This window comes from Coffea arabica, chromosome 3c (assembly GCF_036785885.1).
Source record: "Coffea arabica cultivar ET-39 chromosome 3c, Coffea Arabica ET-39 HiFi, whole genome shotgun sequence".
In the NCBI taxonomy this organism is placed as follows: domain Eukaryota; kingdom Viridiplantae; phylum Streptophyta; class Magnoliopsida; order Gentianales; family Rubiaceae; genus Coffea; species Coffea arabica.
In genome coordinates, this window is record NC_092314.1 from 43,238,156 (window position 1) to 43,310,244 (window position 72,089).

Below are 72,089 nucleotides of genomic sequence, written 5' to 3' on the forward strand. Positions count from 1 at the left end.
CAAGAAAATGGATTCGCTAAATGAAGTCAACTACAATAAATAAGATAATGCAGAAGTACGAAATATTTTTTAAAAAATTTAAGAAGTGGACTTTGTTTAGTTTCAATAAGAATTAAGATAAATAAATTACAGAAGTTGTTGCGTGTAGATTTGGTTAGGTAGACGAGATGCAATAATGGAATACAAAAACAGATGTTGTTAGCATCAAAGTTTACTTTGTGCATTTTTTTTATTTTTATATGAGGATAGGGCACACATTAAAATAAAAAATTTCAAGTTTATAGCATCGAAGTTTTACTTTGGTTTACCAAAAGGGTTATTATCACTTTATCCCCTTAAACTATATCATTACTATCAGTTTACCCTTTAACATATTGTTTAGTCACTTCACTTCCATAGTTAATTCAACTCAGCATATTAACAAATTTTGAACAAAAATAGCCTTTTATTGTATAATATTACTACATTGTTATTATCACTTTGTCCCTTTAAATTATAGTGATACAATTGCTTTACTCTCCAACATTATTTTCTAGGTGTTTTATCCCATTGTTAACCTAAACAATACGTTCAAAATTTTTTAATGTATTTACCCTTTTTATGTATAATTACAAATAAAAAATTTGGAATAGTTATTCTTCCTTTTTCACTCTAGAGTTCCAAAACATAAAAAAATAAAAGGGGTTTTTCAAATTTCTTTTTTTTACGTTTATTAATACTAGGAAAAGAAAAGGAGATAGAAAATTAAATTTTATAAAGAAAGAAAATAAGGAACAATCTAATATTATCGTATTACTTTAACATCGTCAGGATTATGACTGGAATTGGGTGATAAATAAAAAAATAAAGTATACCTAACTTTTTCTTATTTGTATTTTTTTAAAAAAAAAAAGAATAGAGCTCTCTCTCTCTCTCTCTCCCCCTTCCTACCTTTCTATTTTTTTAATATTAATAAGATGCCAAAAAGAAAGAGATTAATGCTTTAATTTTTTTCTTGATACAAAAAAAGGAGAAGAGTAACTCCAAATTTTTTATTATTTTTATTCTACAAAGAGGTGGGTACTTCTTCTAAAATTTTTTAATTTGTTAAGCTACTTTAATGGTGGAATAAATTGCCTAAAAAATAACTTTATGGGTAAATTAATAATAAGGTTATAGTTTATGGAGGTAAAGTAATAATAATTTTGACCATTAATCTTAGGGATAAGGTGACTAAAAAGTAACATTAATTGTTTTACTCCATATATATATATATATATATATATATATAAACACACACACATATGTATGAACGGATTAACTCTGCAGCATAATATTCCATTGAGTACACAGATAGTAGCTAAAGAATAGGTAACATGAGAACAATTGATATTTCCCCTAGCAAAATTCATATTCTTGCTTTCCCTTTTCCTGCAAAAGGTCATATAAATCCTATGTTACACCTCTGCAACCGCCTGGCTGCGAAACATTTCATGGTTACACTGATTACCACAGCTTCTACATTCAAGTCTGCTAAAACCAAAGCCATCAGCTCCATCAAGATCGAGTGTATTCCGGATGACTCCGATGAACTCGTTGAAGAAGATGCCAAAGGCTATTTCACAAGGTTCAGAGCTGCTGCTTCCAAAGGCTTGGTGGAACTGGTTGATAAATATAGAAAGACAGATCCGTTTCCTCCCAGATTGGTGATTTATGACTCAACTATGCCTTGGGCTCTGAACTTAGCTCATCAGATGGGACTTCGCGGAGCTTCTTTCTTTACTCAATCTTGTGCTGTTTGCGCTCTTTTCTACCATATGGACCAAGGAACAATACAGCTTCCTCTTGATGAGTCTGTTACTGTAAAATTGCCTTCAATGCCAGCACTTGAAAGCACTGATCTTCCTGATCTCCAGTACTTCCCTGATCCAGATAGTGTTGTCACGAGGCATCTTCTTGATCAGTTCTCGAACATTGACAAAGTTGATTTCATTCTGTTCAACACTTTCGAAGAATTGGAGGAGGTAAGTTGGAAATGCTAATTATAATCCAGTGAATACATCATTGATGGATTTTTTTAGCTGATAATTCATGTAACTTTGTCAAACTATATGATATTCCTGGACGGCCATAAGCAAAATTTAATCATGTGGAAAATTTTCTTTTTTGTTTTAAAGAAAAAATTGATTTCGGATGACTAGTTTGTGCTAGCTTTGTCAAATAGGATATTATAATCAGCAATTAATTAACGTTGTACAAAAGCTGGATTGAGGGATTTTTTTATAGTTTTTTGGTTAGGCATGTCAATTAAATCATCTGAGTCGGGTTTCAACAAACCCAAACTTGGTTTATATAGTTAGTACCACTTTCAAATTTCAAGGTAAGAGTTTCGGGTTGATAAATGTGAATCTCATATTTGATTCATAAAATATTCGGATTGTAAGTCTAATTCGAGTTTAAGCCAAACTCACTTATTACTCTTTAATTTCTTTAATATAATTACTATGACTATTAAGTTCTAAAGTTAATTTAACATCCACTGGACCATAATATTAAAACTATACAAGAAACAGTAACAGTTCATTAGAAAGTGTATAAAGCAAGAAATTTCCAATAACAATAAATTGAGTTAGTTCAAAGTACGTGAAAAATAGTAACTAAATATGATCAATAACCAATACATTTTCAAAGACCCCAATTTGCTTGTACTAAGATTTGCCCTTTTGAATCTTTTGACATAATTTTGTATATTTAATATTTCTTATATATATTAAGATATTTTGACACACCGCTCAGATGTATTAGTGACATATATATATATCAAAATATGAATATATTATATATAATTATATATATATATGTGTGTGTGTGTGTGTGTGTAGATTAAAGAGTCGGGCTGATATAATTCGGGTCCAATAGTTAGGACCAAACTCAATCTAGTTCAATGAAGCTCGTCAAATTTTGTCTCGGGTCGAGTTCAAACTAGCCTGACCCGTTGGTAGTTCTAGATTTGGTACCCTAAATTCTCTGATAGGCTGCCAAATGTACCAAAAGTGAAATTTTGGCTAGTCTCCAAATATTGTGCCAATTGGGGATCCTTTAATTATTTATTTGCTTTTCTTTTTCCAAAGAAATGATATTGCTGGTTTTTTTATCAATCGTCACCATCTACTCTATTTTTACTTCTACTCCTATTCTAATCTATTCTGGGGGTGACCCAATTGATTCAAGGGAAACTGGTAGGAATTGAACCACCATTGAACTATACAGGTCTACTATGCACCCATATATGGCTTTGAAGAAACCACATTAGTGGTAAAGTAATAGGAGACAAGATTTTAACTCTTAACCTCTCATCTCCACAAAGATTTAAGTCTTTTGTGATGGCCAACTACTGTAATGACGGTTAAAGAGGAGGGGTGCAACACAAGTACATTGTAGAGGGTCACCTATCTTAGTATTATTCTCACCCAATCATGCTTAACTTCAGAGTTCTAATGAGATCCGGTACAAAAGCTGGATTCAGAGATTCTTGATTTGTATTCTTAAAGCTAGATTCAGAGATTCTTGATGTAAGGTTCGTACTTGACTCAAAAAATATTCGGGCTGTGAGGCTAATTCAGATTTAGTCCAAACTCCTTATTACTCATTAATTTTCTTAATATAATTACTACACTATTAAGTTCTAAAACTAATTTAACATCTATAGGACCACAACAAACTATGCATGAATTAGTAATAGCTCATTAAAATGTATATAAACCAATAATTTTCCAGCAATAATATAACCAATTAGTTCAAAGTATATACAAAAATAGTAATAAAACATTATCAGCAATTAATACATCTTCAAAAGTTCTCAATTTGTTTGTACTAAGATTTGTTCTTCTGAATCTTTTAACATAATTTTGCGTATTTAATATTTCTTATATGTATTAATATATTTTGATAAATAACTCATAAATATAAAGTATTAGTTTTATATATTTAGATATACATACACCAAAATATGAATATATATACCAAATTATATATTCCTTATATATACCAAAATAATTATACATGTGTATGTATATGTGTATATATACATAGATGTAGATTAAAAGGTCGAGCCTATATCAAGTTTAAGCCTAATAAGGACCAAACTCACCTCACATTTAATTTGGATATAAAATTTAGGTCCAAACTCAACCCAACTCGATGAAAAATTAGGCTTATCAGGTTTTTTCTTGAGCTAGGGTCAGATTAGGCTAACCCTATTGACAGTCCTAGTTTTGGTAACCCCAAAGACTATTATCTAATAGGCTACCAAATATATCAAAAGTGAAATTTTGGCTAGTCTCCAAATGCTGTGCCAATCTATGATTTTAAACTAGGACCGCACTAATTGGTCCAACTGATTGAATCGAAAACCGACCAGTTATTCAATCTGAGCTTCTTTAAAAAACCGCCAGTCAAAGATTTGGTCAAACTTAGTCAAAGACTGGGTTTTGATTGAGTTTGACAGAGAAGCGGTAAAAACGGTTAGAATTAGTTTTTTTTTTCCAATTTTTTCATTCTGATGGTTTTTTTATTGTGAAAAACAAGCACCACGAAATAGATTAATCAAACGCAAAGTAGAATTAAGTCACTGAGAGAGCATTGTGTTTCGTCAGAATCTCATGCGACATCCTCTTTACTATATTGAGGGAGTTTAAAAAAGAGTCCTAAGAAAGTGTAAAACTTCAAAATACCCAAATTTAAAAAAAAAAAAAAAAAAAAAAAAAAGAAACCGGGCTCATTGCCATTTTGATGGCTTCTTTTCCTTCCTCCCTTTTTTTTCCATTCTTTTGATCTTTGAATAGCGTAAAGAATTAGTGTCAAACGAAGTTAGATACCCAGATTAAGAGAAAATTTTCATTCTCTAAATTCACTAAGCTCGATTTCATGCAACTAAGTTTTGAAAGATTTGAAATCAAATAGGAGGAGAAAAGGAAAAGAGCAAAGAAGGGAAGAAAACAGAGAGGAGGGAAAAAGGAAAATAATGAAAAAAAAAAGAGAGTTTTTGTATGCGTTTGATTTGTGTGGGATAAAAGAAAAGAATAGATTTGTGGACCTTATGATGCAGAGAAAGAGGAAGGAACAAAGAAGAAGAAGCAATGACAAGATGAAAAGGAAACGAAGAGGCGGCCAACAGAAAGGATGCATTCGGTTTAGCATTTATTAGCTTTAGATGCCCCAAAAAATTTTTTATAAGTTCATTTTGACCCCACATTGTTTTAATAAATTATAAAATTAACCTATTTCATTTTCTAAATTACATTTTTTACCTATAACTTTTAAATTTTTTAAGTGGAACCCTTTTATTTAGGCTAAATCTAAACTCATCAATTTCAAAGGAATTTTTATATATTATATTGATTATATATTATTTGTAGATATTTATGACGCATTCATGATATCATTTAATTTGACTCTCGTACTAATCAATCGAATCCATCGACCCCTAAACTCTACCGAATCACTATCTAGTTCAAGTTTCAAAACATAGGTGCCAATAGGGACCGTTTAATTCTTTATTTACTTCTCTTTATCCAAAGAAATTACATTGCTGATTGATTGACCAAATGTTGAGTCAAACCGTTCACCACTTTTCTGATTTTCAGCACTTGTTAGTCATGTTACTGTTACTTTATTTATCAGGTAGCAAAATGGATGGCAGAAAGGTGGACAATTAAGACAGTTGGACCAACAGCTCCACTACTTTTTGTAGACAAGAGACTGCAGAATGGAAATGATCAACAAGGGAACTATCTGTTTGAGACAAACGCTGAAGCTTGCTTAAAATGGTTGGACGAAAGAGAAACATGTTCTGTAGTTTATGTATCGTTTGGGAGCATAGCAGCGCCCGATAAATATCAGATCGAGGAAGTGGCAGAGGCCCTCCTGAGGAGCAACTGCAAATTCCTTTGGGTATTCAGAGAAGAAGAAGAGAGTAAGCTGCCAAAGAATTTCAAGTCTGAGTCTTCAGAGCAAGGCCTAATCATAAACTGGTGTCCACAACTTGAGGTTCTAGCCCACCGGGCGATCGTGTGCTTCATGACTCATTGTGGATGGAATTCAACCATTGAAGCTCTGAGTGCAGGCGTGCCAATGATAGCAGTGCCACAATGGATTGATCAAACTACAAATGCTAAGTTTATTGCTGATGTATGGCAAACGGGGCTGAGAGTGAAGCTAAATGACAAAGGATTTGTCGGAAGAGAAGAGTTTGAGTATTGTATCAGAGAAATTACTGAGGGTGAAAGGGGGACGGAGATCAGAAGAAATGCTAAGAAATGGAAGGAATTGGCCATACAGGCAGTAGGAGAAGGTGGAAGTTCTGATAGGAACCTTGAAGATTTTGCGACCTCACTTTTGTGCCTACCATAATGCGTTCCTGCTCTCTTGGGAGTTTATGGATGGAAACTATCTGAACTAAGAATTCTGTATAAGTATTTTAATAATAAAACGAGGACAAGATTTGAGCAAAGTAAGATATTGGGAAGCTTCTACTTCTCAATAAAAGATCATTCTAAATACTATTTTCCTCGCATTCATTTCTTTCTCCTATATTTTGTTTTCTTTGAGTAAGGTAAGATATTGGGAAGTTTCTGCTTCTCTTGGTTGTGCAGATCAAAGGGAAGCAACAAGTCAACAACTATAGAGTTTGGCCTGTTGTATCCTGGAGGCGGCGCGCTAAACCTTTTGCATCGGTTAAAAAAATACCGTACGGATGCGTATCATCTTAAAGAGAGCATTCTATACGCCTCAATCCTACCAAACTTTTTAGTAGCTGTCAAATTCAAGGTGGTTGGATTAAAGATCAGAAGTTGTTCGTGTACTCTCTTCCAATAATTTTAAGATCTAGTCTGCACATCAACCCATGTCAAATTAACTTTTGATGGTACAAATTATTTGCATTTATTAATGCAATATTGAGGTATGAGATTTTTGTTTATTTCTTTGTTAAATTTTATCAGAGAAATTACTCTTACTTATATGATTAGTTTGGTCTAGAACCAACAGAATCTATAATTGTTTAGAAGGATTTAGAGTATGCTTCTTTTGTAGGAGAAATTTTATGTTCGCCACTTGTTAGTTTGTTTGGATAGTAGATTATTTGGAATAATTTTTAAAAATATATATGTCATAATACTTTTTTTGATATGATGTACGTGAAATAAAAGAGCCATCTTACCAAACTCATGTTAAGAACAGATTCTGGGGAGTTAAATTATTTATATTTTTTGGTAAAAATACCTCCACAATGAAATATTTGTGACAGGTGCAAATGGTACGTCCAATAACAAATGGTCATTGATAAAATACAATAACGAATGAACCAAAACACGTGCATGAGATATCAGTTTAGAAGGTAGTGATGCTAAATTCAGCGACAACTATGAAAATTGAGTTTCTTTTCTCGCTATTGTGCAAACACTAACGAGTTTTTTTCTCTTTGTTTCATTCGATTGGATAAAAAAAAAAAAAGTTTAGGAGGAGAACAAAGGTTAATTTACCATAAGGTTAGGGCCGATGACAATCCCTTAAGCTTAGTTATAATTATTTCTTTACAGATCGTCTATCAGTTTAAAAAAAAAAAAAAAAAAAACACAGACAAAGATTAATTAATGCACTGCTCATACATCTCACGATAATATGAAGACGACAGCAGAAAATTTAATGCAGAAATGTTTCACATCCTTTAGATCGATCTTGGGATCCCAAATAGTCTTTTAATATTGTTAATTAGTTGATGCAATTAACTGCTAATATTTGAGGCTCAATGATATTCTAGAACCACATCCATGAGTAGATATCTTGGCGACAATATTTGTAGACAACCAGAACAAATAGCAAAAGTATTCTACAAAAACAACTACTATAAGCTGGATGAAGGAGAAAACGCCGCACAAGGCCGGCGTCCCAATCAAAAGGAGTATGAACATAAAATACTGGGCGTGGGAAGGACGGCGTAATGGAGAAATAAAATAATCAAGTGGTTCGACCGATCTCACTTATTAACCCGAGATTGATTGGGTCTTTTTTTTTTTTTGGCCCACTTTTGGTCCGATTATTAATTTTGTTGGTATTACATTTTCATTACATGCAGATTTATTTCATATGATTATGATTCCCCTTACGTTCCATTAACTACTAACATTGTAAGATAAATATTGATACCTACCAAACTAACAATATGCTAAAATTTGATCACTGAAGTTATTTCTAATGATGGAATTTAGGTCTAAAAATGGATCTCCTCGTGATAGCCTTTCTTCGAGCACAAATTTCTACTAGACCAGCATGGCTGTTTCAGTAGGTGGTGGACTACAGTGATGGAAGCTAGCACTAGAAGCGAGGGTAGCAAACATATCTCCCTAACAGCTAACATCCTTTGGCAAATTTGGAAAAGCAGAAATGCGAAGGAATTCAATGCCAAGCAGCCACCCCCCCCCCCCCCCCCCCCTATGAGAACAATGCAGACAGCTCAGGAGGAATGGTTGGAATATGAAGAAGTATTTGACAGAAACCTCAAGAACGAGCACAAAAGAAACAAGAGATCAGGAGGAATCCCCTCAGCAACAGGAAGATATCGAACGCATCCTGAGACTAAGGTTCGCAATAGAAAAGAGTAAAGACACTTCTCAATTTGGGATAGGCGTCACTGTCTCAATGGGCAATTAAAACATGACACGAGGATGGACTTTGCAGGAAAGAAGTTCTGGTCACCAAGTCATGGATGAGCTAACAGCAATCAAACTACTGATGTGTAAAGCTGCTGTCCAGAAGTTAGAGAAGATTGAAGTGCAAATTCAGAACAAGCTAACGTACAATCTCCTCCAGCAAAGGAAATCTCAGGAAATGCGAATGGCCACACCGATGGAGGATATATATAGCCTTAAGTCTTTGCTTCGCATGTGCTCCTTTTGCTTAGTAAATAGGAATCTTAACCATATTAGTCACAGGATTAGCGTGCAAGTGCTAGACTTCATCGAAGATCAGGAATTTTGGATTCTTCAGTGTTAGTTTGCACTGATTGTATAGTTCCCTCAAGTCTTTATTTGAAACTGTAACGGTTTATTATCTATAAAATCACATATCGTTTCAGAAAAAAAAAAAAAAAAAAAGTAGTTTGAGAAATTGGCCTTGTATGGGTTTCTGGTTGTGGCCTTAATTAGTGCATGTTCCTTTTCATTTGTGCTAATCTTTTTTTTTTTATATATATCTATGTTCTCCTGAATCCTGATTATGAGGACCATTTCAATTTAAATTTAATGATATTCGCTTGCTTTTTGAGTGAGATGAGAAGAGGATCAGCCATAATTTTTACTCCAGTGGCTGCTTCCAGATTGCTTTTGGCCAATTCAAAGGCTAGAATTGCATCGTAGCAAAGAAAACGAATTTAGAGCAGTACTATCGTTGATTTCAGTCACTAGCAATGGCGGTGGATGACGATCGCTGCCTAACCTACCGCTAGGGGTGGCAATTTTCGACACGACCTGAAAACACGACACGAACCTAACACGAAATTAATGGGTTTGGGTTGAGGTTTTGGGAATTCGGGTCAGAATCGGGTTGGACCCGATGAACCCGAAAAGAAAACATGTCGATTTCGGGTCAACCCGTGGTGACCTGATATGACCCGATATGACCCGTTTACGAATTAAAAATAATTTAATAAATATAAAAATAATTTTATCTAACTAACCTAAGTTATTCTTTTTTTCAAAGGCATTAATTACTTAATCATAAATGAATTTATTTAATTTGTGTGAAGTTGAAATTATTATATTTGGACAAATAATATATTATATTATTTTTTACTTTTATACTGTTTTAATTTATTTTATATTTTGTTTGGGATAAAACACTTTTACGGTGTTTAATTTATTTTAGATTTGGTTTGGAATTACTTATTTAAATTTTTATTACTTGATTATGTAATTAGTTTTGTGAGAAATTGATTTTATTAGAAATTACAGTGATAAATTAATAAATTAAAATTAAGTTTCGGGTCATTTCGGGTCGACCCCGCCAACCCGTCAACCTGAAATTTTCGGGTTCGGGTCAGCATACCTGACCCGTCACGGGTTGGCGGGTCGGGTTCGGATCAACAGATTTTCTGGCGGGTTGACCCGAACCCGACCCGCCAACCTGATTTGGACCCGAATTGCCACCCCTACCTACCGCCCGGATTCTATCATGGGCGCCGCCCTTTTTTCTTAGATAATAAGAGGAAGGAGAAGACAAAAATAAAACAAGAAAAGAAAAGAAGATGGCTTTTGAGGATATATTGGAATTAGAGTTGTCAATCGGGGCCATTTGAACCGAACTTTTTCAAATTTAGACTCAATTTATATAGTTAGTTTCACTTTTGGATTTCAAGTTATGAGTTTTGAATTGATAAATGTGAAACTCATACTTAGTTCACAAAATATTTGGACTGTGAGTCTAATTCGGATTTAGTCTAAATTCACTTATTGCTCTTTAAGTTCCTTAATATAATTACTATGACTATTAAGTTCTAAAACTAATTTAACATCCATAAGATCACAACATTAAAACTATATACGAACCAGTAATAGTTCAATAAAAATTATATAGACCAAGAATTGTTCAACAATAATATATCCAAATTAGTTCAAAGTACGTGAAAAATAGTAATCAAGTATGATCAACAATCAATACATCTTCTAAGGTTGTCAATTTGCTGGTACTAAGATTTGTCCTTCTGAATCTTTTTGACATAATTTTGTATATTGAATATTTGTTATATATATTAATATATTTTGATACATAACTCATGAGTATAAAGCATTAATATTTTATATATATATATGTGTGCAAATTAAAGAGTCGGGCCTATATCTGTTTTGAGTCTAATAAGATCCAATCTCAATCTCAATCTCAATTCACATTTAATTCGGATCTAATATTTAGAACCAAATTTAATCCAAATCAATGAAAGATTATGTTCATCCGACTCAATCTCATTGACAGTCCTCCTAGCAAAAGTTTCCCGTCATCGGCTTTCTACTAAAGAAATGGTTAGGAGATTTTCTTCTATTCTCTCATGGAAATTTGGAAAATTATTCCGGTTCTTATATTAGCCCTAACAAAATAATTGTAAGGATGGCTTTTGCTTTCAGAAGTTAGATTTGCGCTTACTTGCATCATTGTATTTGTATATGAATAAAATTCATGCGTACAATAAAGTAATATTATTGTACAATAGACTACGTAAAATATGTCACACAACTGCATTGAAAAACTCCAATTTGATGAAAGTACACAACAGCAGAAGCATAACGTATTGAATGTGACATCAACCTCACTCGCATAGGAGAAATAAGCTCCAAATTTCTATTTCCATAACCAGACAGCAAGATTTATTTTACTTCATTATGATCCCTTGAGCAATCTGAAAAGTGAGGACAACTAGTTGCTAGAGAGCTAAAACTACGAGACTCCAAATTAGGAGTAGATTGGCTGTCACCCAAATGTTGAAAACTTAGGATAGATCGAGCCGAAACATTCAAATAGTGAAGAGAAAATCTTCTGCCGCCTCAGTATTGCTCTGGAAGCCATTTTCAAGTCTCTGACTCCACAAAACGATTAATTGGATCACATCTCCCAGAAGCACCTGATCAAACCAATGATAATCAGTATCAGTACCATTCATATTCATGGCATAATCACTAATGGAAATGAATGCATTTCCTTCTTGATTGTACTTACATTGTTCATCAAAATCAAATATGACTTGCATATCATGCAGACAAACAGATGCATGCAATGTATACACTCCCTGTGATGGCTTTTTTTTTTTCAATTGAGTTTTTTGATGCAGTTGTATGACTGGAAACAAGCATCATGAAAGTACCGAGTACTAAGTCATTATAACATGTCTAACTTAGTATATTTCTTGCTATAATCAGTCAGTACTAGCTTATGAGGCTAGCATGAAGCGTACATCAGTTAGGTTAGTGCTTGGGAAGTGTTCTCGACTGTGGCTTGGGAAGTATTAACTCCCATGTAGAGTACGAGTAACCAGCGGACGATAGTCATTGCAAAAGATTCAAGAAGAGAGGCTCAGCAGCAGAAGTTAAGCTTTCCATTACTGTGTTAACAAGGATACAAAACCTGAAGTATTAGCATCACATTAGAAACTGGCGGAGTTATCCCCTACAGTCCTTCAGATTCAGCTGTATTATCCTCCTCAGCTCGACCGCCCAACTTCACTATATCTTCGACAAGAATCTTTCCATCTGTTATCCACAAAAATCAAGAAAACCACATATCAAAAAGGACCAAGCAGAATTAGTTTGGTAAGAACTGAGAAAGCTGAGTCTGAAAGCACATAGAATCTACCGAATTTGAAGATCCAAAAACTACCAAATTGAAATCAGTAAAGGTCACTTGTTCAACAATCTGTCTTGGCATAAAAAGATTCCAGTTTTGCATCACAAAGATTGTTCACAGGACAATAGCAGGAACCTAACAAGATATATTTTGTCTAAAGGGAAATGGTGTTCAAAACAGAAAGACCTACTTTATGATAAGCCGTTTCGATAATATACATTCGAATGTTCAGCAGGGACCTTCAGCACATTACCCACTTCATTTTAACTAGCATAAACACTGCACTATAGAAGTTGTACTAGCTAAAGCCGCATAAACGTCTAGAAGTTGTACTAGCTAGGCACAATTTGTTTGACCCTGCCCCTTGCTGTGGAAGCCGTTTTTTTTTTTTTTTGGAGGCGGGGTGGGGGAGGGAGGGAGGAGGAAGAGGGGGGGAAGGTCCAGTATAGAAGGAATGATCTCTGAGCTCATGAGCTTCTCTAGCACTCAAATCTATCCACAAAAGCCTTGGTTGGTTAATTGGGTTCACAAGCTCTCTCAACATACAACCCAAAACATAAACCAACAAAGCAAACTCATAATATGGACACAGGCGAGTGGGAGATATCTGCACTTACCTCTATCTTTTGAAAGGTTGCTAATGAGTTCTTGAACCCCTTCTTTGCCTAAAGTATCTTTCAAGTACATCGCTGCAGCTGCCACCTCCTCCGGAGTAACTTTCCCATCATGATCTCTACAAAAGTGCAGCAGTAATCATAGACTTGTATAAATGGAGTATTGTTAATTAAACCAGAGCCCCAATTGTATTGAGTAGATGTCGCTCATTGTAGTTAAATGGCTAAGTTTATCTTATAAACAACTAAAACAACCTCAAGTTACATGCTTGTTACTCAATAGGTGCCTAGTCTCTCTAAAAGAATCTTCGATGAGAGAAGACGAGAATACACAAGGAAAGACCAAAAATCCAGAGAAAAAACAAAGGACACATCCAACAACGGATCAAAAATATTTGAAAAAAACTACCTCACTATCTCCACATCTTTAATTGATTTACAAATTTTATTCATACCAGTTTTCTTAAAGCTCAACTTTTAACAATATAAATGTTTGCCAAAGGCATTATGTTCCTAATATTTGTCAAAGTATTGATCTTGTGAGTAAGCAAATTGAATCACCATTATTAAGTTTTCTAATGAAGTCAGAAAACATAACCACCAGCCAGTTAACTGCATCTTTATATTAGTCTGTATGTAAGAATGGGAATTTTGAAACAAGGCACAACCAGCTACACAATAAGCAAAGTAAGTATAATCCACAAGGGACTTTAGTCACCTGTCAAGCACTCGCCAATGATCACCAATCTGTGCATCCACATCATCAATTTCTTTCTCAAGGTTCTGTAGCATGGCATCAACCTGTTTGTTGCAACAAAGTACATTTTCAGATGATTATAGATGGTAAGTTTCTATATGCTCTTGTTCTTGTTTTCTAACATTTTTTCTCTTTTCTGTTTTTCCTTTTCTTTCTTTTGACTTCTATTTTCGTTTTGCTTTTCTACTCCCCTCAGGGGAGGCCTGGTTTAGTTGTTTCAAGGAACATAAAAGTTTTACCCTGTCAATTAGTGCAGATGAAACCTCGTCTGTATCAGCTTCATTAGCATCTTCAGTTTCAACACGAGCAGCTCTATATGCCTTCATTGCCTCTACTTCAGCCTCTGTGCCTTCTTTATCTACCATGCTGTTGTAAAGTTCGATCTGGCAAGATGAAGAAACTCTACTCTGAGAAAGTTAAATCTTTTTTTATGCTTTATGAGATCAGTTTATATTCTTGTCACCAGAAACTCAGGCCAGAATATTTCCCCAAACAAGCATTCAATTAACTACAGTAGTATCATGCCAACAAGTCTAAGACAACCTAGAACCATAACAAGATATAAAATTGTAACAACAAAACGTACCTATCTTCTAAGCTCTTATCCATTATGTAAAGGTTAAACAAAATATACAAAACACTTCAACAGCAATGAACATAGCATGTTCAAAATTCAGGCAGTAAGGCTCAGTTATCCAAATACAGAGTCCAACAAAGGCTAGAACTATTGACTAATAAGGATTTCGATACGACACAAATAAAAGAACAAACACAAAAGACCCAAAACAAGATACAGAATTTACAAGTTCATTTGCTTTAATGAGCTAAACCTATTCACTTTTTCATTGCTATCTTAGCAAATTTAACATCCATAGAATCCATGGCACAAGCAGCAACTGTAACAGAGTAACAATCAGCAAAAGCATAAAAGCTAGTTTCCCACTGAGATATTTGAAGGTCAAAGAATCAGACTGTCCCAAAAGCATGAACAAAAATGTCAACTTTTCAGAAACCCGTGTCTCCATAGGAAGTCATCAACAAAGCAGTTAAAGGAATGGTAAAGAAATTGATTGCTCATTCAGAAAACAAAAATTCTCTCTCTGTTTTTTTTTCCCTTTACCAAAATTTAGGAGGTAAACTGCTTTAACCATACCTCTTTATTGACAAGCCTCAGAAATGCTTCACGCTCTCTGCTCACAGACTGAAGAATACAACACAAAGGAATTAACTAGAACCAATTTTTCATGAAAATATCGGATGTCAAACAGAACAAATTTATGAGCCATTCTTACAGAAGCAGAAGCCAAAACAGCCAATGCACGACTAATTTCGCAAAGCTGGTCTCGCTTGTCTAATGCTCTTGCTCTAGCTCGTTCTTGTGCTTCCCTAGCTGTTGGAATAGTCATCTCTTTCAAAGCCACATCCTCTCGACTACCAACACTTTCCTTCTTTCTGGCTAGCTCTTCTTCCTCTTTTTCTTCCTCCTCCTGCAGTTAATTGCAATACAGCCATCAAATCAAAGCTGAATTTATGAGGCTAAAAAGCTTTCCAGCCGATTTCAAGAAACATAGGACTGAGAAAAAGAAATAAGATTTAGAAAATTTACCTTGATGAGCTCCTCTTCCATCTCCAGGAACTCTAGTTTTCTTCTCCTCTCAGAAACGGAGTCTTCTGTGCCCACAGTATCCACAACTTCATCAGGGAGTGAAGACAATGTAGCCCGTACTGCTTCCTCAGGCTTCACCTTCCCAGAAACAGTAAAAGCTCTATTTACAACATATAAACAATTAGATCAGCAATAGCCAATACAGGAGTTGAAACTGAACAACAATGTTGTTTGTGTACCTTGAAAGGATCATAAGTGAAGATGGCACAGAGTGATTGAGTGACAAATCTAACCAGTCACGAAGCTGCAAGGATATGCCAAAGTAATTTTTTTTAATTCCCAGTATGACAATTCAGTAGAAAATCTAGAACAAAGAAGTGACAAAAACTAGCCTCAATCAAGGCGTCCTCTTCTGAAAGTCAAACGTTTTTGTGCATATAAGAAGATATGGTGAATGCATGCTTGCATGTATGCATGTGTAAAGTTTGAGTTTTTCCCATTCTCTTTTCAATCCACTAGTGGGGAAAGGAAAAGGATGGGGGCACTTTCCGCTTTATATGACAAGTTAGAGCCACATGAATGCGAAGAAAGTTAAAACAACAAAATTTTGCAATTGTAAAATTTTCAGGATGCAGTCTGATATTTAAAGGGCTTATGCTGAACAACCTTGGAAAAAAATAAGGACCGACTTCATTTGGTGGAATTCAACAAGAAGTGCCAGATTAAGAAGACTCATTATACAGAAATGACTTGTGCTTTAAAGTAAGAGTGCAGACCCCTCCTGTATGACTTTTCCATTTACATACAAGAACAATGTGTTGTATGTTTCTTGGGTTAGGATAAAATTTATACTTTCGTGAACTCCACCATGAACTCCATCATGCACAACATTCATGTAAATTCTGTACCATGAAAGATTACCAAAGCTACTCATCTCCTTGGGCATTAAAATTAGTACATAACTCCTATGTGAATCACCAGTTTAAATAACCCACGAATCAAATACTGGGAGATCTACATCCAAATATGGTGCCGAAAGAATGTGGTCTAAATGATCAAAATCCAAATATGAAGTACTAACTTTGTTGACCTCATGAAAGGTCAATCCACCAATGTTGATTGAGATCAATTTTCAGAGGGAGGGAAAAAAAAGAAGTGGAAACAGCCTCAGACAGGTTAAAGTAGAGAATACCTGTTGGCGCATTTCCTCCACTGAAAGCAGTCCTAGCATGCCACGCTCTCTACAGTCTTCACGGAGTTCAGCCTCTGATAGAGACTCCACACCTTCCGCTTGAATCAATTTATCATCATTCTTTATGCTATTAATAATATGTATTAAATCTTCAGAAATGATAATACTGTGAACTCAATTAATCATACAGAGGAAAGTAAATTAACAGTTTCATGTGGATAAAGGTATGAAATTATGCAGAGGATTTGTGTGGACAACAAAACTTTTATCAGGAAATATTTAAGATCAAAGCAGCAACAAAATCTGAACAGTTCAACAAATTAAAAAGTCAACATAAGAAAACCAATTTTCCCAATTCAAACACCTAACAAAAAAAAGCAACTCCCCCACATCATTCCAAAGCCATTCTCTTACTAAATTTCTAAAGATATGTAGAAACATTTGATAAGATAGAATAGTAAACAGAGTTAGATCATCCACTTCACCTTTTCAGTCTCTTCCGAAGCATAAAACGCAGATAAGCATCTGTCCCAAAAGGACTGATTCCCATATACTTGCACATATTCACTAGCCGAGGTCTGATGCAGCAAAAAGTTAGAAGATTTAGGCATACAAATCAATCTCATTCACTTAACAAAATAAACATGACAAAGATGGTAAAGAAAACCAAAAAGCAACCAAAGCCACTTCAACCTGCTTATATTGTCTAACGTGAGTTCATCATTGAACAACTTCGCAAAACCCAAGATTTCCTCATTAGAGACACCAGCTCCTGTTCTGACCTGCATTTTCATTTCATGTGGATATAAAACAAAGCAGTCTTGAGGAATTATGTAACTATACAAACAGCATTAATTGTTTCTGACCCTGTTTAGAAATTCATCAAGATCTACTGCTGTCTTTCTTGTTTCTCCACTACGTGAGTTCTGAACTTCCTTCGCCATTTCTTTGGCAGTATCCTGAAGAAATTTTGCATATTCTATTCTCGCATTGAGCCTTCTTACCAATTTTTCCTACAAAACAACGTGTAATTAACACAGTAACAATGTTAACCTCATACAATTCTTTTAACCACATACATATGTTCTTCTAGAAAGAGCAAAATGCATGGATATCAGGAAAATAAGTGCGCTTGCACTTGTAGTTCAAACAAAAACAGAGGCCAGAGTGTACATGCCTATCCTAATTCTACAGACACTTTTGGAAATTAATTTATGAAGTGGTATCTATCAGGAATGATTTTTATCCACCCCAGAAGGCTTCTTACACTTTCTTAGAATGTCTTTTTAGGCCAGAAAGCTTCTTACAAGTGGCTAATTCCAATGAAAATAATACAAGCAAATTTTCTAAAACAGATATTCACCAGCAAGGGGTGATTTTACCAAGAAAACATGTCAAGAATTATCATCAGTTCTGAAGCTTATATTGAATTCGCTAGACTCCTGTTTGGTGGAGTATCTTCAACATCTCCCCAAGATCATGACCATCATGGAACTTTCATGAGGAGAAGGAAATAGGGAAAAGGAAAAAGGGCCTCCTACAGGTAAAGGACATTAAACTTTTAGCATTCACCAGAAAAAACTCTTACCTCTTCTTTCATCTTGTCTTGAAATGTTGATGGTAACATATTTGGGAATAGCTTCAGGAATACAGGTAGCAAGAATTCCATGAATGGCACAATAATAAAAACAGCAAAAGGAACAAGTCTAAAAATATCAGCAGTGGTCCGTGTAAGTTGCTGCCTCTCCCTCCTAGAGAGATTCTTCCCACCTGCAAGTTTCAACAACAATCTTGAACTGATCCTCACATCAGCCCAAAGGAGCTTAGTGCCCAACCAGTAATGCTGCAGTGTTGATTTGAACTCATTTTTCCAGTGAACAAGTTTCTGAGCCCAGTCCTCCCTGAAGAAAAGATAAATCGGGGAATAAGATAAACATACAAATGAAAAGAGAAACATTGTTTGATCAGTATTATTTTCATCCAAATAAACAGACAAGCAGATAGGTAACTCCTCAACCTGCTCATTGAAGCCACAGCTCTCAAAGCCGGGCCAATTCCCAAAAGTGTGGCCCAAACTCTTTGTAGAACAGACTTAGCAACTTTCTGAGATTCATGCAACCGCTTTGATTTCGCTTTAGCCTTTGCCGTACTCAAACCAACTACAGCTTCATCGCATTCCTCTGGTGAAGCTTCTTTTCTCTTTTTTGAAACCCTTTCCTCATCCTCTTCATCATCACTACCCAAATTAGGTTGCTTTGCAGTAGCTGTAGAAGCATAACGTATTGAATGTGACATCAACCTCACTCCCGTAGGAGAAATAAGCTCCAAATTTCTATTTCCATAACCAGACAGCAAGATTCCATTACTTCTATGCCAAAGCTTCCCTGATGCTGTGAATTTTAATAATTCCTCATTACTGACTTTAACTTCATTATGATCCCTTGAACAATCTGAAAACTGAGAACAACTACTTGCTAGAGAGCTAAAACCACAAGACTCCAAAGTAGGAGTAGATTGGCTGTGACCCAAGTGTTGAAAACTTAGAATAGATCGAGCCGAAACATTCAAATAGTCAGAGAAAATCTTCTGCCGCCTCAATATTGCTCTAGAAGCCATTTTCAAGTCTCTGACTCTACAAAACGATCAATTTGGATCACATCTCCCAGAAGCACCTGATCAAACCAATGAAAATCAGTATCAGTACCATTCATATTCATGGCATAAGCAAGAAAATCAGCACAAAAGAGTAACTAATAAGCACACACAAATGAAAATGAATGCATTTCCTTCTTGATTGTACTTACATTGTTCATCAAAATCAAATATGACTTATATATCATGCAGACAAACAGATACATGCAATGTATACACTCCCTGTGATGGGCCTTACCAAAAAAAAAAAACGAAATATAGCATATACAGTGCATTTGTATGTTCAACAAAAACTAGCATTAGATTCCATATCTAAAATTCGAGCTTCATTCCAGACAGGATAAATAGATAGAAATATAGAATGGGACCTGTTCTTACCCAAAATTGACAAATTTTCCAAAACTTTATTCACCTAACATAAACAACAAAATTAAGCAAAAGATCATTTTAAAATTCATAAAATTACATGGCCGTGCACACAAACAACAAATAAATCACACAGTAATTCTCAAAAATCATACACGCCTTGAGCATTTTGAGAAACAAAACTCGTGAAATTTTTCCTCAAAATCAAACCTACTAGTAAAACTTAACTAATTCACCGCAGCATAACAGCACCAAATTAGAAACTACAAATAATCACATATTTGTACCAAAACTTTTCACATATCAAACATGCTTCATTTTCCCCACAGAATTTAAAAAAAAAAAAAAAAAAACTTTTATCAAGTAACCAAAAAAAAAAAAGGAAAAACATATGAAGAGAGAGACAAAAAGTCACAGAGGAAAAGCGAAATTTCTGACAAATAAAACGAAATTGTCGCCCAAGAAATGCGAAATAATTATCGCAACTGAACCAAAATCACTCCGAACAACAAAATTTTACCTTCAAAAAACAATCAATCAAAATTTAAGAAAAAAACACTAAAATATCGACGTAATACGAAAAGACATTTTCTTCACTTACAGTACCTTGCGCTTCCCAAATAGAACCAGCTGAAAGAAAACGCGAAATAATCACAAAAAAAAAATCCAAAAACTACAACAAAAAAAAGGTCCGCAAAAATGTAAAGCAATTCTGGAAATTAAACAAAATCAGAAAACAACAAAATTCAGAAAAACAAAAAAAAAAACCGCAAATACTACAGAAACAACTCCGATCGTGATATAATTTTTCACATAACAAACATTAATCGGATAAAACAAAAAAAAAGGGAAAGTTGACTCCAATACTGAAGAAAATGTCAACCACAGGGAGGAATTCAACCTACAGTACCTTGCGCTTAAGGAATTGTACCGAGCTTTCAGCAGAAATTTTTCTCGTTAGAATGCGAAGAATTTTTGGTAGAAATGCAGGTTTTGTTCTGGTATTTATTTGGTGCCTGTGTGTGGAAGTGTGTAAAACTTGGAGAAGGGGTTTGAGGTTTTTGGGAGCTGTTTGAGGTTTTTGAGTACCGGTTATTAGTATTAATAACTAGTACGAGGACGAAAAGGAAGAATAAAAAAAAGAAAGCTGAGTTTTTTGGAAAAAAGTGACCGAGTGGGGTCCGCAGATGGGAAATTATTAGGTGTGGTAATTGTATTGGTGTTTCGGTACACAGCTGTACTATTGACAGTTTGACACCGTTCGATTTAATCTAAATATTTGTCTGCTTTTTTTCTTTTTTATTGATAATGAAACTGAAATATTTGTCTCCTTTAAGATTGGAGACATTTTGCTTTCTCTTGGATTTGGGCCTTTAAGGGCGAGTGGACTATTGAGCCCAATTACCAATGAAATTTCAGTTTGGACTACACAAATTGGAATCTTCTTCCCCTTTTTTTTCTATTATTTGGCAGGAATATATAGACGAAAAAAGAACAAATTTAATAGAAAGTTCGGAAGTTTACTAATCAAATGTTGCATACATGCAAGGAGATTTTTTTTTTTTACTTCCTAATTCTTTGAGTTCTTGATATCTAGCTATGAAGGTTAAAAAAGAGAAGGTTTTAGTTTTTCTCATGCGTAATTTTTTTTTTTTGCTAAATCAAAAGAAATAAAATAGGTAATTTCTCGAAAAATATTGAGCAGTCAAACGTGTAAAATACAGTTGAAATTTTTCTCAAAAAAAAAAAAAAAGAAATTTCAAGTGTTTTACTCGCGAAAATTTTGTCTAGTCAATTCATTTTTCTCCATTTTTGTCAACTGTTTCTTGAAAATTCTTGTACATAGAAAGGGAAGTAAATCACAAGTTTATTTGACAGCAAACGACAAATGGGATTTTTGAGAAACAATTTCCTTTTATTAAACTCAAAATCTCTACTAATTCCAAGACTTATTTGACACAAATGGCACCATCATTTTGCAATTTAACATTTTGGCAGTGCAGAAAATGTTCCACTCAGCACATTTCAACCTGCTCAGAACATCTTCCAATTGCATACAAAATTTTACCATTGTCAATTTACCACGTTAGCTGCTCACTGATTGAAGATAAAACAAGAAAAGAATAATACATGAGAGTTAACAGAGTTCAACTCGTTAAACATTACATGATTTTACAGCTCCTCCTTCAGTTTGAAGATACAAAAAAGCAATTTAGTGGTTACCAGAAAGAACTACTGAACAATAGTAGACTCGGATGTTGTTCTAGTTTCTTGTTAAATGAAGAAAGAAGAAGAAGAAAAAGAAACCTTATTACATTTTCTTCTCTTCTTCTTTATTAGGTACAAACTTATTACATTTTCATTCACTACAACCGTTTCTACAACTCACTTCTCTGTATTTCATCTCTTGAGATGTAGCAGTATGTTATCACCTTATTTAACCCAACTGTTGCTGCCAAATTTTACCATCATTTACGGCCGAGCGCCAGCCAAGTTATGCTCTGAAGATACTTGGATTTGCAGGCAATAAAGCTGCTGCTTTCCTCAGGTTTGCTTAAATCCTGCAAGCAGAACGTCGAAAAACAAAAGAGGTAAAAACTAAAAATAAAAAGCATGCATTCATTATAGTCAAATATCTGGAATCTCCACACATGTTCTAAGCAAGCACTTGATTTAATATGCTTGACACCAAGAAATCTCCAGTTTAATGCACATGCAACTCTTTTGACCTCTTCACTCTTCAACTCTTTTGCTTATCAGTGCTATTCAGCAAAGCATGAATAGGGGCAAGTAGACTAGTACATGTTTCTTACAGCTTTGAAGGCCCAAAACCATAAAAGGGGAAGGTAACGACAAGGCGGATGAAATGTCCTCAAAATTCATTTTACGAATTCAACATAATTACACAATACATGCTGTGTTACTAATTACGGTAAATTTCCAGAAGCAGATATATAAAGCTAAGAGCAGCCCACAATTTCTCCTTTCATTTTTTCATTTTTTGAGCAGGGCTGTTTGGGATGGAAAAAACAATTAGCAGTAAAACCATACCAAGGAAGCTTAAACGTGTCCTTCCACCATCCATTTTTTGAGCAGTTGGCAACAATTCTATCCATGCACGCAATGACCTCTGAGAAAGTTGGTCTCATCACAGATTCTGGACTCCAACATTTTTCAATCAACCTTAAAAAAAAAAAAAGAATATGTGGATCTTCGTAAGCAGTTTAACAGATTCCCTACATCCACTCCTCAACCATAAGTGATAATGCAATTCAGGTTGCAAAAAGATATACAAGAATATCAAAGTTGTAGCTAACACCTCATTCTTCTATTATAGCACAAAGGCACAGACTGCTAAACTTTTTTTTTTTAATCATCTTATTGATCATGAAAAGATCATTACAGCGGTAAACAGTACCTATAATACCAGCTTATTGACAATTACCACATATTCTATAATGCCAATTCAAGATGTTCATTATACAAATACATAATTAAGACTCACTCTCTTAGCTCTGAAGGATAATTTCTTTTTGTCTTGAAAGTTGGTCTCTTTCCTTCTAAACACATCATTTTAGCCACCTCTTCAGCAGGCTTAGGATGAAAAGGTGGCACTCCCTCCAACATCTGTCATGAATTCAGAAACAGAAACAAACCAATTACAAATTATTAATCATTTCTAAAGGAAATGTCAATCTAAAAGCCAGACTTTCAATAAATGTCAAAGTTAAATGGCAGAAACTTATAGGAGGAAGAGAAGGGATGAAACAGAACGCAATGAAGACTTGACGCTCCAAAATCATATTTGCACTTGGGACAATCCATCAAAAGATGCACAGAATCAGAGCACACATGAAAAATATCTATAACACTGTAAACTTTTCAGGTGTCAGAATTTTTTTTTTTTAAAAAAAACTCTTCTTATGTCAAGATCTGTTATGTAATAGTATCTGCAATATTGTGAAAATGGTTGCTGCAGATGTGAGATAAGCAATGGAGGTCAGTGCTAGCATGTAGTTAAATACCATATAATCTCAAATGGGTAAAGTGTGAAGGAATCTTTAAGGCACAGCACCCCCCCCCCCCCGGGCCAAAAAAAAAAGAAAGAAAAAAACTTTTTAAGAATAAAAGAAGGAATCAGAACTTGAGATAGAAGAGGTCATTCATGAAGACATGAAAAGCTCATGCACCATAACAATGAAGTAAAAAGGTTCTTGAGTGACTTCGGAGTGCATATGACTCAGGGGCAAATACATGGTACCAACACCAAGCCTGCCATCCCATGAAGAGTCATTTGGGGGAAGATGCTTCCAAAGAACCAACTGTTTCGTGTGACAAGTGGTTCACAGAATGCTATCAGATATTATGTTTCAGTGAAGCAGAAATAGTGGTTGATGTGGGATGGTAAATGTGGTGAAGACGTCCATCTTTTAGCCTGTGGATCGTTGTCCCTACTTTCCACAAGGAGAGACCATTAAAAAACATACTTAGAAGCTAATCATTTGGCAACGTCACTGTAACACATGGAACCTATTTGAAACTGCAAGTATAATTAGTAATTTAAGGACTATTTCTCAAATTAATTGTTCATCTCCCTGAAATAGTTTTGACTTTCTACGTTTAAAGATGTAGACTTACTCACAGACTATAAGGTCAGAGCAAGTTTCTAAATTGTGTGCCAATGGTGTCTCATCAATTGTATTTATGTTAATCTTCATCGAAAAGGAAAAGGAAGCATGGAAAGCTGTATTTAAGGTTCACAAAGCAAGGCCAAAACTGTCCAATTTTCAAATTAAAGCTTTAATGGAGTATGGGAATTTTAACAAGAAACAAGTAAACACCAAGTGAACGCATAAAGCAAAACAATAAATTTCAACAAGATATCTTACAAAGTTAAGAAGCATTCAGACCTCAAACTTTTAGATGAAGATTTTTTTAAAAAAATTAAATAAACAAAAAAGAAGAGAGAGAGAGAGAGAGAGAGAGAGAGAGTATACCTCATAAAGCATCACACCATAGGAGTAAACATCCACTGTTCTATCAAATATTTCATCCTTGTAAATCTCTGGCGCAGTATACAAACCTGCAATTAGAAAGGATAATTGTGATACTTAATTGAGAAAAAGGGCCTTTTTCCTCTAAGGCACATTTGGATATTAATTTCTCTCCGTGCAATCATGTTCCAGACGAAACAACTTCCCTATATAGTATGCTTATCTTGAAATAAATTTCCATTTGGACTCGTGCTTTACAGAGGGCATTGATATAACTAGTAGACTTTCTGAGAATTTACTTGCACGGTCAATGATCTCAGGATGCAGCAATTTTGCTCTGTCAGGTGAAATATTTGACAATCTGATCAAACCAAAACCTGCAACCTTCAACAGACCTCCACAATCCAGCAAAATATTTCTGGCACCTTACCAAAAGTTTCAAATATTAATACCAGTGTGCTTCTCAAAGAATTCAATCAGATAATAGGATCACACCCTAAAATTAACTAAAGCATTTAGTTGCCTTACTTTGGCTTTAAATCGCAATGAATTATCGGGTCTGGTTTACATTCATGAAGATAATTCATGCCCCTGCTAAGAAAACCAGAGCAAGATGTTACAGTACAAACTGGATATGGATCCAAATGTAAAGGCAACTATAACAGGACAGTAAATGAAATGCGAGGGAACTATTTTTCCTTTAAAGTTCAAAAGCAATTGTACATGATGCAAAGTTGCACTTGCCTGGCAATATCGAGAGCAAGTCTCAAAGCTTTGGATGGACTTAATCGCCCTTTTTTTTGAAGATAGCAACCTAAATCACCCTGTCAAAAGAATGGCTTATGATCAATGTCAATCTCATATCCATAGAAAGGAAATGTAACTGGCAACACAATTCACTCTAGTTTATAATTGTAATTTGGGAATGACAGCGTTGACATTTCAAATCTACTCCATATTCCAGCGCAGAGGAAAACAATTTTGTACACTGGTACAACCAAAATAAGTTGATGGAGATATGGTCTAATGGCTCAACCAAATTTCTGAAAAGAAAAATGCATGAGCCCCAACAACCGAATTTCTGAAAAGAAAATGCATGGCTCAACCAAATTTCTGAAAAGAAAAATGCATTAGACACATGTACTTACTTTGTGATACTCTAGAAGTATCATCATGGGTATTTCTTGTGTGACAGCCCCAACAAACTGAACAACATTGGGATGCCGAACCTTTTCTAACAACGTCAACTCATGTCTGAAAGCATTTCTGCAACATGAACATTTAAAGTTCAAAACTAGACCCATAGCCTCCAAGCAACTTAGAACATAAGCAAACAATTACAAACTGCAACTCCGAAATGGACTGAATAACCAAACAGCAGCACAGTAATATATCATGTCCAAGAGCAAAGGTGAAAAATACTAATAATCAAATAAAATTTGGAAAGGATAGATTAGTTCTTAGAACAGGAGCTGACTTCAAGGGAAAAAACACGTAAAGAAAAGTGAATACTTAGCAACACTTCCAACCAAAGCCAAGGAAGACTATGAACTCGCCAGTTATACAGAACTTGCCAAAGACTGAATTTCTAGCTCTTGAAAGAGCCAGTAATTAGCAAAGACCAACAACCAAAGATTTTTCCAATGGCATGTATAGGTTTGGGAAGAGTGATTGTATAGTTGGGATAGGTACATTAACAATTATAATTATGATGCAATTAGAGAGGCAAAGAATTTAGCCTAGCAGGTTATTTGCCATTATAAGTAGTGCAAGCACAACAAATCACGTCTTCTACGTCCAAAATAGGATAGGATATTAATTTGAAATACAACAATATCGGCTTAGGAGCAGAGAGGGCCAACAAAGAACTACAATGGGATCTGATACCATCATCAAGGGAAAAACAGGTTGCACCTGACCTGATAACTCAGACCTAACAGTTTTATCATCTCTAAAAGAGAATGAGTACCATGTTTATTTATTAAAGTCAACTGCTATCAAAAAAATACATTCCTACCAATTGTTTTGTCAGGCATTGAACAGAAAAAACTAAAATTTGAAAGATGGGTAGAATTTGAGGACATACATTATTTCAGGGTCTGAATGGCTATCCTTGTCAAGTATCTTAACTGAAACTTTTGTGCCATTCCATTTTGCTACTTGATATGATCCCTGTCCAAAGTTGTGAGTCACAATCAATTCACTGCAGCAAAAAGGGGCCAAAAAATTGTTTTGGCAACAAACTATAACGTGACCTAGTTTCTAACACAAGCAAAATTTTGAAAAGAATAGCTTGCAAGTAGAATAATCCAACAACATCTGTTAAACAAAAAATTAACACCAAAACTACCCTACACAGAATGGAAGTACATGCAAGTATGGATATTGCTACGCCATACCAATCTATAGATGAGAATTTGAAGTTTAACTTTTCCAAAAGGAGGTTTTAGCATATGAGGGGGAAAAATTACCTTGACACATACATAGCTGAAATAAGGATTAAGAAATCAAGAATCAGATTAAGAAAGAAATTGCAGAAGGCACTGACGAACTCAGTAACATGTGTGTTTGGATAGTAAATTATTTGAGATAATTTTGTGAAAAAATACTGTAGCACTTTTTTGATGCGATGTATGTGAGATAAAAAAGTGATTGAAAAATGTGTTGATGATGCAAGCAAGTCAGTTTGTGTAAATAAGGTGAAAATAATGTGTAATCCAAACAATTGTTTTTCTTTAAGCTTTGGAGAGAAGTTTGTTTTACAACCAAAGAAACTGGAATTTTGTCTTCTCTAAAACATCAAAAGTAATCCAGGCTAGATTTAATTGATAATAGCTGCCCTTTGACTGAAGAACTAGAGTATTGAGATCCTTCATTAGTTCAATAAACCAGATTAAGTAAATGTTTTAGCCAAGACTTTTAAGTAATTTGTCTTATTTGTTCTGTCAAGTTCATACATCTCACTTCCAGGCTTCCCAAAAATAAATCAAATTCCAAAATAGCTTTTAGAAATCATCTTGTTCTGGAACAATGGTTGTAAAAGGTAGCCTCTGTAGCATATTAGTGCGGTACAGTCATCACCAAAAAAAAAAAAAAAAAGGAGTTGATGCGAATGGGGACATTCGTATCAGGAGTGCAATACAGTGCTTACTCTCAAGAAAGCTTGAAAATATGGAGTTCTCACTCCTGAGCGATCCAAAACAATTCATACAGGATTACACTATCGTTCAGAGAATTATCAGCAAAGCCTATTCTACACCTAAGCACTTTGGTAATAAGATTCATCAAAACCATGACGACCATTTGAATTTCAACTAGTTACATTCAAGCTTCATAGCTTCAATTACCTCTTTCTGCAGATTCAACACTCACAGAACACTAAGAGATACTACGTAACTAGTGACCAACTCTTTTCCTTAAAGCTTTCACGAATGCATGCCTAATCCTCTCATTTGATTTTTCAACATATTTCTTAAAACCTCCATTAGTCATAAATTCAGAATTTTGAACCCAAAGAACCGTAAGAAACTGACTTTCTTTTGCTATCTCATATCAATTTTCAAGAACTTATGCAAGATGATATCAACCTCACCTACTTGAATAGCAAAAGCACTTCCAATAACCTTCTCCGAAGCTAATTCACTATGAGATTTAGTTTTTCTCCATGAAAGCCTCAGATAGATGCAGACACGACAGTGAGCATTTCTGGCTGTCTGACAGACCTCGTGATGCAAAACAAAGTAGTTGCTAAAAACCCACTACAAGGTAAAACAATTAATGCATACTTGAAATTTCTCACATTGAGCATTATGCCTCACAGGCAAAGAATGATTAGCAAATAGAAAAATGAAATGAAACTTGCCTTAGAGATACCATCACTTCTCCGGATTTGAATATCCATGGGATTGAGCTCATACTCTGGAACTTCCCGAGGATTAGAAACAGTCATTGGTGTCTTTCTGGTTTTCTAGGAATATGGTTCACTTATATCAGTAATCAATCAGAAAGGAAATTCTACGGAAAGAGATCTAATTTGCACTTACCGGAGCTTTGGCTCCACGGGCCTTCAAAACATTGTAAACTTCATTGTTCCCATAGTATTTGGCATCTGCTGCGGCCTGTCACCATGCAGAACTCTTACAAAATGACAAGCTGAATAATAGCAACAAAATAATTATTCATTCATCCATTCATTTGCTCCACAGAAAGGCCACTGCTTTTGCTTGTTATGCATCATATGCTTCTTCCTACCAACATTCAATTTCCTGTTTTACCAAGTTAACTGCATCAACTAGGACAATCTTAGCAGGGAAAATGTTTGCACAATCTGCACGTGTTGAACAAGCACAACATGCACCATTTACTTTTAAAAGTTACACTCTCAACCATTTATTCAACATGCCAACTCAAACCAACGACAAAATAGCCTCCATTTCTCAAATATTAGAAAAATCTTGGAATTCTTTGCCTAATTCACACAAACACTCACATTTGCTTGTACCAAAATCGTCACTTTACATTATTAACAACAACAATCAGGAAAATCAACAAATCAAAACATCAAGATTTATTCAAGAACAAAAATTCCCGCACAATAAAAAAAAAAAGAAAACAATGCACCATCCTAAAACAAAACAAAAGGAAGCATAGCACCAAACTATGGTAAATTATCTACCGTGCTGCCCCATCGATCACGGGCATCAATATTAGCCTTTCGACTCAACAAAAGCTTGACAACATCCGCATGTCCTTCGCAAGCAGCAATATGCAGAGCAGTCCTGCCATCCAAATCAATACTGTTAACATCAACCCCTTGATCCAACAAATCCTGCAGGCCCTCGACATCTCCTTTACAAGCCAAGAACAAAAGCTGCATTGTGGAGTCCAAATTCTCCGGCACAGACAAGCCGTCCTCGCTCGTCGGACTTCTCCTGATCGGATCAAGCGACGATTGGCGTCCGAAACTGAAGCGCAAATTATTCCGCCTGGGATCCATCGAATTCTGCCGCCGAAAACTGAATTTCCCGCTTCTTCTCAACGACCCAGTTGAGAATTGCCTCGATATTCCCCGCTTCAGCTGCGCTGCTAAATCCATTTCTGTAACTGATTGATCCTAAATTGAACTATTTACTCATTTAGTTTATTTGGTTTTTGAGAAAGGCATAATGTCGTGGTTGGCTCAATGGATCGAGAGCTCCCCCGCTCCCGATTGCGAGCTGGGGGAATAGGGAAAGAGGAAGAAAAGGGAGAAATGGAGAAGAAAATGAAAGCCAGAGAAGAAAATGGAGAGGCTGAGGCTGATCGAAGAGGAATGAAGGAGGAGAAAAAGAGGAAAGGGGTGATAAAGGGTAGATTTGGTGGGGTGAGTTGGTATATCGCCTGGATCGACTTAGCGAAAAAGACGTTACTTTTACTGCCTTTTGGCTTTGCGGGGGAAGATCATTTTTGTAAGATTGTGTACAATTCTTTTTTTTTTTTTTTTTGAAAAAAAAATTATATGAAAGTAGTGCGCCTTCTTGCTATTTAGTGAAAATTGCATCAAACATCCTCAAATTTTGTGGTTTGACATTTTTTGTCCATCACTTGTGAAATTTTGTGGTTTGACACCTTGTCAGATGAAACGAGGGATGGGAAGCCGTCTCATTGCCTAAAAGCTTTCTAGTCCCTCGTCACCTTCACCTCCACCTTGTTCCTCACTTTGTCTCGTTATACCATGAGTGTTCCCGTCCTACCCTAATACTATTTTTATTTTTATATTTAACTATATATAAATTGATTAATCATTCTTTTTGAATATTTAACAAAAAATTGCCTTTGAGATAAAGTTTAGAAATTATTTTGATCTTATGAATCTATTTCCCTGTATTTGATGTTACATAAAATCTAGAGGGAGAATTGCAATTTTGATTTCCAATGTTTGGCCAGTGTATTAAATTGGTTCCTAATATTTCGACTAAAATAAATCTAGTCCCTAAAGTTTCTAATTTTAGGATGATTTACTATAACTGACAAAAATAGAACAATGACTAATAGTCTACACCAAGATAGCAATTAATCAACAATTTTGACATTGCATTTTTCAGTCCCAATTAATCAGCAAATTTGACTTTGCATTTTTTAGTCCGAATGTTTTGATTTTGAATCACATTGTGGATCCTTATTTAAGTGTGCTGTAGTATGCCAATCCTTTTAGCTGCAATTAATCTGCATAAAAAACACCAATGCCAAATTTTAGTACTAGCATATTATTAATACAATAAAAAATAGATCTTTTTTTGTTAAGAAATTCAAGCTTCTTTATACATTGAAAGTAAATCAAGAATTAAGGAATGAGAATTAAGCTTGCATTAAATAGCTTAAGTATAGAAACAAATCAATTTAATTGCAACTATGAAGCTTAAAGTAGGAAAAAAGATTTCAATCAGGGCATTGTTTGCTTGTAACTAAAACGTCTAAATAACAGTTTATATAGCAATATACTTGTTATTGACACAGGCACAATTTCAGCTAGACAAGGATAAAAAGATGCGCTTGATTAAAAATCAAGATAAGAAATACAAAGTAAAAATGAGAGATTTGGACAAATTTGTGAAGATTTCTTTTGAACAGATATTGAGGAGAAGTTTTCTCCTTTTCATGATGCCATAATTTTTTTCTATCACATTTCTGAACTTCTAATTCCCTAAAGTCCAAAATGAAGTTTTAATTTTAGATAACAGTTGTTGGATATTAATAATAATAAAGGGCCCCATTTTTTAATAAGTTAGAAACTTGCCTCAAATATTAGTCCCAATATCGAAATTTAGTCCTAAGTTTCTAATATTTTAAAGAATCCGTAGAATCATGAAATCTTACGATTCTATGATCCAAAACACAGTCCTAGCGGTTCCACTGGTTTTAAACCACTTCATGAACCTACAAATGATGTAAATCGTTGGGCCAATATCGGGATCATAAGATTGTATGATCCTACAATACAATTGTGATGGACTATCTTTTGACTTGTTTCTATCATATAGAGTCATGTTTCATATAGATATCATTTTCCTCTCCCAAAAGTTAGGAAATAAAATTATGAAATATTGGTGAGAGGAAAACTACGCTAGCGAGGGTTTGTTGTAAGACTCAAAAAAGGAATCTATGTTTTGAGTTTATATTTTTGAACAAACACACTAAATATTTGAGCCATGGCGAATCTTGCATGAAATTTTGTTGCTGAGATATTTCTCTCTAGACATGGTTTCATTCTATCGGTTCGGCTCCATCTCAAGTAGGACTGTCAATGGGGCTGGGTCAACTCGAATTCGGCTCGTTTGGCCCAACAAAAAGCTCGATAAGGCTGCCATTTTAGTGAGCCAGTCTGAGATTGAACCTAAAAATTAAGCTCGAATTAAATATGAGCCGAGTTTGGGCCCTATTAGACTCAAACCCGATATAGGCCCGACCCTTTAATTATCTATATATATATATAATATTTATATTTTGATATTATGTATAATTATATATCCAAATATATTATTATTAAATACTAAATATATATATATTACAAAATATAAAAATACATCTAAAGACTCTTCCATGAGTTTTCTTGAGAGCCAATATTAGTGATGCATAACTGAATCTCTAACTTTTGTTATTGATTGAATAAATTTTTGTGTTGGCATATTAGTTGATTTCTTTTTGATCTACAAACACAAATCATCAAGCATGTTTGGATTCAAATCACAAGATTATAACTTTTATAGATGTATTAGCTTATGATCGCATGTTTTATTAATATTTTTCATACATTTTGAACGAATTAAATATAAATATTGTTGAAAAAGTTTTGGTTTATATACTTTTTAAGAACTATTATTTGTTCATGTTTAGTTTTAATATTATAGTCTTGTAAATGTTAAATCAATTTTACAACTTAATAGTTATAGTAATTATATTAAAAAAATTAAGGAATAATAAGTGAGATTGGGTTAAATCCGATTAAGGCTCACAACCCAAATATTATGTGAGCTGAGTATGACATTCACATTTATAAACCCGAAACTCATAGCTTGAAACCCGAAAATGTTCCAAATAAAATGAGCTGAGTTTGAACTTATGAAAGCTCGGCTCATTAGGCCCGATTGATAGGCCTAATCTCAAGCCCCTTTCATCTACTCTTTTGCTTGTTATCACTGTTTGGTTAATTTAACAAGGATTAGTTTCTACTACGTTTCATTGTGAAGATGAGATTATTGTTTTTTTGTGTCAATATGACTGTTCAGCATAAAATTTATTAGATTTCACGATCTGATTAATATTGTAATTTTGAACTTTGAATTTGTCAGTATTTTAGTTTTAAATATGTCAACGGATTTCAAATAATTGTATAACAAACGTTATAATTATTGTGTTGTTGATACCATATGCTTTTTTAATTCTTTTGATCGACGTAGTAGCTAAATACTTTTGCAAGAGGCTCAAAAACTAGAGATTTAGTTTTCTAGTTGTATTTTGTCTCTTTTCTTTTTGGTATTGCTTAATTGTAACTTGGGGATTTTTTTTAGATGAGATTGAATTGGGTTGTACATCCTTTTAGTTACATTACCCCTGTTTGTGATCAGTAATATGCAATTAAAACTAAAGACCAAGAATTTGCGTCTCTCACTTTTGGGGCGATAAGAGTTAATCAACAGCATCCATGACTTCCACCTCTTGTCAAAAGAGAAAAAGGCTGAGTGGGATGAGTTGTTTGATCCAACATACGGGTACCCTAACACAATTAATAAAAGCATTTAACTATATCAAGTCCCAAGGCATATGTTTAGAAAAATATTATGCACTCGAAAGCCATGTTTTACACCTATTGGAGTGGTAATTATATTGTATATTCAAATACTTTAAGTTTTTTGTTTGAATATGTCAACCTATGATTTTTTTAGAAGCAGAACATTTATATCAGTGGTTACACAAAAGATCATGAAGTGCTTGGAGGAACGATCCTTATCTGTGTCTATTCCGTACATGAAGAGCCTGCAACGTTACGCAGGAAATGTAATTTAGGCTTTCACTTTCATGATTTTCATCTCGTACCAATTTAATTTGTTTCACCTGGTACCAATTTAATTTATTTTTGATTTGGATGATGACACTATAATTTTTCATTTTTTTAGAGTGTTTAATGGGTTCAACAGAGTATGAGAAAATAGAAGATAAAACTATAATAAAAAAAAAAGTAAGACAATACCTAAACATGCTTTGTAGGTGGTCAGCTCTACAAAAAACCCTTTGAAAACAACAAGTGCTAGATCAATAACAGTGGTACAACCCCTCCCCAAAACAACCCCACAAAGGAAAAAAAAGAAGGGAAAAAATATATCATCTTATGCACGGAGCAAACAAACTACTATCTTTAATCTTCCACTCGTTTCATGTGGTATGGTGATAATGATGATTAACTGTTCTATCTATGTAAGAATTCATGGAAAAATGGCTGGAGTCACAAGGCATACATTAAGGAGATTCGGGATACAAATGGTCATTAGTCAAACCATATCAAAATATACAAATAATTGGATCACAATGTGTCACATAGTTAGGTTAAAAAAAATTTAAATTATGTCGACAATTGACAATTGATAATTTCTGCCATGTTTTTCTATAATTTTTCTACATGAAAGACATTTAAAGAGAAATGCAAGTTCAACATTATCATGAACTGCATCTTTTCGTCCTTTGATGGGCCAATATATGTATCACAAGGATATGAAACCCTGCCATTCTCCACCAAATCCCTCGCCACCTTGATGAATCCCTTGTGACCCCAGCCGCTACTCCATGAGTCTTTGCATAGGTAAAAAACAACTTGATATCATCATCATCCTCGTACGCCAGCCAATCACGTGCAATGCATGTTGGGGTATCATCTTGCCTTCTTGTATTTTTGCTTCTATCTTCTCCTTCTCATACTTTATTGGATCCAAGTAGACATTTGAAAAAATAAAAACTCATTGTCCAAATCGAAAATAATTAGTTGAAAACAATCACAATAAAAGACTTACTTGTCCAGCATAACGCTATGGACTCTTCACATGTGGAACCAACACAGCTAAAGGTTGTTTCTTCTTTCTCGTCAATTTTTTTATAATTTTTGATAAAGACCTTTTTCCTAACAAAATATTCACAAGTCAGACATACTCAACAAGCAATTGATGTAGAATAGAAAATAGGGAAATTGTCAAAATATGGAAGGAAAGACAGATAGGAGAAAATAAGAATGGAAAGATCTCAATGAAGCGACCCAAGATTCTCTAGATAAAGTCTATTAAGGATTTAATTAAGAACTAACAGTGAAGTGAGGAGGCGCTAAACGATTTATTTTCCGTCGAAGAGGTCAAGAAGATCAATGCAGTAGATAGTGTAATTAATACTTACCACTCTAGGAGGTGGTCTAACACATGGCTGGTTCCATTCTTCATACGGACAATATTTTTCTGTACATATACCCTGATGCTTGATATAGTTAAAAGCTTTGTTAATTGTACTAGGTTACTTGTATGGTGGATCATATGACTCCTGCTATTAAAATTTTTTCTCTTTAGAGAGGGGGAAGAAGTTATGGATGCAATTGATTAATTCTTGAGATGCTAGATGAGTGAGTTGATGCCCTTTTTCCTTTAGATAATCTTCATGCTCCAAACAAAATGCAGCATAAACACAATCTATAGCTGGAAACACATAGCAAGTTGCTACAAGAGAAACTAGCTCCCATAAAAAAAATTAGCACATAAAACCAAAATCAACACACAAATATCTCTTGAAATTTGGCCAAACTACCAACCGAACCTCGCAATTTAGCCAAACAACATAAAAATCTCCTAATCCTTGTAATATCAGTTCTCCTTATCCTATTGTTGAGTTGTTTGATCCACCATATGGGTACCCTAGTAAAATTAATAAAATATTTAAATATATCAAGTCCCAAGACATATGTTCAAGCGTGTAAAAGTCCCAAGGCATATGTTTAGGTGAAAAAGTTACAATCAGACATGTAACAAGGGAGATTTTTCAAACCAAAATTAGAAGGGGCAAAGATTTATCAAATTAATACAATTTATTTCTCTACTGCAAGGATAGAAGTGATGAAAATATACTTAGTTTAGGATGAATATTTATCAAAACAACCCAGTTTCTCTCTACCTCAAGAAATGGTTGATTTGATATTCGATCAAGTAATTCTACAATTTTTTTACTGACTTCTTATCAGTAAGATAAATTAACATCATGCCAATAATATATTTCAACCATATTTTATATAAAATTGACACTCTATATGAACTAAAGATGAAAACTTTTTGATTCAGTTGAAGAATTTATTATGATACGAATATGATTATATAATAGTGTTGGAAAAGACTGCGTATTGTGGTTAATAAGTTACAAGTACTCATATTTATATTACAATTAAATTAGTCATTATCGTAAATCTAGTGCTCCCTTTTAACGTGATTGCTGCCATTTTTAAAATATCATTACTTCTGATTGACAGTAAAAATTATTTGGAAAATCAAAATTTTTGTTCTATTGTCATTATACTAAATGCTGAGATTGATTCACTCTATTATTTTAAAAAGATATAATTTATCTATTATATTTTACAACATATCTTGGAAAATTGATAGTTTTAAATTTTTACAAATTTAAAGAAACTAACTTATTTTTTGTAGTTAACTAATTAGTGAAGTACATACTAGTTGAGCAGAAAAGTTAGCTTAAACAATGTAAAATTTTTTTTCTTTCTATATTTGACATTGATTGACTGGACAATCCAATATTTTTGCTATGCTAGTATTGTTTCATCTATTGAAATTTATTTGCTTTATTTATTTGCTTTATTACTTCTTATTTAGTCCAATGGCAACATTTTCATGGCAAGTCAAGGACAACTTTCATTATATAAATTGGTAAAAAGTAGCACATACTAGTTGAACGAAAAAATTAATTTGAATAATCACATGATTTCATTGTGGCAAAATTATATCAATTGTGGGAATGTACTTACACAATATTATTAATGTATTATAGCATGTTCAATATACTTTACAACCTACAAAGAGTCATGATAGCTTTCATTATACAAATTAGTATAAATAAAGTGCCTTCCACTATTAATTAGTTTCTTAAATACTTGTTGAAAAAAGATTAACTAGTTAGTTTCGGATTTTCTTACATCATTATTGTGCCTCATATTGGTATTTATTTACTTTGTAGCGTGAAGCCTCAAAATTTTTGACCTTTTTTTAAGGCTGGAAACTGTTTGATAAACTAACAGTACAAAATTAGCATAACAATAATTTAATAAATTTACTTACCTCTTTAGAGAATTATCCCAACAAACTACTTTTACTCAACCACTAATAGATATTGGGTTGGTTAACTATATCACGTTCCTTGAAGGTTAATTAACTGACTCAACATGAATTTCTTTCTCTTCAATTAATGACATAACTTCCTTTTCTCATCTTAGAAAGCCCTAATAAATTATGAACAATCGGATATGAAGGAAAGAACATAGAGAAAGAGATATGGACAATATTAAAAGGGAATTCATCATCAAACATTGATCAGTTACATACATTAGTGACTTTGTTATCATATTTAATCTACCTTTGATATGAACCCACCTGAAAGTATGAACTCGTATCCCACACGGCCCAGATCTAGACGAATAAATTAAGTTGATTGCGGAATAACACTTGACCCTTCTAAACTCTAAGATTACAAAACTTGAATTGTATCTCAACCCACAATTGAATAATTTAGTGAACCAATGTTAAAGGTAGAAAGAACGCCACAACCAAGGTGTATATTTGATTAATAAGTTCATCAAATACTCTCAAGTAATTCTCAAGTATTCAAAAGAAATTCTCTTGGACAAGAGAAAAGATGTTTGACACACAAAATTCTAATATATTCCAAAACTAATGAAACGATGGAAGTGCTTAGCTATTATAGCCTTATATAGACTCAAAACCTAATGTGATTTAGAACCACTTATTTGCTAAAATTAATGACAAAAAGTCAGCCCATCTTGAGACATAATCTGGCCGAATTAATTAAAGGAATTAACAACTAAATTTAGCAAGGTAATTAACATTAAAACCCTTGTTCAAACAACACTAAGACAAATGACTCAACACTAATAGACTAAACCAGAAATTGAACGTTTTAAACTGCAAGCGAATCTTCCAACTTTGCCTCACTTGATTCAAAGACTTGAATAAAAGTGTAATGAGTTGTTTCTTCCTCCTCAAGCCTTTGAATAATATTCGATGACCAACTCTATCATGTATAGCACAAACTAGCGTTTGTATTGATTCCTTAAATTTCTTGGCACGAACTCCAGTCATTGGACCACCTAGCTCAACTTGTACTCCCCTCAAAGTACCTTGGTCAGCCGTCCCTCTTGCATCATTTCTCTTTTCTTGAAGGCGATTTGTCCTTAAATCAATCTCATCGTCTATAAGATAATGACTTAAATCAGCCACATTGAAAGTAGCGTGTACACCATACTCACCTGGGAAATCCAACTTGTAAGCATTATCATTGATGCACTGCACCACTTGGAAAGTCCATCACCTCTAAATAAGAGTTTATTGCATCATTGTTAGTATTGCGACACCCTTTGTTAGCATTGCAAATAAATTGAAATGTCCTTTTATCAATGTTATCTTTTACCTTTTGATGCAAAGCACGCACTTGTTCAGCTCGTTTCAAACCATCCATATTAACTCTCTTAGACATAGGTAAAGGCGATAAGTCTAGAGGTGTGAAAGGGTTAAAACCATAAACAACTTCAAATGATGAGTATTGTGTGGTGCTATGGACTGTGCGATTATAGGCAAATTCAATATGTGACAAATAATCTTCCAATGATTTGAGATTCTTTTTTATGATAGCATGCAACAAAGTAGAGAGTGTCCTATTAACTATTTCAGTTTGACCATCAGTTTGAGGGTGACTAGAAGTAGAGAACAAGAGTTTAGTCCCTAGTGTACTCCATAAAGATTTTAAAAAATAACTAAAGAACTTCACATCTCTATCACTAATAATAGTGCGTGGCATTCCATGCAATCGAACAATTTTCCTAAAGAATAAATCAGCTACATGCTTAGCATCGTTAGTTTTATGACATGGAATGAAATGTGCCATTTTAGAGAAATAATCAACAATCACATAAATAGAATCATGTTCATACTTAGTCTTAGGTAACCCAAGTACAAAGTCCATAGATAGATCAACCCATGGAACACTAGGAATAGGTAATTGAGTGTAAAGTCCATAGGGGTTTACCTTAGAATTGGCATGGTGGCAAGTTACACACCGTTGAGTAATGTGTTCTACATCACGCCTCATCTTTGCCCAATAAAAATGCTCTTGTAGGATTGATAATGTCTTAACAACTCCAAAATGCCCCATAAGACTTCCACCATGTGCTTTTCTAACAAGTAGCTCACGCATAAAGTAAGATGTATGTACAACTTATCCTTGAAGAACAAGTAACCTTGTGAAATGTAGTAATTTTCACGGTCAAGCTATGGAAGGTTAGCAAAAATAGCTCCAAAGTCGGGTCATTAGCGTAAGCATCCTTAATCAACTCAAATCCAAATAATTTGACATCAACAGTGGTAATAAGAGCGTACCTTCTAGACAAGCTACTACGTTATTTTTTTCGACCTTATAGTTGATCACAAATGGGAAACTATCAATGAAGGCTACCCATCGTGCATGTCGCTTGCTTAATTTATTTTGAGACTTGAGGTGTTTAAACGACTCGTGATCCGTATATAAAACAAACTCCTTAGACCTTAAATAGTGCTACCATATTTACAAAGTTCTAACTAAAGCGTAGAGCTCTTTATCATACGTGGAGTAATTCAAGGACACCCCATTTAATTTTTCACGAAAATATGCAACCGACTTTCCTTCTTGTAATAACAAGGCCACAACACCTATACCAAAGGCATCACACCCAATTTTAGCATCACACCCAATTTCAAATATTTGATCAAAGTTAGGTAATCTAAATACAGGTGCAAGTGTGAATTTGTTCTTGAGTGATTAGAAAGATTCAGCTTCTTTATCTCCCTAAAGAAAGGGTTGGTTCTTCTTGATAATAGAAGTAAGTGGGGCTGCAATTGCGCTAAAATCTTTGACAAAATGATGATAAAAACTAGCTAACCTGTGAAAACTTCTTACTTCACTAAGGGACGTAGGGGCCGGCCACTCCACTATCACTTTCACCTTATCTAGATCAACATGTATACCCTGCGCAGTCACAAAATATCCTAGGAATACAATTTGATCAGTGCAAAAAGTACACTTTTTAAGATTGGCATACAATCGTTTCTTTCGAAGAACCTTCAAAATAGCCTTTACATGCATGACATGCTTTTCTAAACTTTTACTATAAATAAGAATGTCATTAACGTAAACGATCACAAACTTGCCTAAAAATGCACGTAAAACATGCTTCATTAATCTCATGAAGTATTAGGTACGTTAGTTAAGTTAAATAGTATAACCAACCACTCATATAAACCATACTTAGTTTTGAGGACAGTTTTCCATTCATCCTCGTCTTTCATTCTTATTTGATGATAACTACTTTTTAGATTAATTTTAATAAAAATTATAATTCCATGTAACTCATCTAGCATGTCATCTAATTGAGAAATAGGATGGTGACACTTTATCGTTATAGCGTTTATGGCGTGGCAATCGGTGCACATCATCCAAATTCCATCCTTCTTTGGTACAAGTAGAACCGGAACGGTGCATGAACTCAAACTTTTGTGTACCCATCATTTGTCCAGAAACTCACCTGCTTGGCACTCTATCTCCTTTGTCTTCTCAGGGCTGCTCCTATAAAGTGGTTTATTAGGCAAGGTAGCGCCAGAGATGAGATCAATTTCATGTTCAATTCTCTTTAATGGAGGTAAACCACTAGGTACGTCATTCAAGGAAAACATCTTAATATTCTTGCAAAAGTTTAGCAATAGAACTAGGCAAAGAAACATCAGGTGTGTCAGTCATAGGTACTTCTTTACAAATAATAAGTAAAAGGATTTGGTTAGAATACAAGGCTTTTCTCACATCTCTGTCTTTTGTTATTAACACTTGTTTTCTCTCTTTTTTTTTACCTCTCTAGCCGAGCTTACTTCAGCCTTTTTTCCCTTAATTTTGCCTCGGATTAACTCACCATTTTCTCTATTCTTTTCCTCTCAAATTTTGTCCTCACTTTCTTGTCTTTTTTTTCTCTCAAGCTCTAATTCAAACTCCCTTTGAAGAGTAGTTTGATCCTCATGCACATGTTGAGGTGTAAGAGATACAAGTATAATTTTTTTATTACAATAGGAGAATGAATATTTATTAGTGTAACCATCCCAACTAACTTTCCTATTGAATTGTCAAGGATGACCTAGAATAATATGGGCAGCTTGCATAGGCACAACATTACATAAAATTTCATCAACATATCTACCAATGCGAAAAGAAACTAGTACTTGTTTAAGTACATGTACTTCTCTGCTATTGTTGAGCCATTGCAACTTGTAGGGTTTAGGGTCATTGGTAGTGACCAAGTTCAGTTTCTCCACCATGTGTGCACTTGCTACATTAGTGCAGTTCCCTGGATCTACTACCAAACTACAAACCTTGTCCTTGACATGACAAAGTATGTAGAATATATTTTCACATTGTAGTTCATCCACACTAACTTGGGTAGTTAATGCGCGTCGAGCTACCAGACCAACTCAATTTAGTGTGAGCTGCTCCTCCTCGATCTCCTCTCTTTCATCTTCAATCAATGGTGGCATTTCCTCATACTCATCCTTTTCATCAGTTAGTACTTCCCCATTTGGCAACATGAGCATGGTCCTTTGATTTGGGTAGTGAGAAAAAATGTGACCAAAACCTCAACACTTAAAACATTTAATATCTCGATTTCTTGGTTTAGGTACTTCTTGATTGGCCTTAAAACCTCCCTTTTGGGTTGGTTTGGAAAATGAAGTATTTGGCTTCAAAACTCCACTCGAAATTCCACTTGGTTTCGCCGAATTTAATGTAATCAAGGGGCTGACCTCTCCTTTTAAGGTCTGATTTCTCCAATTTTCAGATTGAAAGTTGGAGTTTTGGCGAGTTGTACCCCTCCTCTTGAGCCTCCTTTCCACCTTGATAGATTTGTCCAATAATTACCCCGTCTCATGGTAGTGTTGAAGCTCCACAACATCTGTAATTTTAGCCCTTAATCCCCTCAAAAATCGAGCCATGGTTCATGCCCTCATGATTGTCATTTCCATCTCCTTGAAGTAGATTTCAACTATCATACTACCTTGAGTGAGGGTTTGCAATTTACGGTGAAAATTCCTATGGTAGTAATCCAGTATGAAGTGCTTTCTCATGACCCTTTTTAACTCTTTCTAAGTTTGGATAGTTGGCTCCTCATTCCTTCTTTTTTTTTATGCGAAATTGATCCCATGCGTAATCCGTGAATTCTATGGTTGCCAACTTCCCTTTTTGAGGCTTCGTGTAGTGGTTGTAATAAAAAATCAGTTCAATCTTTCTTTCCCACTCCAAGTAGGTTTCGAGGTCTGATTTGCTTTGAAAGGTAGAGATTTTCAACTTTATCCCTTTGAGTTGATCATCTCCAATCTTAGCTTTATGTTTATCTTCCCTCGGCCTTTGTTCATTTTCCTCAAACCCCCTTTCCGAATTGGAGTCACTGAATTCATGCAATGGAGTTTTTCCTCTAGTTTTTTTAGAGGAATTCTTTGATGAATCCATTTGTTGAATTTGCTTCGGAATGGAATCAAACTAGCAATCGAATCTTCTTTGTATTTCGGTCCACATAGCATCCATTTTAAATGCTAATTGAGTAGTGGTAAGTTCATTTGCGTGAGCCATGTTTTTAATCCTACAAAACTGAACAAACGTCAGTAGAAAATGTCTCACGTACTCCCTTACGTGTTTCACTCGCACTCATGTATCACTCAAGTGTATAATTCACTCTAATGATCTTACCAAACACCTCTCAAGTCACTTGATTGTCTCTTTTGAAGAAGTCAGAATTCCTCAATGAGTATCAATCAACTTTCACCAAACTTCACCAAGAGTGTAGCGATTATGGGCTGGAGTTTTTGGAGGGTAGTAGCATATATATATTGACTCAAAAATGACTTAAAACAAGCTGAAAATTGACCAGGTTTGGCCGCACAAGTAGACTTTTGGACCTTGACTAGTGTCTCAAATTAGGAAATTAATAACTAACTAAAACCTAGACTGACTTGGATTTGTTTTTGGACCCTTAGACACAATTTTACAAGCTGGAAAGATACCCAAAAAACACAATTTATATTGTTGGTCAGATTGCAAAACTTGGCTAAAACAAGAAATAATGGCTGAAATTTTTTAATATAAAAGTTGCTGATTTTTGGAGTAATTTGCGTGTATAAGCAGCTAGCAAAATCTAAATAGGAGTAGTTATGTGATGACTAGGGTTTGTTAGCAATCCCAAGTCAACTTGGTTTTCAAATCAGTTTTGCCTTCTTGTTTCAATCCAAGAGTGATCCGACTTTTTGTTTCTTTTCTTGCTTTTTTTTTTTACAACAACTCTTTCTTTCTTTCTTTTCTTTTCAATTTCAGATCAAACACTCAAGGACAAGAATTCAAGCCACAACAAGAAACAAGAATCAGCGGCTACTTTGTTCAAGAAATAGGAAATAGGGGTTTGTAAGAATTTTCAAGATTTGAAAATTTTTGTTCAAGAATTCAAGAAACCCTAATTGTCCCCAAGAACTTTAAGATTTGTTAAGAAAGTATCCAAGACAATTCCAGAAATTCAAGCAAGAAATTTCAAGAACTTCAAGCACTTTTAAGAACAAGATTGATCAACCATGGTTTGACACCAAAACACAGGCGCAACCAAGAATTAATTTCAAGAAACCAATCACAGATTCAACAAGAACAACTACTGACCAGAAAAAAAATTTTCGGGATGAATAGTAAAGGTAAACAATACAGTAACAATGAACAGTAGCGATGAATGTAGACACCAAACTTTTTTTTATTTCATTTTAATTTAATTTACTTTTATTTTATTGATAAATTGTTATCTATTTTTACTTATTAATCTTGTGATTTTATTTTCGACATTTTTTAGTATTTTTAGATACCAAATTTTAAATTAGCTTTATTTATTATTCTCATTTTATGGATTAAATGATAATTATTATTCATTTCAGCTCATTACTATCTTAATTTTTATTTTTGGTCGAAAAAAGAAAATTGTTCACAAAAATATACTTTAATTTTTGTAGATTTAGTTTATAAAAATTTTTTTTGTTTGTTTACCCAAATTAAGCAAAAATTAGTAAAGTAAAATAAAAAGGAAAAATTATCAATCAAACACATAAATTTTAGTGTTTTATTTTATTTTATTGGCTTGTTTGATAGTCGATTTTTTTTACTTAAATTTTTATTTTTGTTATTTTTATCAATTAATTGAGTTATTGCAAAGAAAAAAAAAAAAAAAAAGGCTGGCACGCGCGCTGCTCCTCGTATATCTTCGTACATGCAGCTCACCAAACAGAATGCTTTCTGCGTTTTTTTCCTTCCATTTCACCACCAATTTCTCTCATTTTTGATTCCGTTAGATGGTGTTAGTACAGGCCATCTGGCCTTCATCCATGAGCTCCAAATTCATGTGAGATAAGAGCCATCTAATGGCTTAGGAAATCATCCGAAAATGCAGAAAAAAAAACACCGCAAATGCTAGGTCTTGAACGCCTATATAAGCTACGAAATGAGTGAGGTTTAGGGGGGGAATTTGGTGACGGCTAAGAGAGGAACCAGTAGAGGAAAAAGTAAAGACCGAGGGAGGAAGGTTGAGAGGAAAAGAAACGGGAGAGCAAGAAGAAAAAGGAGCCCGTGAGCTTGAGAGGAAAAAGGGACAAGAAATAAGAAAAGAACGCTGCGTGGGTCTGCTGGAAAAAGAGAGCTTGGAAACCAAAAGGAAAATAGCAAGGAAGTAGAATAGAGGATTAAAAAGGCAATCGAGAGAGGATTAAAAAAAAAGAGAAGCAAATAATCGAGAAAAAACAAAGAAACTAAGGAAGTTCCAGATTTGAGGGTTCTGCATCAAGGCCTGAAGAAGGTTTAGCTTTCTGTGGAGTACGATCATCTTCCAAGCTCACAGGTTCCACATATTTGGTGTTAAGACCTTCAAGGTAACCCTTTCTTTCCATTTTCCTTCAGCTACATATACTCAGATTTACACTCTACGGTGTTGGTTTTATCGTTTCATGGTTCTGTTTTCTCTTCCTTTCTGTTTTCTCTTCCTTCGGTGCTTTCTTTTTCATACGTTGTTGGTTCAGATCTTTGCCCTATCTCATTGCATTTGGGTCTTGCGTTAGTATGGATCATGAGGCCTTTTGTGTAGAAACTATCCCACGTTTCTTTTAGTTAGCAGCAAACCCATTCCATTTGTAAAAAGCTTCATGAACGAATTTGGTTTTGCAAAGTTGTTTCTCCAACCTAGATTTTCTTTCTTTTGTGTGTCTAATATTGCATCCGGATGATGGGTTTGGGGTTTTCTGTAAGTTTTATCTAATGAATCTGTGGGACGTTGATGCTTATGGTTGTTTTTCATGCGTTTGAGCAAACAACTCAGAAAATGGCATGAGGTTTCGGGAAAATCTGTTCTGATGCTTCCTTGATCGCTGTTCTATCTTTTTTGTTGTTCGTGTGACTTTGATGTTGAGTTTCAATGTTAAATGGAGTAAGTGTCCAGTTTTTGTTGTTTGTTTGGAGTGTGATCCATCTGACCTACACGTTTGCTAATGAAATAAAAATGGATGGAAAGCCTGTTGAATGAATCTGGTTTGTTGTCATGGTTGGACCTTAGTATGTTTTCTCGAAGTGTTGAGTTAGAGGTCAGTAGATGTTCATATTAGTTTGCACTACTGCTGAACTTTGGTTGGGGTTGGGATGGTTTTTCTTGTTGAAGTCTTAGGCTGTAATTCATTGCATTCAAATTAGTGAAAGAGGGTTGAAGTAGTAGCTGCACTTTAAGTCAGTCGAGGTCTTCTGTGTTTTGTTTTGCAAAGAAGATTGCATTTCTGGGATTGAATTTTTTTACTTGTTTGGATTGCTGAAATTCTTGCTAGGCTTAGCTTTTCTTTTGCTTTTGCTTGCTGGGTGGTGATGATGCCATGTATATGCCTGCTTGCCATTCAAAGTAGCAATGTGCGGCATACCATTAGACTGCAACAAGTAGTTTGAAACTGTTGCAGCCGTGGTCATTTTTAGACTTTTAGTTGTTCTAACCAAAGTTTGAGCTTACGTTTGTTTGATTCTAGTTTCGATTTTGGCTTAGCATTATTTCGATCATGCTTGGCTGTTTTTTTGTCTCTTGTTCCTTTTTGTTCTTTCCTGCATTGCATGTTTCGTCCTAGCAGTTTAGTTTATCAGGTTTGGAAATTCGATTCATGTTCTTGATGCTAAAGGGATGGGATTGCTTTTCCTATCAAAATGGCATGTTGTAGTTCCCTTTCCTTCATTGTTGTGTGATAGATTTGAGTGATGAATAGCCGAGAGAGCTACGGGAAGCTTGCGAATGTGAATTTGCAGAAAAAGCTCCTGCTGCATTTTTTTCTTTCTTTCTTTCTTTCTTTTGCTGTTTAGTTCCTTTTACCCCCGATGGTTAGCTCAAATTCTTTGCTTCAAATCCGCAACAAAATTTCGTGTTTGATTTAGTCGATCATTGATAGTTAAAATCCTGGTATTTGATGAATTTGTTTGCATAATGAAATAGCACTTGGGATCCTCGGTGACATATTTTGAGTGTCAATCCAATGCCACCTCTAATATTGTGCCAAGTGTTCTGTTATTATTTGCACTTTAATTTTTTAATAATTCAAATTGGTTTGGTTTAACACAAATTTTCTCTACCCTCTAAAACTTTGAATCAACATTAACCGGCCGGTCTAATTCAAATACCATCACTTTTGAGTTAACCACTCACGATCTGGGAAAAAAGAAAAAGAAAACCTAAGTGATTGAGCCACCAAAGTCTTTCATCGGTAATTGCTTTGAACAAAGCCAAAAAGAGACAAAGTCCTGGAAGCTTGTGGCACCGTTGCCCAATAAGCTAAAAGTCGAGAAAAGACCTTGCATCACCACTCTAAAGTTTTGCCTGCGTTTTAATGCCAAGAGGTGACTTTTCTTCCCCTTTCTTGGATAACGAGATTCTACACCATATTGTTGTCAAGAACGGTTGCTGGAGCAAACATCAGCAAGGGAATTAAAAAGAGATTTTATTACTATCTTCAATTCTAGGTAATTTATATGCCCTATTTTTTTACTTTTGTTTTTATTGTTATTGATTTAACATGAATTATTGTTTATTGTTTACAAATAATTTACTATGTATGAAGGCGTCATATTTGAAGAAGCAACGACCGGAAATGGTACTGTAGAAGGAAAGCAGAGAGGGTCCGGATAGAGCCGTGAGGATCCAGGAATCAATTCAGGTCTGGATCCAGCAAAGGTCCTGGATACCTAGCTTGGAAGTAGCAGCTTCAGTTTCGAAGTTAAGGATGGTGGATTTAGAGCGGAAATCGAGGAGGGAGATGCGGCCCTGGCGATCACCGACGGCAAGAAGGAGGTGGTTGAGAGAATCTGGGGAGAGGAGCTGGTGGGGCAGAGGCTGCGGGGACCAGCGGACGGAGGTGACGAAAGGAGAGAGGGAAGGAGTAGTAGAGGTAGCAACAGTAGATGGAGGAGGGAGAGGAATTGTGGCAACTAACTGCATAAAATGGGTATCGACAATGGATGCAGAGCTGTCGGCGGCGTAAGCAAGGAGACCGGCGGGAGATAGGCCGACGGCACCGCCATTGTTGCGAGAAGATGGACCGAGAAGCATGCTATCCCAAGATTCATTTAAGGGTCGCGGAATTGATGCCATGATCCTCGTTGAATCAGAGGGAGAAGTATTAGATGATGTGATACTAAATTTTGAATGGAATGAATTGGAAGGATGGGGAGTAGTGTTGAGAGATCTTGAGGTTCATTGATGATGGGTTTGTTAGTGTTTTCAGATACAACTGAAATATGGGGACCGGTGACTGGTGACTAGGGGAGGGAGGAGGAGTTCTGAAGTGGCTGAGAATTTTCGCCGGAGCAAATCTGCACGTGGAATGGCGGAGCTGGTGGAGGAATCAAAAGGACGACGACATTGAAGTGTGGACCGCATCGGAGTGGATTGGAGAGTTTGAAGGCAATCAATGATGAAAGTATTGGTATATGAATTAGACCGGTCAGTTAATTTTGGTTCAAAGGTTTAGAGGGTAGAGAAAATTTGTGTTAAACCAAACCAATTTGAATTATTAGAAAATTAAAATGCAAATAATAACAGGACACTTGGCGCAATATTAGAGGTGGCATTGGATTGGCATAGAAAATATGTCACCGAGGGTCCCAAGTGGAAAGTTATGGTTGGAATGTTGCAGAGAAAAGAAACCAGCAGAAACAAAGAAAGTCTTGTAGGTTGCATGAAATAATTTCAAAAATTGTAATTTAACCCCTGTATTTTCATATCATTCTACTATGGCCCAACTAATTAGATAATTTGATCAATTTTGTCCCTTTAGCATTATATTTTTCTTCGGTATATTTTAATGTGATTTTGGGATAGATTTTAGTGAATTTTGGGATGAATTTTGAAGATTTAACAAATTTTGATAGATTTATAATTTCTTGACTTAGAGTTTTGTACAAATGGTTTCGATTGGAGTAATATTTTTCATTTGAGGCTTGATGAGAGAGTTTTGACTTATTTTTATGAATTTTGTCATTTGATTGGTAAGTTTCACCTTAAGCCCTTAATTTTAATTCATTTCTTTTTAGACCCTTAATATTTATAATAATAATAAATTTGATCCCTCGAACTTCTTTAATTCTTTCAATGGGGTCCTTGTTTGTTTCAATTTGATGAATATGGATTGTTTAGTTTATTTGAATGCCTTGAGTGATTCAATTTCCAATTTATTTCCATATCATGTGATTATTTGTTAATTAAAGTGATGCCTTGACCTTTTCTTTGTTTTTAGAGGGTAAATAAGTAATTTCGCTTCATTAGGGTTCCAACTCAAGGGAGGTATACTCTATCCCTTATTTTGACTGTATTGATTGTATGTGCCCTTATGTGAATTTATGTGTGAAATTGCATGATATTTGAATGTTTTATTTTATTTTCATTGATTTATTTCTTTAGTTATTTCATTTACTTTAATTTTACGTATTTATTCTAATGTAATTATTTAAGAGGCATTTAAATGCCAAATTGTAATAGTTAGGGGGTTCAAGATCTGTATTTAGATAGAATATGTAATAGTTAGAAATTTATTTTTATTTTTATTTTATTTCTCCCCCTTTAGATTGTAGTTAGGACCCCAAATGTAATAGTTAGGATTTTATTTGCTTTATGTGCTTTGCATGCTATGTGTTATGTGTTTACTCGCTTTCTTAGGGTTTTGCATCTAGATATCATATTTATGTGCTATGTGTTTATATGATATTATGTGTTTACATACTTTTATTATGTTTTACATGATTAATTAGTTATAATTGGTATGTGACGTTACCACACTAGTCCAACGCTAGTTGTGGCACTTATTTCCCGCCTTCTCACTAGTCCAACACTAGTGAGACTTCATAGATATGGGTTAGTCCAACGCTAGACCCTTAGGAACCCTTCGAGTGTTAGATCATGATTGTGTAATAATATCACTTCATCTCATGCATATTTTTTACTTTTTAGGGTTTTACCACTTTGCATATGTACATCCCTTATCCTATATTCCCTTATATTTATATCTCTTTTCCCATATTTCCCTTTTTATGTATATCCCTTACCTCTTTATATGAAAACATGACATTAGATTTGCATTCCACTTAAGAATTAGAACTAGGTTAGTACATTTGCTTGTTTAGATAGAAAAATCCCTTAAATATGGGATATGGACGAGTTTGGCTCTTTACCCTTAGCACGCTCGTATTCCCTCTATAAAAGAGAAAATTGAGTCACGAATATTAATTCTCCGTACCCGATATGATGCATTCCTCTAGGACATGTATATTTGTATAATTATGATTATTTTTCTTTTTCTTTTCTTTGAGTCTCATCTTTTGCACAAATTCGTGACTTCTTCGAAAGTTTACTATTGGGTATCACAATTAATGTGATTGGTATCGAGTAAGTTTTGAAGATACATTTTTCCCATCCAATGCCCTTTTTAGGTTTAGGGTTTGCATTCATGTAGATACCTCCAAAATGTGATAAATTTTTTAGGTTAAATTAAGAAAACTTTTGACTAAATCACGCAACTAGCCTTGGTTAGGTTGAAAGGATGCCTTGAATTTTTATCCTTGCCTTCCCTTTCTTCAAATGTGACTTCCAAACTCTTTCTCTTAGTTTTCGTAGACTCGAAGTCGTTAAAAAGGGTTTTCTCTTACTTTTTCATCTAAAAATTTGTTTTAGGAGACTTGATACACCTTAACTCAATACCAAGTGGCGACTCCTATTTTTTCATTTTAAAACCCTTTTTAACTATTTTTAGGCCCAAATCGTCGCACTTTAAAACCCCATTTAGGCCCATTTTCTTTTTAAAAATTAAAAATCATTTTTCAACAAAAATTGAATTAAAATTCCTTCTTTTTTAAGCCATTTATTTTATTTTTTATTTAAAAATGAGGCGCGACAATGAATAGTACCTTTTTTTTTTTTTACTCTATATGACTTTAAAACTTAAGAAACAAGACTTCAACAAGACAAGAAACATGATGCAAATAAGAACAGAAGTTTGGATAGCCAATAAATCACACAAACATCAACAAAAAACAAGAAACCCTAGAATGAAAACTTATGAAGACATGAACAAGATATATTTGGTATCATCTATCTACCTCTGATTACCAAGTTGATATGAATCCGCCTGAAGGTATGAACTCATATTCCACCAAACCCTGGATCTAGACGAAGAAATCAAGTTGGAGTGCGGAAAAAAACTTGACCCTTCTAAACCCTAAGATTGCGATCCTTGAATTGAATCTCAACCCACAATTGCATGATTTAATGAACCAATGTTAAAGATAGAAGAACACCACAATCAAAGTGTATACTTGTGATGGCCCCACTTCCCCCTAAGGCGAACCAGAGGGTTCGGCGGACCGCCTGCCCAGCTCTCGCCGGGACTCAGTCGTTCACTTCGATCAAAACCGGAATACAACCATAGGCAACAAAACAAAATCCAAAACTTAAGAAAACTTATATACATTGCTATCTCAAAAGGAATTACAACCATTGAATATACAAAGGTTCTCAATCCTTCATACGTCCAGCCCGTGCCAAGCACTAGGGCGAGAACCGTTACAAAAGAACCAAAAGAACTAGATTGGCTAGTCTATACAGAGCTCTCGTCCTTGCTCGCATCCCCTGTTAAGGAAAACAAAACTAACGAAATGAGTTAGAAGTTCAGTGAGGTTCTGAACACATAAACAACAAGACAATAAATGCATTCATTACGAAGTACCAATAATTCAAAATACAAATAGCGGATAAAGTGATAAACACATTCATTAAAAGGATACGTGCTCACTGGGAGCCATAAATTCGTTCGTTCGCTCGTTCTCCTGACATTTCCCCCTTATTCCTTCATTCGTTTAAAGATTTCATTTTTTGTAAGTAAAACCCCCATTCGTTCTTCCATTCGTTCATTTCATTCACCCCGTCCCTGACTTTTGGCCAGGCTCCACCAGACTTCAAGGTAATACTCGAGTATACCGGATCGTTCACCCAGGTTCCTAGTCGCCCGACCGAGTCCGCTTCTGGCTCGAGATGACCGGTAACAAGGGCAGTGGCCAGTTCAGCCCAAAAGGCTTACATACATGCGCAACTAGCATTTAATCATTTAATCGTTGAAAATTTCACATTTATTTAGGTCGAGTGCGATAAAGTACACACTCGCCTAGAAAACTCATTTTAACAATCATTGAAAGCACTTAACACATTATCAATCAATAATACAAAGCATGAAGTTAAGAACATATAGCAAACAAGGAACACTCACCTATACACGCAAAATAACGCCCACTTCTCAATCACCAATGAAACCTAAAATGACACAAAGACCACATTACAATCCATCTAACATGATTTGGATGAAATCAAGAAATACCCGACTACTCGCGAGTAACCGTATAAAAAGACTTTCAAAGTGTAAAGAGGGCATTTGGATCCGTGGCAGGAATAACCCTAATGCAACCCAAACTAAGAGGGTTATAAAATCTCTAAGAGGAAACACTTAACTCAAAACAATTCAAAATTCCAATAGAAGGGCTAAGAAAACATTCTTTCGAAATTGCTTATATGACTCAAAAGCATATATATTCAAGAGGCCAATGAATAACCAATGCCTTGATAACAATCATGTGAAAAGAAGGACAAAATACTTTAACTTCCACACTTAAAACCTTGCTTAGAAATAATGCACTTATGGCCAATAAAACCCTATCTTACACCATTATATGTTAAAAGGCATAAGGAACATTTGACGTTTCAAACGGAAGAGGTGTCATGGTTTAAAAAGGGTCAAACGGTTACCTTATTTGCCAAACAAAAACATACAAGTTCGAATAGCAACTTAGCCTTCGAACCTTTATTAAAAGACCCGATGACACTTCCAAGGAAATACGTTCAATTTGATACAAAATACATTTCCAAAACCACTTTAACTTAATCAATTTACAAGAAAATAAATGGACGGCATGTCCCTTGTGTTTACCTATTTTCCAGCCATTAACGGTTTCATTATTTTCCTCAAATCAGTCCCAACATGCCATATAGAACAATCTCATGTCCAAAAGCCATTCACTAGGCTTAAAATCATATAAATACAACAATAATTACGAAAAGCAAGCTAGAAACAGTTTCGGATAAAACAGTGTTTGACATCATTTTGCGGTTTGGACACCAGAGGCACTACGATCATCGGATAGAGGTACAAGATACACCGTTTCGAAGCTAACAGATAGGGCTACAATGTTGTAGAAGGTTACTTAATCCAGTTTCGAGTACAACTAGGTCAAAAATACGAGATACTAGACCAGAACCGCAACTACAAGTTCACAAACCGCATTCTGCTGTAAATAGTATAACTCAGCCTACTTAAGTCCAAATCCATTGATTCCAAAGCCATATGATAGCTAGGACATCAGGCTACATTTCATCAGAAGACCTCAACAACCATTTCAGAAGTATTCCTAGCCAAATTAGCTAATTACAGAAGCAAGTCCCAAGTTCGGATGAAACCAGGGCAGCAGGGGTAATTTCGACTTTTCTCACTCTACACTACTCCGATTGACCTGAAATTTTATAGGCACCTTCAAAATATCATTCCCTACACCTTTCATGTTTTACGCCAAGGCCAATTCGGCCCCTAACCATGAGATATAAAACCAGACAGAATTGAAGGGTATGAAACCCTAGCCTTCCCAATTTCCTTCCAAACCAAAAATTGCTTGCAATTAACCATCATTTACATTAACTAGCCTCATTCTATATCATTTCCATTCATCACACCTAGCCAAATAGCAATAATCATATGAAAACAGAAAAAATCATAATTAATTAGAAAACTTCACCATAATCCACTAATCTCATGAAATCATTCACAATACAACACCTCTAGCCTTTACAAATCACTAATGATCCAAGAAGAGAACCAAGAAAGAATTTTTAACTTAACAACTCACCTTAGACTCAAGCAAAGGTAGAGAGTTAGGACTTCACTTCCAAAAAAAACTCCACTAGCACCTTTAATCCACCTTAGCCAACACTTGTATGGAGTGAATTAAAATTCTAACGGTGAAATATCAAGATTCAAGTAAAAATTGGAGTTGGAAGATGCAAAGCTTTTCTTGGTTTTTCTCTCAAAGCCACGGCTGAACAAGAAGATGAAATGAAGATATTTTGGCCAACCAAAGAGATAAGAAGGAAAGAAACAGCCGGTCAAAGGTGCTGACCGGCTGTGCCACGTCAGAATCCGGCCACTTTCTGGCCGGATTCCTGGCCGGATATGAGGCCGAGAGGAATCAATTTTTTTTTCAAAACTGCACAACAATCCGGCCAGCAATCCGGCCAAGAACTGGCCGGATTTCCGGCCGAATTCCCCCCCTTCAGCCTTTTCGAAAAATTTTTCCTCTTTCCCAAGTTTGAAGGCCACGCTCAATCGTACTTCTAATACATACACATGCATACGTATCTCCTACATAATTGCACGTAACAACGAACCTTCCATTGTTTAAACCAAAAGGGTTAACAAATTTTCACTAAAAATGGGGAAAAGAAAATAAGCAAAAGGCCAAGAAAATTGTGGGAAGTTAGGGTTCTCACAATACTTGATTAATAAGTTCATCGAATACTCTCAAGTAATTCTCAAGTATTCAAAAGAAACTCTCTTGGACAAGAGAAAAGATATTTAACACACAAAATTCTAATATATTCCAAAACTAATGAAATGATGGAAGTACTTAGCTATTTACAGTCTTATATAGACTCAAAACCTAATGTGATTTAGAACCACTTATTTCCTTAAATTATTGACAAAAAGTCGACCCATCTTGAGACATAATCTAGCCGAATTAATTGAAGGAATTAACAACTAAATTTAGCAAGGTAATTAACGTTAAAACCATTGCTGAAACAACACTAAGACAAACGACTCAACACTAATGGACTAAACCAGAAATTGAACATTTTAAACTGCGAGCGAATCTTTCAACTTTGCCTCACTTGATTCAAAGACTTGAATGAAAGTGTAATGAGTTGTTTCTTCCTCGTTAATCTCTTGAATAATATTCGCAGGACTAGCTCTATCATGTATAGCATAAACTAGGGCTTGCATTGACTCCTTAAGTTTCTTGGCACGAGCTCTAGTCATTGGACCACCTAGCTCAACTTGTACTCCCCTCAAAGTACCTTGGTCAGCCGTCCCTCTTGCATCAACCTTGGTATTTACTTTTGTAGAAAATGGATAAGTTATGCTAAAATTATTGCTTAATACTCATTTGGAATTAAGGATAAAGAGAATTTTTCTTATTTTGTTTTTTGTGAATTCTAGGGTGAAATCTAGAAAGATTGGTAGTTTATTTTTGGCCATAATTGAATAAAAGAAAGCTAGTGGGGTTGAATCAGAAAGGAAAAAAAAGAAGAAGAAGAATGAACATATGATGAAGGAGAAAAGAGGGTTTGATTACCCTCCATTACTCTCATGTCGCCGAGAGAACCAGTGAGTTTCACCTAAAAATAGTCAGCTTTGGACAATTGAGAATGAAGCAATCGTGGCTATAGTAGGCTGCCATTGCTCTTCTAGGTGGAGTTGGCGACTACTTTTGCCTTACTAGTGAAGGTGCTGATGACGATAGAGGTGGTTGGTATTAGGGTTTAGCAATTGGGATTTGATCTTTAGGGTTCGATTTGGGAACTTAGGAAAGAAGACCCATCTAGTTAATGAATCGAGTCGTTGGGTGAAAACGGGTCAAACTTAAAGAAATAGGTCAGACTATAGTGTTGGGCTTGCACATCAAATTGCAGGTTAAGGTTTGATTATTGATGAATGCTAGTTTGAGCCGAAAGGGAATTAAGCTTTAATTAAATTATTACAACTTCTTTTGGATAAAACCAATAATGGGCCAAATAATTTATTTAAGAGAATGAGTTGCTGGATTTAATAAACATTCTCAAATAAATATAATGAACTTATTTCACAAAACTTAAAAACAAAAGTGTAGTGTTTTCCATGTGAGCCTTACATTTGATCATGGAATCCTTGGGTCCAATTCATTGCACATATTTTTTTAGCAAGTTTTGAAAACTCAAATTTTATTATAACAATTTAAGTTTTGACAAATAAACCCAATAACAATATCAAAGGTTCAATTTTGTTTTTAGGTTCAAATGGAATCAAAATAATTATATTTTTATGATTGGACTTAGCACTAGGTCCAAAATTTAAATTTAAATTTGACTTGAACTAATGTGGGTCATTTCTACATAAATAAATAAATAAATGAGTAGGTTAAATGAATGAATAAATCAATAACACTTAGTTCTTGGACAACCAAATTAACGCACTTTCTAAGAAAAAGGGAGAAACTTTCTAAATCGGAAAATTTTTCCTATTGGGGAACTTTAAAAGTAAATTCTATAGATGGTCATTTTACGTCTTCTAGGGCTATTTAAGTTACGATTAAGTATTTCAAGGATAAGTTAAGTAAATTAATTAAGACATATATTATTGGTTATAGGTTTGAGGCAAGTTTAAAGGCACATTCTTCAATCGAGCAGTTTGAGGTAGGTGATATTTACCCCTTAGTGTTTTTGAAATGTTCAATATGAATTTTTGTTAATGAAATCTTTATTTTGATATATATAAAATGGATCATGTTTGCCTATTTGAAATATTTTGCTATGTAATGAAATATGAAATGAGTGGCTTGTACTCATGAAATGAAAGAAATGTGTATATGACGTGTGAAATGAAATTATATTACTAACAGTTCTAAACAATCATAAAATAGAAGATAGTTGTTAGAGTTTTAATATGTTATGATAATCATGGTAATCATTGTACCTGACCAATTGACTCATATTATGTTATACGGTCAAGCAATAATCTAGAAACCTCTTGATCGCGCTTTTAGAAGGAGTTTAATCTCTAAACTGAGTACTCAAAAGAGGGATATTACATGTATTTGCTTATGAACTATATTTTATGAAATGAAATAACATGATTGACATGTTATATGATTTGTGAGAATTGTTTACATTCAATGGAAGCTATCTCTAGAACTAGCGAGACTAAGTTTCATTTTGGACAGAGACTACTTGTATGTATGCCACTCATTTTTTGATGAAACATGTACATGTAATTTATGAAAAGATGTCAAATATTTTTCAAATTGATATATGCATGTAGCAATTAGGAATTAGAATTGATATAAGTTTAGAAATTAGAATTGTTTCCTATTAGTATTTGGATTTTGGCCAAATAATATTCCCTATAAATAGGTGGGTTGGTATACTACACAAGGGACACATAAGGGCACACAAGGACAACATGTAACCTTATACATGGGGTTGTGAGAGAGGGTTCTTGGGAGATGAGAGATTGTGAGGACCCGAATTTTTTTTTATTTTATTTTACTGAATTATTTAATTATTTATTCACCCGTTTACCCCAAATAATTTATTTCATCCGTTTCAAGTATATTTGTGTGCAAAAATATCCCTTTTATAATTTTAAAACGTTTCGTTAGTAAATTTAATTTTTCTACAGCTCATTTAGCGAGAAATAGCGAATACACATTTTTTGAGATAAATTTGATCTGAGAGTACATTAGTCTTGGAGAACTAAGAATGATTAAGAGTAGACTAAGAAAAGTTAATTGAAAAATTAGATGTGAATGAGTTCAATTAAACTTTTACCGCGCACACGGCAATAATTTCTCGAAAGTCGCGTTGGTACAACTAATTGGAGATTTGAGAATTTATACTAGACTTGTAAGTATGAGTAATTATAGTATTAGAGGGAGTACCTTGGAGGATTAGTGTAACAATGTATCAAACCCGAGAGAAAATGGTAGTACGAAACCCTATTTCGCACTATTAAGAGTTGACTTTTGTGCACCATCTTAAAGTAGCTTTTTCATTCTTTCTCTCCAAGCAATTAAACCACAAAACCCTCATCTCTCTCTCCTCACTCCCTCATTGTTTCAGCCGACCAACCAAGAAAGAAAGGAAGAAGGAAAAACTCCATTTCTTTGGCTCCAATCTTGCTCTAAATCTTCATCCAACTTCTAGTTCTTGGAGGTTCATCCTAAATTGAAGAAAGGCAACATCTTGTAGAGTTTCTTGGAGGATTTGCGGTGGAAAAATCTAATTTTTCATCTAGGATTAGAGGTAACCCTTTTACTTCTAGTCTTTCCATTTTCTTCAAGAATTATGGTTAGTTTTGCATGGGTTTGAAACCCTAAGCAAGAAATAGGATAGAGGACTTGAGGAGTTTAATTTCTCGCCTTAATCTCTAGGCTAGCAGCCTTGAGGTGGATTATAAGTAGCTGCCTTGAGGATTTGTTGCTTGGTTAATGTTGTGTGATGAATGAGAGGTTTATGGTTAGAAAATGAAAAGAAAGTTGAGAAATGTGTGAGATTAGAGCTGGCCGAAAATTCTATCCATATTGTTCTGTTTTAATTCAAAAATTTGATACTTGTTTGGCTATGAAATTGGTGGTTATATACTGTATATTGTGTATAGAATGTGCCTTTCAAAAAATCATTTCATTTGGTTGCTGAAAACTAGAATTTTTGAAAAAGAAGAAAACTGGAAATAGTGATTAGGATAGCCGAACAGTAGTCCTTTGATTGAACATAACTCTTTGTACAAATGTTGAAATTGAGTGCTGTTAGTGGCATTCAAAACTAGACATTCATACCTTTCCAACAGTATAAAAACCAACTACTGGTTCGTTCTGACTGAACTGTAGTGATTCAGCAAAGTTGACTGTCCTGTTGTGACTGTCTGTTCGAGAGGAATGGAGAAGCTGCATTTTGTGGCTCAATTTTCTCTCACTCGTGAACTGATTTTGGAAATGACTCTTTCTGACGAAATGTAGAATTTTGAATCTAATTTACAACACTGTAAACCATTCTCAAATTGAAATTGTATTGAGTGAGATGTGGTCTGATTTCGAAAGTGCAATAAAGCCGGAAAACTGGAAACCTTTCCTTTCTTGTTGGCCGAATGGTCAAATCTGTTTTGGGAGGTTATATTTCAAAAATATTGTTGTCAATTACCCATCAATTGCTCATTTAAATGTTTATGGACCTTGATTTCAAAAATGGAGTGGATTGAGGTTGATTTCATTGGATAAAACCTTTGAAAAAGAAAGAGAGAGTGGGTTGGCAGATTTGTTTTGAAAATTTCACGAACTTTAGTCATTTCGTTAACTACCTTCCTGTGGGAGTTTTGTATAAATTTGATAGAGAGAGATAGTCCATATATGAAAGTTTAAGTATACCAAATTTGGTATAATTTCAATACCATTTCGATACCTAAATGATGCCCCAAAAAATTGCTTTTCAAATCTGGAAATCCACTGAACAGTTTGCAAAATCCATTCGATTTTAGACTATTATATCTCGATGCTCAAAACTCCGAATTTAGTTCCACTTCTTGTGTTTGAAACTTTGTGTGGAACTCTTTTTGTGTTACAAATTTCATAGGCTGATTCACTTCCTATGAATTTTACCAAATTTCCAAAAATTGCTGAAAATCAAGACTGGTTCAAACCTGTCTTTTTGGAACTATAATTTTGAACTGAAATATGAATACTTTCTGTTTGGAATCCAGGAAAAATGGCTTCTGGAAACTTTTAGTACTTTGGAATTAGTTTCTAACTGATGTAAAGTTTTTCATTTTAAATGTACCAAACTCAAGATCTAATTTTCTAAATTTTGTCGCGTAAAGCTAAAAATTTCCGATTTCGTAGGAAATGAGTTTTAAGAACTTTTCATTTTCTTTTGATATTAATAGTCCATTTTAAACCCAATTTCATGGAAGATATGAGTTTTTCCTTGTGACTTTAAATACTCACTTTTGAATCTTGAATTTCAATAGAGTAAAACTCATTTGAGGCATTGTTCTAAGTTTAAATAAATACATTTTCTTCGTTGTATGTTAAGTGATTGTGAGTATATGTGAGTGATAATCGATCACTATTTGGTTAGGCGCTCAAGAGGATATTGAAGAAAATCTCGGAGCGGAATACTGAAGGACTTATTTACTCACTTATTTTTTATTTGGTGAGTGTTCCTTGTAGGTGTTTTTGACTTGAATAGTTTTGCTATATGTGTACTTCAAAATTCTTATGTGTTTAAGTGTTAAATGCTTCCTATAATTGCTCCTATGTAATTTTTCACCGTTTTAAGGTGAGTGCGTACTTTATCACACTCGATCTACTAAAATAACAAATTTTTACCATTTAACCGTGAATTTCTACCATTTACCGGTTTACTTGATTACTTGCGCATATTATAAGCTTTTAGCTAAACTAGTCCCTGCCCTTGGTTGCTAACTTGCTCGAGTCAGAATTGGGTTCGGTCGAGTAGGTTGGAACGTTGGGCCACCGTTTCGGTATACTTACGTATTATCACTGGAGGAATAAGGTGATGGCCAGACAAATCGGAGAAAATTATTGGAGTTATAAGGTAAAACTGACCGAGATAATTCCACGGGAACACCGTATCTTTTTAATGTGTGGTTATTTCTGTAAAATAATAAATGTCTCATTTTAATGTGTCAATGTGAAACCTTGAAACATATGTGTCTTATGTTCAATTTACTTGATTTATCAGAACTGCTTATGTGTTTTGCAACCTCACTGGGCTGTTTAATTTATTCCACTCCTTTGTTTTCTTTAACAGGGTTCAAGATCGAGAGTGCTCACGAATAGTATCAAATTATTTTCTTTTGAAGATTTTAAGTTGTATTATAGCAATGACTGTAGTACATATTCTCTTGAATTGTATTTAAACTTGAAGGTTAGCTAATTTTAAATATAAATGTTTTGGAGTACTTTAAATGTATATTGAAAATATTTGAAACATTTCTAGTTTTTGAATTATAGATTATAGTGAGCCCCGATGAGAGTTGGGCAAACGTTGAACGGATACCCTAAGATTCGCCCTAGAGTGAATGGCCTAAAAGGTCTCTAAACTATTAAAAATGGCACCCTTTGGTCACCAAACTTTTTTTGTAGCCGAAAAGGTCACTAAACTCACAAAATCGCTCCAACAGAGTCATTTTATCGAATTTCAGCGATTTTTCATCCCGTGGCATGGGCAATGTGGAGTGGAGGAATATAGTAAATGGGCAAAAAATGTCTCACAAAATATGGTCAATCTTCTTTTCTCTCGCAAGTCATGCCCTTAAATCTAGAAATCTGTTGAGTCCTCTTTTCATTTGTTGAGAGACAAATTTTCTTTCATCTATTCAAGGGAAAATCTCCTTTCATTTTATCATGTCCAATGACTCATGGCAAGATGCAATAAATCGATCGCATTCTGCAAGTACGAAACTCGGACCATTTTGAAGACCTCATGGATAGGAAAAAATTCAGCGCAAAAATATATTGAATATGCTCAAGGTCATGTAAGATAATTACTTAATGGTTATTTGTGTTATTACAAGATGGATAAAATGTAAATATTTGTTGCTACAAGTTAGAGGGTGTGGATTTTGGGACTGGTATGATGAAGAAACTTATGAAAGGACTAAGCAAGTAATACTTGGCCTCTTAAAAAATAAGAACAAATTCGAAGCTGAGAATTAAGCTCTGCAAAAGGAGGTTCAGGGATGGCAAAGCAAAGCAAAGCAAACGAGATGGCATTGGAGATAAAAAGACTAAAGGAGCAATTGGAAAGAAACCAAAGGACGTGAAAGCTAGCAAAAAGTGTTTTTGTGATTGGGGTGGTTGTTACATTGTGGTTAATATGGATGCATAAGCCAACAATGCCAAATTCGAAGAGGTTGCAAATTGCTAGTATATAAAAGGAATATTGCAAATTACTAGTTTGTAGAATGCAGATATTTTGGATTGCTGGTATGTACAGTGTAATTTTACTTAATGAAGCTAGCAATTATATTGACTTTGGATCTTTGAAAATGTTAATTATGAGTTCTGCTGTTGACTAATCAATTAATTTGACAAGAACAATAGCCCATTCCAGTGATTAAGTAGTGAATGGCAAATAAAAGAGTCGTTGCATTGGATCATAGAATTTGTTGTATTACAATTGGTGGACAAAAGGCATGTCTGACTCCCAAAAAATGGCAACAGAAAGCTATTACATGGTTTAGTACATAAAAAAGACTACAAATGCTATTTAACATCTTATCATTAAGTTGCACTTCCTCTTCCAAATGATCTTCCTGCTCAATTTCCAACCTTGAATGATGGTTCTTTTCCCAAATATACATAATTGGCATTGATCGCACCCTTTTCGGCATCTGTCAATTTTCTCTTTTTTTGGATCACACTTTTCTGTGTATTATCAGTAGATGCAGCCGAATAAGGGTCTTTTTGACTTGTTGTTGTTCTGGCAGCATCTGGTCGAATTCGCTGGACCTGATCATAAAAATCAGATAATATTTCACTCAGCTATTCCAATAACTACAATTACAATATACAATAACAATAGTTAGAAAGGTTGATAGCTAATAGGGGTCTTCATCTTTTTGATATGCCTTTTAGCAGTTGGACAGGCAATCGTACTCAACATTTCTGTGGGATTATTAGTGTCATTTTCTGCAGCAACATTTGCTTCTTTCATTGATTGTTGTGCATCTTCTAAAGTTGATGGCTGAACAGTAACATTATCATGTTATTGGAAATAATTGCCAATTTCAACGTTAACATTTTCAGCATTCTCTTCACCAGATCCATGCATAACACTCCCTTCGCCAGATCTAGAAATAGCATCCTTTTCACTACAACTCGAAGCTACAACTTTGTCTGGTTGGATAGTTGTATTTTGCTGTCTTAAATGCTCAGTTCCAGCAACATCTTGAGCTTTGCAGGTAACTCGGTTATGATCTGGCAAATCATATTTTCTACAATGTATAACAACATGCTTTTTCATTTTGTGAACATTGGTATTTTGTGACCCAGAGTTGCTTTTATTCTCTGTAACATCTTTTCTTCTTGCCTTTCTAGGTCTTCCTGGTTACACACATGGTATTGGGGGGCTTAACACCGGATTTGTACTAGTTGGCCAAAGTGTTTTTCTGCTGACGGGGTAGAGAACATTCTTATCAATTTTCAACAATAGTTCCCTAGAATAATAGCCATCAGTATACATGTACGGGTCCTCATTCATTCTATGAAGTGCTGTAACGGAATGGCAACATAGCAGCCCATTAACTTGCCATAAATTACAAGTACATGTTATTTCTTGTACATATACAGCATATTGTTCCCCTCTAAGCCCTTTGACTTGATAACCCCGATCACCATTTGCCACAGTTTTCCATTTTCTAGACTATTTTGCCCTTTCTTCAATCAACTCTTTAATAGTTGGACCAACAGCACCAGTGCATTTTTTCATCCAAGCCGCCCTATCTCCTATTCTACCCATTAAATACTCCTAATTCCTTCTATCATTTCAATAATAGGTAAATTCCGGTATTCTAATATTTTTGCATTAAACGTCTCACAGAGATTATTAACTAACATATCAGATTTAACATGATGAGGAAAGAATGTCTTATATCAATGCTGTGGTGGTGGTGCCCTTTTGACCCATGCATATGCAAGCTGGTCATACTCTTTCAAGTCTTCAAGCTCTGTCTTATACAACTCAACAGTTGTAGCTGCTGCAATACTCCATAGTCTATCTTTTAAAACCTGCCTAGGATGTTTTTTCTTGAAATTCCTGTACATGTGTTGAACACAGAATCTGTGTTCACAGTATGGAAGAAGTTCAAAAAGTGCACTATCAAGCCCCTATAATGACAAATCGTGAAAAATTGATCAACTATAATAAACCAAACAGTAACTAATATCAACAACAATGATAAGATAGGAGTGCTTCATCTTTTGCTGGTCCGAAATAAATGTGTAATGACTGCTGGCAGTGGCTATTTGTAAGTTTTCAATCAATAATCTCAAGAACCAATGCCTCTGCTCTCTTACCTCGTTTTCAATAGCTGCCCAAGTAATGGGCCACCATCCATTATTGGGATCTATCCCAATGGCTGTCAACAATTGTTCCGGATAGCGATTTTTTGTGTGACACCCATCAAGTGCTATAATGGGCCTACAACCCTAATTAAACCTCTTTTTGCGAGGTCCTAAACAGCAATAGAATCGGGTAAATGTAGGCCTCTCATCAGGACCACTTCTCGGATTGTATTGAATATCAATTGTCGTATTTGGGTGGGTCCTTTGTAATTCAGTAGCATATTCCCAAACAAAAGCATATTGCTCTGCTACACTTCTCTTAATATTCTTCCTAGCTTTACTCCTTGCCTTGTAAGCCATATTTCTACTAATCTCACACTTATATTATTCATCCATAGCCTACCTAATCTACTTTGCTGGCATATCCATATTTGACTTTATTTGATCTTCATATCTGTTTGCCAGCCAAGATGTAGACATGTGCTTGTTTTTTCATGTATGATTGCAATGATTGTGAACATCATTTAATGTCTTCAAAACAAAATCCGAGTTGTTTAAGGCTAGAACTTTAGAAGCATACACAAACCACGGACAGGGTGCCACATATTTTGCCCTCAATCTAGATTTGTTATTTGTGCACAGAAATACGGGTCTCCCAGTAAGAATCGAGTAATTCCCAATAGCTTCTCTAAACAAACCCTTACTTCCAAATTTCATACCAATCTCAAATTTAGGATTTTTCATAAACTTCGCTATATCAAAGTTAGTATAATTCAGCTTTACCTCTTCGATTTCCTCGTCAGACGACCCATTATTGCTATTGAGTTCCATCTCCATTCTATCATTCAAAAGTGGATTTTCATTCCTAGCATTGGCTGCCCGTGTTTGCTGTGTAGTTTGAGGGCCACGGTCTTCACTTCCCCGCATAGTTTCAGGGACATTAGCATCACCTTTCCATTTGCTGCTCAACCTAGAACTCCTCCTCAAATTTGTACTTTTTGATGCTTGAGTTCCTGCCTGGCTTGGTTGCTCACTTGGCTACTTTTCACTATTTTCTCTGCCAACATCAATTTCACTTTCTAGCTGCCTTTCACTTGACTCAGCATGAGTCTCATGTGGTTGACCACATTGTGTTGGAGGCTGCTGCCTACTTTGTATTTCATATATTTCATCGTCCTTACAATGATCTGTGTAATGTTCAAATTCCCTCTTATCACATGTTTCATCCCCATCATCACACTTGCCTCTTTCTTCCTCATTTTCAATTCTCTCTGAGTCAATCGGTTCACCATCTCCAGAAGTTGAGTGCAAGCCTTCTGCAATTGTAGATGTATCACCTTGGTTAGTAGCTTCATGCACTGCTTGTTTTTGTAGAGTGCTATCCTTCCACTCTAAAGCAGCAAATGATCGTGTACGGATTTTACCCTTTTTCTTTACAGATTTACTATTATATGATTCATTATTTGATGTTCCTCCCCATCATCAATTTCCTCAATGATCATTATAGACTTGTGCATATCTGGTGGCTCCACGATGGTATTTGTTTGAATTTTTAACACCTCAACTTCTGGAACATGATCGCATATCACTTCTATCAACTTAAATTGCTCTACCCAACTACAAAACTGTCTGATATGCTTGCCAGTTTGAAGTTCTTTTCAATTTATTAGTGTTAGTAGCTGAAAACACTAACAAACCCATCATCAATGAACCTCAAGATCTCTCAACACTACTCCCCATCCTTCCAATTCATTCCATTCAAAATTTAGTATCACATCATCTAATACTTCTCCCTCTAATTCAACGAGGATCATGGCATCGATTCCGCGACCCTTAAATGAATCTTGGGATAGCATGCTTCCCGGTCCACCTTCTCGCAACAATGGCGGTGCCGTCGACCTATCTCCCGCCGGTCTCCTTGCTTACGCCGCCAACAGCTCTGTATCCATTGTCGATACCCATTCTATGCAGTTAGTTGCCACAATTCCTCTCCCTCCTCCATCTACTGCTGCTATCTCTGCTACTCCTTTCCTCTCCCCTTTCGTCACCTCCGTCCGCTGGTCCCCGCAGCCTCTGCCCCACCAGTTCCTCTCCCCAGATTCTCTCAACCACCTCCTTCTCGCCGTCGGTGATTGCCAGGGCCGCATCTCCCTCCTCGATTTCAGCTCTAAATCCACCATCCTTAACTTCGAAACTGAAGCTTCTACTTCCAAGCTAGGTATCCAGGACCTTTGCTAGATCCAGACCTGAATTGATTCCTGGATCCTCACGGCTCTATCCGGACCCTCTCTGCTCTCCCTCTACAGTACCATTTCAGGTCGTTGCTTCTTCAAATATGGCGCCTTCATACATAATAAATTATTTGTAAACAATAAACAATAATTCATGTTAAATCAATAACAATAAAAACAAAAGGAAAAAAATAGGGCATATAAATTACCTAGAATTGAAGATAGTAATAAAATCTCTTTTTAATTCCCTTGCTGATGCTCACTCCAGCAACCGTTCTTGACAACAATATGGTGTAGAATCTCGTTATCCAAGAAAGGGGAAGAAAAGTCACCTCTTGGCATTAAAACGCAGGCAAAACTTTAGAGTGGTGATGCAAGGTCTTTTCTCAACTTTTAGCTTATTGGGCAACAGTGCCACAAGCTTCCAGGACTTTGTCTCTTTTTGGTTTTGTTCAAAGCAATCACCGATGAAAGACTTTGGTGGCTCAATTGCTTAGGTTTTCTTTTTCTTTTTCCCCAAATCGTGAGTGGTTAACTCAAAAGTGATGGTATTTGAATTAGACCGGCTGGTTAATTTTGATTCAAAGTTTTAGAGGAACCAATTTGAATTATTAAAAAATTAAAGTGCAAATAATAACAGAACACTTAGTGCAATATTAGAGGTGGTATTGGATTGACACTCAAAATATGTCACCGAGGATCCCAAGTGATGAAATAGGAAGAAAGTTATCAATTCAGGTCTGGATCCAGCAAAGGTCCTGGATACCTAGCTTGGAAGTAGCAGCTTCAGTTTCGAAGTTAAGGATGGTGGATTTAGAGCTGAAATCGAGGAGGGAGATGCGACCCTGGTGATCACCGACGGCGAGAAGGAGGTGGTTGAGAGAATCTGGGGAGAGGAGCTGGTGGGGCAGAGGCTGCGGGGACCAGCGGACGGAGGTGACGAAAGGGGAGAGGAAAGAGTAGCAGAGGTAGCAGCAGTAGATGGAGGAGGGAGAGGAATTGTGGCAACTAACTGCATAGAATGGGTATCAACAATGGATACAGAGCTGTCGGCGGCGTAAGCAAGGAGACCGGCGGGAGATAGGTCGACTGCACCACCATTGTTGCGAGAAGGTGGACCGGGAAGCATGCTATCCCAAGATTCATTTATGGGTCGCGGAATTGATGCCATGATCCTCGTTGAATCAGAGGGAGAAGTATTAGATGATGTGATACTAAATTTTGAATGGAATGAATTGGAAGGATGGGGAGTAGTGTTGAGAGATCTTGAGGTTCATTGATGATGGGTTTGTTAGTGTTTTCAGCTACTACTGAAATATGGGGACCGGCGACTGGTGACTATGGGAGGAAGGAGGAGTTTTGAAGTGGCTGAGAATTTTCGCCGGAGCAAATCTGCATGTGGAATGGCGGAGCTGGTGGAGGAATCAAAAGGACGACGACATTGAAGTGTGGACCGCATCGGAGTGGATTGGAGAGTTTGAAGGAAATCAATGAGGAAAGTATTGGTATATGAATTAGACCGGTCAATTAATTTTGGTTCAAAGGTTTAGAGGGTAGAGAAAATTTGTGTTAAATTGAAAGAACTTCAAATTGGCAAGCATATCAGACAGTTTTGTAGTTGGGTGGAGCAATTTAAGTTGATAGAAGTGATATGCGACCATGTTCCAGAAGATGAGGTGTTAAAAATTCAAACAAATACCATCGTGGAGCCACCAGATATGCACAAGTCTATAATGATCATTGAGGAAATTGATGATGGGGAGGAACATCAAATAATGAATCATATAATAGTAAATCTGTAAAGAAAAAGGGTAAAATCCGTACACGATCATTTGCTGCTTTAGAGTGGAAGGATAGCACTCTACAAAAACAAGCAGTGCATGAAGCTACTAACCAAGGTGATACATCTACAATTGCAGCAGGCTTGCACTCAACTTCTGGAGATGGTGAACCGATTGACTCAGAGAGAATTGAAAATGAGGAAGAAAGAGGCAAGTGTGATGATAGGGATGAAACATGTGATAAGAGGGAATTTGAACATTACACAGATCATTGTAAGGACGATGAAATAAATGAAATACAAAGTAGGCAGCAGCCTCCTACACAATGTGGTCAACCACATGGGACTCATGCTGAGCCAAGTGAGAGGCAGCTAGAAAGTGAAATTGATGTTGGCAGAGGAAATAGTGAAAAGCAGCCAAGTGAGCAACCAAGCCAGGCAGGAACTCAAGCATCAAAAAGTACAAATTTGAGGAGGAGTTCTAGGTTGAGCAGCAAATGGAAAGGTGATGCCAATGTCCCTGAAACTATACGAGGAAGTGAAGACCGTGGCCCTCAAACTACACAGCAAACACGGGCAGCCAATGCTAGGAATGAAAATCCACTTTTGAATGATAGAGTGGAGATGGAACTCAATAGCAATAATGGGTCGTCTGACGAGGAAATCGAAGAGGTAAAGCGTGAATTATACTAACTTTGATATGGCGAAGTTTATGAAAAATCCTAAATTTGAGATTGGTATGAAATTTGGAAGTAAGGGTTTGTTTAGAGAAGCTATTAGGAATTACTCGATTCTTACTGGGAGACCCGTATTTCTGTGCACAAATAACAAATCCAGATTGAGGGCAAAATGTGTGGCACCCTGTCCGTGGTTTGTGTATGCTTCTAAAGTTCTAGCCTTAAACAACTCGAATTTTGTTTTGAAGACATTAAATGATGTTCACAATCATTGCAATCATACATGAAAAAACAAGCACATGTCTACATCTTGGCTGGCAAACAGATATGAAGATCAAATAAAGTCAAATATGGATATGCCAGCAAAGTAGATTAGGCAGGCTATGGATGAATAATATAAGTGTGAGGTTAGTAGAAATATGGCTTACAAGGCAAGAAGTAAAGCTAGGAAGAATATTAAGAGAAGTGTAGCAGAGCAATATGCTGCTGAATTACAGAGGACCTACCCAAATATGACAATTGATATTCAATACAATCCGAGTAGTGGTCCTGATGAGAGGCCTACATTTACCCGATTCTATTGCTGCTTAGGACCTCGCAAAAAGAGGTTTAATTAGGGCTATAGGCCCATTATAGCACTTGATGGGTGTCACACAAAAGATCGCTATCCGGAACAATTGTTGACAGCCATTGGGATAGATCCCAATAATGGATGGTGGCCCATTACTTGGGCTGTTATTGAAAACGAGGTAAGAGAGCAGAGGCATTGGTTCCTAAGATTATTGATTGAAAACTTACAAATAGCCACAGCCAGCAGTCATTACACATTTATTTCGGACCAGCAAAAGATGAAGCACTCCTATCTTATCATTGTTGTTGATATTAGTTACTGTTTGATTTATTATAGTTGATCAATTTTTCACGATTTGTCATTATAGGGGCTTGATAGTGCACTTTTGGAACTTCTTCCATACTGTGAACACAGATTCTGTGTTCAACACATGTACAGGAATTTCAAGAAAAAACATCCTAGGCAGGTTTTAAAAGATAGACTATGGAGTATTGCAGCAGCTACAACTGTTGAGTTGTATAAGACAGAGCTTGAAGACTTGAAAGAGTATGACCAGCTTGCATATGCATGGGTCAAAAGGGCACCACCACCACAGCATTGATATAAGACATTCTTTCCTCATCATGTTAAATCTGATATGTTAGTTAATAATCTCTGTGAGACGTTTAATGCAAAAATATTAGAATACCGGAATTTACCTATTATTGAAATGATAGAAGGAATTAGGAGTATTTAATGGGTAGAATAGGAGATAGGGCGGCTTGGATGAAAAAATGCACTGGTGCTGTTGGTCCAACTATTAAAGAGTTGATTGAAGAAAGGGCAAAATAGTCTAGAAAATGGAAAACTGTGGCAAATGGTGATCGGGGTTATCAAGTCAAAGGGCCTAGAGGGGAACAATATGCTGTATATGTACAAGAAATAACATGTACTTGTAATTTATGGCAATTTAATGGGCTGCCATGTTGCCATTCCGTTACAGCACTTCATAGAATGAATGAGGACCCGTACATGTATACTGATGGCTATTATTCTAGGGAACTATTGCTGAAAATGGATAAGAATGTTCTCTACCCCGTCAGTAGAAAAACACTTTGGCCAACTAGTACAAATCCGGTGTTAAGTCCCCCAATACCATGTGTGTAACCAGGAAGACCTAGAAAAGCGAGAAGAAAAGATGTTACAGAGAATAAAAGCAACTCTGGGTCACAAAATACCAATGTTCACAAAATGAAAAAGCATGTTGTTATACATTGTAGAAAGTATGATTTGCCAGATCATAACCGAGTTACCTGCAAAGCTCAAGATGTTGCTGGAACTGAGCATTTAAGACAGCAAAATGCAACTATCCAACCAGACAAAGTTGTAGCTTCGAGTTGTAGTGAAAAGGATGCTATTTCTAGATCTGGCGAAGGGAGTGTTATGCATGGATCTGGTGAAGAGAATGCTGAAAATGTTAACGTTGAAATTGGCAATTATTTCCAATAACATGATAATGTTACTGTTCAGCCATCAACTTTAGAAGATGCACAACAATCAATGAAAGAAGCAAATGTTGCTGCAGAAAATGACACTAATACTCCCACAGAAATGTTGAGTACGATTGCCAGTCCAACTGCTAAGAGGCAAATCAAAAAGATGAAGACCCCTGTTAGCTATCAACCTTTCTAACTATTGTTATTGTATATTGTAATTGTAGTTATTGGAATAGTTGAGTGAAATATTATCTGATTTTTATGATCAGATCCAGCGAATTCGACCAGATGCTGCCAGAACAACAACAAGTCAAAAAGACCCTTATTCGGCTGCATCTACTGATAATACACAGAAAAGTGTGATCCAAAAAAGAGAAAATTGACGGATGTCGAAAAGGGTGCGATCAATGCCAATTATGTATATTTGGGAAAAGAACCATCATTCAAGATTGGAAATTGAGCAGGGAGATCATTTGGAAGAGGAAGTGCAACTTAATGATAAGATGTTAAATAGCATTTGTAGTCTTTTTTATGTACTAAACCATGTAATAGCTTTCTGTTGCCATTTTTTGGGAGTCAGACATGCCTTTTGTCCACCAATTGTAATACAACAAATTCTATGATCCAATGCAACGACTCTTTTATTTGCCATTCACTACTTAATCACTGGAATGGGCTATTGTTCTTGTCAAATTAATTGATTAGTCAACAGCAGAACTCATAATTAACATTTTCAAAGATCCAAAGTCAATATAATTGCTAGCTTCATTAAGTAAAATTACACTGTACATACCAGCAATCCAAAATATCTGCATTCTACAAACTAGTAATTTGCAATATTCCTTTTATATACTAGCAATTTGCAACCTCTTCGAATTTGGCATTGTTGGCTTATGCATCCATATTAACCACAATGTAACAACCACCCCAATCACAAAAACACTTTTTGCTAGCTTTCTCATCCTTTGGTTTCTTTCCAATTGCTCCTTTAGTCTTTTTATCTCCAATGCCATCTCGTTTGCTTTGCTTTGCTTTGCCATCCCTGAACCTCCTTTTGCAGAGCTTAATTCTCAGCTTCTAATTTGTTCTTATTTTTTAAGAGGCCAAGTATTACTTGCTTAGTCCTTTCATAAGTTTCTTTATCATACCAGTCCCAAAATCCACACCCTCTAACTTGTAGCAACAAATATTTACATTTTATCCATCTTGTAATAACACAAATAACCATTAAGTAATTATCTTACCTGATCTTGAGCATATTCAATATATTTTTGCGCTGAATTTTTTTTCTGTCCATGAGGTCTTCAAAATGGTTCGAGTTTCGTACTTGCAGAATGCGATCGATTTATTGCATCTTGCTATGAGTCATTGGACATGATAAAATGAAAGGAGATTTTCCCTTGAATAGATGAAAGAAAATTTGTCTCTCAACAGATTTCTAGATTTAAGGGCATGACTTGCGAGAGAAAAGAAGATTGACCATATTTTGTGAGACATTTTTTGCCCATTTACTATATTCCTCCACTCCACATTGCCCATGCCACGGGATGAAAAATCGCTGAAATTCGATAAAATGACTCTGCTGGAGCGATTTTGTGAGTTTAGTGACCTTTTCGGCTACAAAAAAAGTTTGGTGACCAAAGGGTGCCATTTTTAATAGTTTAGTGACCTTTTAGGCCATTCACTCTAGGGCGAACCTTAGGGTATCCGCGGAACGTTTACCCAACTCTCATCGGGGCTCACTATAATTTATAATTCAAAAACTAGAAATGTTTCAAATATTTTCAATATACATTTAAAGTATTCCAAAACATTTATACTTAAAATTAGCTAACCTTCAAGTTTAAATACAATCCAAGAGATTATGTACTACAGTCATTGCTATAATACAACTTAAAATCTTCAAAAGAAAATAATTTGATACTATTCATGAACACTCTCGATCTTGAACCCTATTAAAGAAAACAAAGGAG

The 72,089-nt window shown here is 35.3% G+C and overlaps 3 protein-coding genes across 6 annotated transcripts; 1 reads left to right on the forward strand and 2 right to left on the reverse strand.

Moving 5' to 3' along the window:
- Window positions 1-1,298: 1,298 nt before the first annotated feature.
- Window positions 1,299-6,557, forward strand: LOC113736026 (UDP glycosyltransferase 9-like). Its single transcript, XM_027262981.2, has 2 exons — window positions 1,299-2,003; window positions 5,662-6,557. Exons 1-2 carry the CDS (start codon window positions 1,356-1,358, stop codon window positions 6,388-6,390), a joined length of 1,377 nt encoding a protein of 458 aa, XP_027118782.2. The 5' UTR covers window positions 1,299-1,355; the 3' UTR covers window positions 6,391-6,557.
- Window positions 6,558-11,241: 4,684 nt separating this feature from the next.
- Window positions 11,242-20,661, reverse strand: LOC113735156 (uncharacterized). 4 transcript variants are annotated; one of them, XM_072082809.1, is made up of 17 exons: window positions 20,464-20,661; window positions 20,160-20,183; window positions 18,553-19,207; window positions 18,124-18,436; window positions 17,402-17,548; window positions 17,229-17,317; window positions 17,021-17,113; window positions 16,536-16,662; window positions 15,583-15,647; window positions 15,344-15,503; window positions 15,030-15,224; window positions 14,891-14,938; window positions 13,977-14,120; window positions 13,699-13,781; window positions 12,984-13,099; window positions 12,148-12,272; window positions 11,242-11,647 (listed from the first exon to the last, which is right to left on the reverse strand). In XM_072082809.1, exons 3-16 carry the CDS (start codon window positions 19,149-19,151, stop codon window positions 12,190-12,192), a joined length of 2,262 nt encoding a protein of 753 aa, XP_071938910.1. In that variant the 5' UTR covers window positions 19,152-19,207; window positions 20,160-20,183; window positions 20,464-20,661; the 3' UTR covers window positions 11,242-11,647; window positions 12,148-12,189. The 4 variants fall into 4 exon arrangements, with proteins under 4 accessions (XP_071938910.1, XP_071938908.1, XP_071938911.1 ...); XM_072082807.1 differs by having other exon boundaries at window positions 20,155-20,183; XM_072082810.1 differs by lacking the exon at window positions 20,160-20,183 and having other exon boundaries at window positions 20,455-20,661.
- Window positions 20,662-21,684: 1,023 nt separating this feature from the next.
- On the reverse strand, window positions 21,685-29,956 carry LOC113735157 (integrin-linked protein kinase 1). The gene is made up of 12 exons (XM_027262123.2): window positions 29,223-29,956; window positions 28,591-28,665; window positions 28,410-28,514; window positions 26,634-26,719; window positions 25,696-25,813; window positions 25,292-25,371; window positions 25,076-25,138; window positions 24,847-24,965; window positions 24,551-24,636; window positions 23,059-23,180; window positions 22,605-22,736; window positions 21,685-22,114 (listed from the first exon to the last, which is right to left on the reverse strand). The coding sequence occupies exons 1-12, from the start codon at window positions 29,640-29,642 to the stop codon at window positions 22,108-22,110; spliced, it is 1,413 nt and encodes a 470-aa protein (XP_027117924.1). The 5' UTR covers window positions 29,643-29,956; the 3' UTR covers window positions 21,685-22,107.
- Window positions 29,957-72,089: the final 42,133 nt, after the last annotated feature.

Bases quoted from the DNA above. Each gene is read 5' to 3' on its own strand.
- LOC113735157 (XM_027262123.2), bottom strand. From the start codon at position 29,642: ATGGATTTAGCAGCGCAGCTGAAGCGGGGAATATCGAGGCAATTCTCA. The intron at 28,666-29,222 runs GTAGATAATTTA...GCATGGTGACAG, and splicing joins GTGATCGATGGGGCAGCACG to GCCGCAGCAGATGCCAAATA. The intron at 25,139-25,291 runs GCAAGTGCAACT...TTTTCTTAGCAG, and splicing joins CTTGCTCTCGATATTGCCAG to GGGCATGAATTATCTTCATG.
- LOC113736026 (XM_027262981.2), top strand. From the start codon at position 1,356: ATGAGAACAATTGATATTTCCCCTAGCAAAATTCATATTCTTGCTTTC. The intron at 2,004-5,661 runs GTAAGTTGGAAA...TTTATTTATCAG, and splicing joins CTTTCGAAGAATTGGAGGAG to GTAGCAAAATGGATGGCAGA.
- LOC113735156 (XM_072082809.1), bottom strand. From the start codon at position 19,151: ATGGCTTCTAGAGCAATATTGAGGCGGCAGAAGATTTTCTCTGACTAT. The intron at 17,549-18,123 runs GTAAGAGTTTTT...GTTGTTTTGTAG, and splicing joins AAGACAAGATGAAAGAAGAG to GAAAAATTGGTAAGAAGGCT. The intron at 14,121-14,890 runs GTATGGTTAAAG...TCATCTTGCCAG, and splicing joins TGAGGCTTGTCAATAAAGAG to ATCGAACTTTACAACAGCAT.